Source organism: Arachis hypogaea, chromosome 11, assembly GCF_003086295.3.
Source record: "Arachis hypogaea cultivar Tifrunner chromosome 11, arahy.Tifrunner.gnm2.J5K5, whole genome shotgun sequence".
Lineage (NCBI taxonomy): Eukaryota > Viridiplantae > Streptophyta > Magnoliopsida > Fabales > Fabaceae > Arachis > Arachis hypogaea.
The window spans coordinates 16,311,739-16,383,827 of NC_092046.1; the positions used below are offsets into that span (position 1 = coordinate 16,311,739).

At 36.9% G+C, this 72,089-nt stretch overlaps 2 protein-coding genes across 2 annotated transcripts in view; one reads left to right on the forward strand and one right to left on the reverse strand.

Moving 5' to 3' along the window:
* Nucleotides 1-11,177: 11,177 nt before the first annotated feature.
* LOC112721057 (uncharacterized) lies at nucleotides 11,178-38,051 on the reverse strand. Its single transcript, XM_025772136.3, is given in 36 exon segments — nucleotides 11,178-11,670; nucleotides 12,359-12,502; nucleotides 12,707-12,790; nucleotides 13,145-13,267; nucleotides 13,375-13,470; nucleotides 13,557-13,639; nucleotides 15,067-15,215; nucleotides 15,282-15,388; nucleotides 15,492-15,581; nucleotides 15,669-15,791; nucleotides 15,995-16,162; nucleotides 16,322-16,438; nucleotides 17,308-17,603; nucleotides 19,052-19,148; nucleotides 19,248-19,655; nucleotides 19,735-19,993; nucleotides 20,124-20,210; nucleotides 20,287-20,372; nucleotides 20,504-20,781; nucleotides 20,856-21,275; nucleotides 24,186-24,399; nucleotides 25,106-25,161; nucleotides 25,604-25,755; nucleotides 26,175-26,266; nucleotides 26,519-26,635; nucleotides 26,727-26,844; nucleotides 27,007-27,665; nucleotides 28,621-28,745; nucleotides 28,822-28,948; nucleotides 29,101-29,522; nucleotides 29,594-29,867; nucleotides 30,060-30,926; nucleotides 32,033-32,147; nucleotides 34,144-36,335; nucleotides 36,801-36,897; nucleotides 37,030-38,051. Coding segments are annotated over 36 exon segments (9,459 nt in total). The 5' UTR covers nucleotides 37,311-38,051; the 3' UTR covers nucleotides 11,178-11,334.
* A 30,624-nt stretch (nucleotides 38,052-68,675) lies between these two features.
* Nucleotides 68,676-72,089, forward strand: part of LOC112720404 (extra-large guanine nucleotide-binding protein 1) — a 6,204-nt gene continuing 2,790 nt past the window's right edge. The window contains exons 1-6 of the mRNA XM_025771349.3: nucleotides 68,676-70,211; nucleotides 70,313-70,450; nucleotides 70,571-70,675; nucleotides 70,791-70,976; nucleotides 71,278-71,458; nucleotides 72,018-72,089. The exon at nucleotides 72,018-72,089 is cut by the window's right edge and continues 164 nt beyond it. Coding sequence (XP_025627134.1) covers nucleotides 69,261-70,211; nucleotides 70,313-70,450; nucleotides 70,571-70,675; nucleotides 70,791-70,976; nucleotides 71,278-71,458; nucleotides 72,018-72,089 — 1,633 coding nt within the window. The 5' untranslated portion in view covers nucleotides 68,676-69,260. The remainder of the gene's footprint in view (nucleotides 70,212-70,312; nucleotides 70,451-70,570; nucleotides 70,676-70,790; nucleotides 70,977-71,277; nucleotides 71,459-72,017) is intronic.

Here is a 72,089-nt window from a genome sequence, read left to right on the forward strand (position 1 = left end):
ACTCAAAGAGCAATTATCTAAAATATATGTCTCTACTTCGAAGAGTCAATATTTACAATATTTGACTCTATGTAAGAAAGCCATCATTTATAATACACGACTCTACCTCAAAGGCCCATCATTTACAAACACATCGTTCTACCTTAGAGAGCTAGCATTGACACGGCTCCACCTCGGATAACTAGAACTTAAGAAGCACGGGTACTTAGCATCCGACCTCTCATGCTTGGAAGCTTTGTTCTAGACATTCCCTTTTTTAGACGTAATAAAACCACTTAACTCATGGCTCAAACCAAACCTGGTTTTGGGGATTAACAATCACTAACGACATTTTATAATTCAAACCATATGAAATTATATTCTTACATTTGAATCATGTATTCATATTTAAAAATATACCTTGTCTTATCTAAACATTCCTGTTCGGCAAGTCGGTCACCGGACGTTTCGGGTTGGAGTGATGGACGTGAGGAGCGGGTCCCGGCCTCTTCGTTGGATTGAGGGCGTTGAATGGAACAAACGGTTTCTCGAGGTCTTTGGATGGCGTGGGGGGTGTCACCTGCAAAGACACTCTGACGCTCAAGTCAGGACAGTGTACAGGTGATGTGTGAGTAGAGAATAAAGTGACGTACCTGGGGGGAGAGGTAGGACCCTCCCCTTATATACCTTGTCAGTGAGGAGGCCCCACAGAGGAAGGCCTCCTTCCAGGAAGGTTCGTTCTTCACAGCTGTCAAGCAGCTGGCACCAGGGGTGCATGGCCAGGTTGCTAACAGGACGGGTCATGTGCGTTGACCCATCCGAGCGGGTCGCGACGTCTTCGGGCTGGGTTGCCTAATGTGCCGAGCTGGGCTGGGTCGTAACAGTGCCCCCAACGCGCCAGCTGCGGCCGCGAGCACCGTTGGTGGCACGTTCCGTCTTCCCCTTTGCAGGTCGTCGCTGAGCGTTCGGTTGCCCGTGGAGAGGACGCGCCTCTTACGCGTGCAAGCCTGTTCGCTACTGGGGATAACCTTCATTTCCTCGTTCTCTGCGCCAAGCGTTTAATGCTCATAATGGGTTATTCAAAACCCTGCGAGTAAAGACCTTTTTACCCTTGCCTTTCGCGCTTCTTAAGTCAGTTTCCTAATTCCTTAATCAGTTTTTTCATTCCATTTCCTTTTCATTCCCTTGTTCTTTCCGCACTTGCCTTCTTTACCTTCGAATTTCCTATTGTGACTTCTGTATTCCTGCGTATTCGCTCCTTCTTGCTTCCTTTCAAGTCACTACAGCTACCCTGGTAAGTTTTCATTCTTTGCACTTTGCTTCATGCAGTTTGGTTTTACTGTTCATGCCTTCATGTGCATGTTATTCCCCTGATTGATTTGCATGAATGACATTAGTGTTAGTAGGCATACTAGGGGGTTACCATTCCATCATGATGCCTCTTAGGATTTGTTTTAGCCATAGGTTCGCTCATTGCTTGATTGTGGCCATAGAGTAGGCAAGATGTAGTTTCTGGGCTTCCTCCGACCTCCCGGTAACTTAGACTAACTGTGAGTGGTTCCCCCACTGTAGGTATGGCCCAACGTCATATTGGTCGGGTTCCCGTTGCGAGGGCGGCGTACGACCAGTATGCCTGGGTAACTTCTGAGGTAAAGGAGACTCCTAACCAAATGGGTGTGGAGGAGCTAACCGAGTTCCGCCGAGCCGAGTACTTGTGCGGCGGGACTGACGAAGAGTCTAACTACGAGGTTTTCGTCCCTGCTCCTCACGAGCGGATATACGAACTAAACTTGCACTCCCCCCCGGATTGCCGACTGGATCTGGTTCTATAAGGCAATGTTTACCCAGTTGGGGGTTTGACTCCCTTTCTCTCCCTTCCAAATGGCGCTACTCAACCGATGTGACGTGGCGCCATCTCAGTTGCATCCGAACAGCTGGTCTTCTATCCACTGTTTCGAGATGGTGTGCGAATACTTGGAGCTACCGACCTCTGTCGAGGTGTTTTTTTTTTTCTCTTCACCTTGACGAACCCCTCCAAAGAGGGGAAAGTGAAGAAAGGTTTTATGTCTTTCCGATCTGCCCAAGGCAGGAGGATCTTTGGTCTGTTCGAGCAGTCTTACCATGGGTTCAAGGACAAATACTTTAAGGTTCACCCCGTAAGAGGTCAGCATCCTTTCTGGTTGACCTTGGAGGGGGAGCACCGTATCCAGACGTATTAGAGCTTTGGGGCGGGGCTAATACTTTTACTAAAGTAACCTACAAGGGGATGACCCCAGAGAATCAATGAGTTGCCGACGTGTTATTGGCCGTCTTTGGGAAGAACCACGTGAACCCCCATCTCCTTATGGGTGATCGGGAGGTTGGTAGGAATTATATATGTGAGTAGTCGCTTAATAGTGTTATGCATTTATTATTACCATTACCTGTCTTACCGACATGACTGGCCTTGACGCTTTATTCAACACCTTTCTGGCTGGCGATAGCGACGAAGAGCCGGCCAATGAGAACCAGGAGCTCCCCCCCCCCCCCCCGAAAATAACGAGAACCAGGCGGTGCCTTCCCCCCCCCCCCCCATGCTGCCAAGGTGTTGCCTCATAATGCTGCCGAAGCGCATGTCTCTCCTACTCAAGGTGAAGTGGTCGGTACTGGCGAGAGCTCGACCTCTCAACCACAATTTGAGGAGGATGATGTGGTTGTTGTAAGCAACCCGAAGAGGAAGCGATCATCCTCTAGCCCTGAAGGAGCCCTCACTGTGATGGAGAGGAACTTTGATGCCGGGAACTTTATTGATGCCCAGCTGCTTCCCGGCACGGAGGACTTCTTCCATGGTGAGGATCTTCCTTCACAAGCAAGGTGGATGTACCGAACTCTGCTTCGTGGGGTAGCCATAGCGAGGAAAGCAGAGTTCGCTCTGGCGGGGACGCAGTCTATTCAGAGGAAACTTGAGTCTTCTGTTCAAGCCAATAATAAATTTAAAGTGGAAGTTGAATCACTTCGGGAGCAGCTGTCCAGCGCGGATAAGAAGCTCAAAGCTACCGAGGAGAAGGCCACAGTCGCTGAGGAAAAATTGAAGACTTCTGATGCAGCCGTTTCCCGGTTAACCGAGCGAGAGCTGACTTTGGAGGGCCAGCTCAATGCTACTCAGGGTCGGGTGGCTGCTTTGGAGAAGGAACGCGACGAGGCCGCCTCGTCGGCTAAGGCTGCTCAAACTGAAGCTGCTAAATTTAAGAAGAAGTAAAGGAGACCGTGAAACAGAGGAAGAACGCCATACTGATGACTGAAGAGGCTCTTAAAGCCCAAGTGAAGTTCGTGGCTCCTGACTTTGACACATCGGCAATTGGGGTCTTTAAGACCATTAAGGATGGTAAAATTGTCGATATGCCGAAGAAGTGATCTTTGTACTCTTGTATAAATTTTGTAATTTTATGGTTTTGTGAACTTTGTCGTTTTACATGCTGAACCTCGTAGCTTTGAATTACTTTACTGAATTGGGAGCCGCTTGATCGGCTTATTATTATTGTTTGTTCCTCGCTTAGTCGGCAATGCGCTTTCGTTCTGTTTTGTTACCGTTTTGTTGGTATTGGCTATTTGCTTGTTTATTTACCGTTACGTTGGTAGCTCGCGAGGCCACGTGGTAGTAAATGATGAGGCCAGACTGTGGCTTTCGTTGTCGTTATAGCCGCTTATTATTTACTTTGATGGTACCCGGGGTGATCAGTCCCGGGTTGCCGTGTCGCCATCGTTCTTATTGGACAAAACAAACTTGTTAACAATATAGGGTGCAATATAGAATATATATGTAGGAGGTAATTAAATCATAAAGTGAGCATTGACCGGTAACCTAGCCAAATATATGACAAATGATTGACAAAGATAAATGACTCAACTTAAGGTAGCGCAGGTCTCACTGAGTTTGGCAGGTCATCTGGTCGGTGTACTTGGCTTAGGAATAAAACCTTCTTAGGTTACTCGCGTTCCACGTTCTTGGCACTTCTCTGCCGTTCAGTCGCTCTAACTTGTAGGCGCCCTTGCCAATTACTTCTTTTACCCTGTACGGGCCTTCCCAGTTGGCCGCCAGCTTCCCTTCTCCTGGTGTCGGAGGACCGATGTCGTTACGCCGTAAGACCAGGTCACCTTGCTCGAATTCCCTCTTGAGTACTTTGGCGTTGTAGCGCAGGGCCATCCTTTATTTTAATGCCGTTTCTATCAAGTGGGCTATCTCCCTGGCCTTGTCTACGAGGTCATTTTCCACGGCCTCTTTGACTCCTCCCAGGATCAACCGCGGGCTCGGCTCGCCGATCTCCACAGGTATTATTGCGTCCACCCCGTAAGTGAGGCGAAAACCCTGGTAGACGATTGCGTGGTTGTGCGGTAGGACCAGAGGACCGAGGCTAACTCGTCCGCCCATGCCCCTTTCTTGTGGTCGAGTCGCTTCTTGAGGCCTTGCAAAACGACCTTGTTGGCGGCCTCTACTTGGTCATTCGTTTGGGGGTGTTCAACCGATGAGAATTTTTGCCTTATGCCTAATCCGGCTAGGAATTCTCCAAACTTTTTGTAGGCGAATTAGGTGCCGTTATCCGAGATGACCACCTCCGGGATCCCAAATCTAGTTATCACTTGTCTCCACATGAACTTCCGACAGTTGGCCGATGATATACTGGCCAGTAGCTCGGCCTCCACCCACTTGGTGTAGTAATCAATGGCAACTATCAAGTATTTCACCTGCCCAGGCCCTACCGAGAAAGGCCCCAAGAGGTCGACTCCCCACTGTGCAAATGGCCAGGAAGCCATTAGGAGGCTAAGTTCTGCCGCCGGCGCCTTGTGGAGGTTGGCGTTCTCTTGACACCTCGTGCACTTTTCTACAAATGCCTTAGAGTCTGCCATCATCGAAGGCCAGTAGTAACCAGCCCTGACGAGCTTCCGAGCTAGGGCCTTCCCCCCAATGTGGTGGCCGCAGCATTCCTCATGGACTTTTCGCAGTACGTAGTCCATTTGGTCGGGATGCAGGCACTTCAGTAGGGGTTGGCTAATCCCTTTCTTGAACAATTGGTTCTGTATTATGGTGTACTTGGCCGCTTCTCTTCTTAGTCCTTTCGCCGCTTTGTCGTCACTAGGGAGCTTACCGCTTTCTAAAAAATCGGCGATTGCGTCTATCCATTTGGGACTTGAGCGGGCAAAGTGTAAGGTCACTGTTGGCTCCTTCATGAGGCCTTGTATAAGGGAGTGGTTGCCCGTTCCCGGCTTTGTGCTTGCCAATTTTGACAAGAGGTCGACCCTTGTGTTTTCCTCCCTAGGGACATGTTGTACAATGACTTCGTCAAACTCCTTTCTCATCTTGTTGACTTGTTCCAGGTACTTCTGCAATAGTGAATCTCTAGCTTGATAGGTCCCATTAACCTGTGACGTGACGATCTGTGAGTCACTACACACTTCTACTCTTGTGGAACCGACCTCCTTTGCCAATTGGAGGCCGCCAAGGAGGGCTTCATATTCGGCTTGATTGTTGGATACGGGGAAGTCGAACTTGATCGACTGCTCGTACACAATTTTGGTAGGACTTTCCAAGATAATTCCTGCTCCTCCGAACGTTTGGTTGGATGCTACATCCACATGGAGCTTCCACCGTGTGTTCGTGTTGTCAGGGAGATCCCCTGTTACCTCTACTAGGAAATATGCCAATGCCTGGGCTTTGATGGCGTGCCTGGGCTCATATTGTAGGTCGTATTAGGACAGCTCAATTGCCCAGGCCATCATCCGACCCGCCAGGTCGGGTTTCTGCAATATCTGCTGGATCGCTTGGTCTATTCTAACTGTTATCGGGTGCCCTTGAAAGTATTGCCGGAGTCAACGGGATGAGGTTAACAGCGCGTAGGCCAGCTTCTCTAGCTTGTTGTACCTCAACTCCGCCCCTTGTAGCACCTTGCTTACAAAATAGACCGGCTGTTGCACCTTCCCCTCCTCTCGCAACAAGACGGCCGCCAAGGCCTCGTCCGTTACTGCTAGGTACAAGAATAGCGTTTCCCCGTTTTTGGGCTTACCGAGGACTGGTGGTGACGCTATGATTCTCTTGAAGTGGTTAAAGGCTTCTTTGTAGGCCGGAGTCCACTCAAACGCGATCCCTTTCTTCATCAGGTTGAAAAAAGTGAGGGCCTTGGCGGCCGACGCACCGAGTAAACGGGATAGCGTGGTTAGTCTTCCCGCAAGCCTCTGCACATCTTTTATGTTTCCCGGGTTTGTCATTTGTAGGATCGCCTCACACTTTTCTGGATTACCTTCTACCCCTCTCTGGGTTATCATGAATCCTAGGAACTTTCCGGCTTCCACGGAAAAGGCACATTTTAACGGGTTTAGCCTCATACTGTGTCGCAGGAGAGATGAGAAAACACTTTCCAAATCACGAATGAGGTCGTTGGCTTCGACTGTCTTGACCAGGATGTCATCGACGTAGACTTCCACCGTCTTGCCGATGAGATTGTAGAATATCTTGTTCATCAGTCTTTGGTACGTGGCTCCCGTGTTCTTCAACTCAAATGGCATCACCTTGTAGCAATATGTCCCTCCTGGCGTTATGAACGCCGTCTTTTCTTCGTCTGGTTAGTGTATCGGGATCTGGTTATACCTAGAATACGCGTCCATGAAGCTCAGGTATCGGTAACCCGAGGCCGCGTCCACCAGCGTGTCGATGTTAGGGAGGGGATAGAGTCCTTGAGGCAGGCTTTATTGAGATCAGAGTAGTCAACGCACATCCTCCACTTCCCGCTGGGTTTCCTGACCAAGACAACATTTGACAGCCACGTTGAGTACTCCAGTTCCCATATGAACCCTGCTTGCAAAAGGCCAGCCGTCTGTCTGACCACTTCATCGGCTCTTTCTTTGGACATCTTCCTCCTTCTCTGCGCTACCGGCTTGGTGTCCGCTCTCACCGCTAGGTGGTGTGACATGACCTTCGGGTCGATACCCGGCATGTCGTCTGGCGTCCATGCGAACAGGTCGCCGTTTTCCGGATTACTCCCACCAATAGCTCCTTTACCTCATAGGAAAGGTTTCTGTTCACGAAGGTGAACTTCGCCTCTGAGTCGCCGACCCTAACCTTCTCGAGGTCTCCCTCAGGCTCTGGCCTGGGCTTGTCTTCGACTCTTGCATCCAGGTCGGCCAGAAAGACCCCGGCTGCTTCCTTAGATTTCTTTCTTAGGGAGAGACTGGTGTTGTCGCATGCGACTGCCATTTCTAAATCTCCCTTAATGGATCCAATTGATCCATTATCAGATACAAACTTCATTACTAGTAACTTGGTGTGGATTATTGCTCCGAGTTCATTGATTGTTTCTCTTCCCATTATGATGTTGTAAGCTGTGGAGTCCCTTAGGACAACGAACTCCGCCATGACAGTCCTCTTTTCTGGACCTCTGCCTATGGAGATCGGCAAAGAAATTATCCCATCCGGCTTGATAAAGTGATCTCCGAGACCGACCACACCGTGCTTGTGGGTCTTGAGTCGGCATCCCGCAGTCCCAGGGCATCGAACACATTGTGGAACATGATATTTGAATCCGCGCCAGCATCCACCAGGATTCGCTTTACGAGATCGGTTCCTACCCTGGCCGTGATCACCATAGGAGGGTTTTCCTGCATGCCTTCAGTCCACTGGTCTTTCGGACCAAACAAAATTAGTGGTACTCTCCTGGGGGAAGTGTGGTGCTGGATGAGGATACTGCCATGACTTTGGCATCCTTCCTGCATGTCGATCTCGATCTGGGACCGGCGTCCCTTCCGACTACGACGTTCACCACCGTGAGCCCCCGTTCGCTGTCTTAGTCGGTTTCCCTCCTTTGCCTGATGGCTCTGTCCTTGTCCTCAGGTCGATCCCTATCTCGCCTCCTCGGCTCTCTAATGAGATGAGACAGTTCCGCCAACTTGTCATCCCAGATTGCCTGTTTCAAGGCGTCTTTGAGATCAAAACAGTCTTGGGTCTTGTGCCCGTAACCTTTGTGGTAGTCGCAATAAAGGCTTTTATTTCCTCCGTTTCGGTCTTTAAGAGGTCGGGGCTTCGACAAAATACCCTTATCGGCTATCTGCTGATAGACCTCCACAATCGGGGCGGCAAAGGGGGTGTAATTGGTGAACTTGCCGACCCTGGGGAACGGCCTGGGGTTTTTAGCTGGGGCTCCATCCCTGGAGTGTTCTTTAAGCTTTTCTCCGCTGCCGTGCTAGCGGGTATTGTTGTAGACGAGCTGCCGCTTGTTGGCTACCATGACTTGACTGACTTCTTCATCATTAATGTATTCCCTGGCCACGTTTTGGATCTCCTGCATCGTCCACACGGGCTTAGTGGTCAGGTGCTTCCTAAAATCCTCATTGAGCAACTCGTTTGTCAAGCATAAGCTGGCCACCGAATCAGTTAAGCCGTCGATTTCCAAGCACTCGTCATTGAACCTGTCCAGGTACTTTCTGGTCGTCTCGCCGCTTCTCTGGGTTATCCCAAGCAGGTTAATGGGGTGTTTGGCCTTGGCGATTCGTGTGGTGAACTGGGCTAAAAAGGTACGGGTGATGTCTCCAAAGGTCGTCACGGATCCCTGGGGAAGAGAGTTGAACCAGCGTATGGCCGGGCCGGCCAAGGTCATAGGGAAGGCGTGACACCTCACCTCGTCGCCGACTCCTTCCAGGTTCATTCTGGTCTCGAAGGCCGTCAAATGCTCTTGGGGATCTTGCGTCCCGTCATACCTCATGTCCGTCGGCTTGTCGAAATGCTTCGGCAGCTAGACCTCGAGAATGGACGGGTGAAAGGGGGTTGCCCCCATGATTATTGGACGACTCACTCTGCCGGCCCTTTCGTTGCCTTCTCGGTTTTCTCTTCTAGCTGGTCCCATCGGGGGTCGAGTGTATATTACAGGGTCTCGTCGCTGCCTTGGCGCTTCCCGACTTTCTCCTTGACTTTCGGACTCTTCTCGGAAGCTCTACGCGTACCTAGAGCGGCTTCTCTCGGGACTTCTTTCTCCCCACTGGGGGGATTGGGGGAGTCCCGATCTGCTAGCATACGTTCTAGATTTTGCACTCTGTGTCGGAGCTCCTGCATTATCCTAGCACTGTCGCTTCCGATCCCTCCAAAGGGACGCCTCTCCTGGGATCGCGTAGGTTGGCCGGTTTGTCAAAGGGGGGATCTCGTTCGTTCGCGGGAGGAAGCCATAGAGGCCGCTCTATTGCTTCGCGGTGCTCCCTCTCCCCCTTGTTGCTCAATCGCGTCACCGGGCTCTATTGGGCCCATTAGGAAATCCATTCAGGCCAGTCCGCACAGACGGCGCCAATGTTCGGCGAGTCGGTCACCGGACGTTTCGGGTTGGAGTGATGGACGTGAGGAGCGGGTCCCGGCCTCTTCGCTGGATTGAGGGCGTTGAGTGGAGCAGACGGTTTCCCGAGGTCTTCGGATGGCGTGGGGGTGTCACCTGCAAAGGCATTCCAACGCTCAAGTCAAGACAGTGTACAGGTGATGTGTGAGTAGAGAATAAAGTGACGTACCTGAGGGGAGAGGTAGGACCCTCCCCTTATATACCTTGTCAGTGAGGAGGCCCCACAGAGGAAGGCCTCCTTCCAGAAAGGTTCCTTCTTCACAGTTGTCAAGCAGCTGGCACCAGGGGTGCATGGCCGGGTCTCTAACCGGACGGGTCATGCGCGTTGACCCATCCGAGCGGGTCGCGAACAATTCCTAAAAACATGAGAAATAATTAATTAAATCCATCACCTACTCTAAGATACAAACAATATAAATGAGGGAGCTAATAGTTCTCCCAAGCACAGTTCTCACTTCTCACACATGCACACATTTATATTACTAGTATTTTACCTCAAAACCTATTTTGATTTGAGCGTCAGATTCCCTTTTCAAGTACCCCACTCTTATGAAGATGCAAACATGGAGATACAACCCAAAATGAGATTTGTCGCATCCTCATGTCCTAATCCTATCGAGAACTACAAGAAGTAATCCTAAATTCACCTTAGACAAAGGCTAAATAAAAATAAGATATAATCCTAAATTCACTCTTATAACATGTTTTTTTTTTTTGTTTCCCACAGTATCCCCTAGTCCAGCAGATCAAGGACTAATCCACTGCAGTACTAAACTCTATTTAAGAGTTTATCACTGATCAATGGATTGTTGTATACACAAGACAGGATTCAAACCCCAACATTTTAAATATTTGATCTTATATATTTAATCTTATATAAAAATTTTGTCCAAAAGTACACTTTAAATATTTCACTACTTTAAGATCTCCACCAAGTTTTTTGTAACTGAGATCATTAATAATCATATTTGAAGTGAATTTTAAAATAATCTAATTTTAAATATAATGTTGTTCAGTAGATTATTTAATTAATAGATTACTCAAAAACATTTTGAATATTACTCGTTAAATTAGAAATAGGGGAACTAAAATTTAATTCATTATATGTTCTCTTTGGTTCTTGAAAAAGTTGATCACTTTTAGTTTCAACGTTTCTTATGATAGCTCTGCATATATCTCAATGAATTTTGATGATTAAAAAGCACAAATATAATTTAAAATTTTCATGTACTTCATCTAACATTTTCTCAAATGTCCAAACATATTAAAGAATATTTTTCCTTAAGCCAAACAAATTAGGTAGAACTAAAATTGGAATGGATCATGTAATGATTGTATAACCTCAAATTCGACTCTAAAATACTCTGGCCACCTCAAAAGCAGATTGCCGAGCGTAAAAAATGAACCAAAGTGAACCAAAGTCACGTTCCCACTAAAATGCTAATCTGAAAAATGTCAACTCATGTAAACGGTGTATTTTGACTCCAATGCTATTGAAGAGCTTCTCTCCTTTGCTCTACACAAAACAAAACAGGAAAATCATTTTCAACTCAAATGGCAAGCGTCTTTTATAGCCATATCGAAGAACAAATTAAAGAGACGGCAAAAAGAAAAGGCTTTCAACGACTCTTTAAAATGCTATCATGAACAAGACTTTGAAGACCAGAAGAATAGGAACAAAGTGCTGTAAATCCCTCTGTGCAATACCTACAGAGCCACGGTGGTTTTCTCACAAGCCTTGGAGTGCACTGCGTCACCGTTCTGGTTTTCTCACAAAGTCCAGATGTATAATACACACCACAGACCACACGGGGATCAAAAGCCATCTACATGCACGTAAAACATACCGCTTGGTTGGATCTGAATGCAAAAATATATACAAATCATATAATATGAGCTTCATACGGAAACATAAGATGCTGATCCCAAATGCCGAGGCACAAACAGCATTTCACTCGCCACGGCGCCACTACCTGTTTCTTTTAAATGGAAGGAACAACAACTACAGATTTTATTCATCATCATCTTTGTCAATATAACTCAACAAAAAGCCACTAACTACTCTACGGGCAACAGGATTGGGAATACTACGACATAGACGTCCATCAACATATGCCAACAGGGCAGACAAGACAAATTTGGCAATGCCCCATTTTCGAATGAAACCCAATTTCTGCCCCATTTTATTAGACTCAGCAGGAGCATCCTTATGACTGTCGACCTCCGATTGCTTTCCCCACTTTATCTTGATTACAAATTTGTTTGCTTGCTTCCGTAGCATACGTATAGCAAAGCTAACAAAAAGATGTTCGCACAATGTCAGAACTGTCGGTCCAATTCTCCATTCCTGCCACAGATATACCGTAATCAGTAACTTCAGGTACGACTTGGAAGGGTACTTGAGGATTATGCAACTAGTGATTGCATATCCAGACGTATAAAGAATTATTCACACTTAAATATGAATTATTCATCAAGAAGTATTTTTCACTCTTAGGAGTAAAAAAAGCACCCAATATGAATTATGCATAAAACAGTAATATCATGTGACATTTGGAGGACCTCCAAGCATTATAGTTATAAAAAAATGTCCAAGTATGTGTATAGTTATAAACATGCATATTAAGGAATTGATTAGAAACATTTTGATTCCCCCTCCTCTCACTTTTGTTTCAGTACATTGCCGGCAAACCTCTTGCACACTACCCAAACACTTCTCCACTAGACCATTCCTTTGGCTTAAATATTACACTTATTAACTCTGCTCTCTCATTCTTGTAACTATTTCCATTCAGTGGAAAAAATTAATCAATGTTGTCTATTTAAAGCTGGAGAGTATAATAATCAAGGCTTACTTGATAATATTTAGGCATGACCTATACTATCGGATAACCTTTTGAATAAACTTATGTCATATAACAAGCTATGACTCAACAGATGTGTTGAGAGTATCGACCAGGCTTCAAGTCAAGTTCACATGCCACTATGCATTCTAATTAATTAAATATAAGTATGCTCACAAGAATAGAACTTACACTTTCTCCTCGAAGGCGGCGTAAAGGGAGACCCATACTTGAGGGATCTCCTTTTAGCAATGCTTTACTCACCAGAAACTCCTTAACACGATCCATGATCTCACATATAAGAGTATGATTCGGTGGGAGGTTTTTCAGGATAACCTAAATATGTACAGGACAACATCACAACCATAGAGAGAAGAGTATACTTTCAGATATCTTGTTCAATTATTTCGCTATGTGTATTCTTACATTATTAAAGTAAAATCAACACACTCAAGCAATTCTTTCAAACAAAGCCAAGCTTGCAAGACAATTTTTAGTCCTTCTTGGTTCTCCAAAGTTTATATTTCACTCAACGATTACCTGATTGTCAATAACTCTAACTCTCAGGTATTCTTGTCTATAAACCGTATCCAGCATGGCTTGGATATATCCTTCAATGTATAACTGCAGCAGGCCACATATCTAGTTAGTCACTATCAAAAGAATCAATATTCTCAAAAAACACGACGAGAGAACTGAAAGGATGAATATTTCTTTTGTTATGGATAAAAGCACAACAATAAAAGAAGGCAGTAACATTATAGTCAATAAGCAAGGAGAGGATCTATTTGACACAGTGAAAAAGAGCTTGCAAGTGTCCACCACCATTGTATTTTTCCAGACAATCAAAATACCAACAACCAATTTACAACCAAGATTTTTTACTAGGGTATAGTGATGAACCAAAGGGAATGACAGAGTATCAACGTGATTCAATTTACTTGTCTACAATTGATGCAGCAATATATTTTGCAATACCTCATCGACTCCTGGACTTCTATCAAGTAATATAGTTCTATCTGGTCCACCTTCCATCAATGCTGTTCCAAGAACTGATGGCTCCATAGCCAATTTTAGAATTCCTTGGTGAAAGCCACTCACCTGGAAAATTGAATTTATATATATAAAGCATAATGATACAGAGGAAAACAAGTCCCTGCTAAAATTCAAGTAGCAAAATGAAGGAACATAAGGTAATAATTCTGTACCAATCCATTGAAACCATTTGCTTCTGCACCTTTCAGAACAGAGTCTGATATCTCAGCTACAGCTGCAAAGGCTATATTTGAACCTGCTGATCTTAACTGCGAGCCGGCATAATTTGATTAATATACTGATACAGCACAATCACATGCTAGTCAACGAAAGGGGGAAATTTTTACAGACTTACAGTTTTCCCTAGATCACCAAAGTATCGTTTTGTCCCTGAAAATCCTTCACCTTTGATACATTTACTTATTAATTTGAAAGTACCTGATCCACATAAAACAGGGTAAAAATATACAAATAAGCAGAAGAAACAAGAAACAACAAAAAGTAACTTGCCTTAATGTCATATAAAACCAAAGAACATATTCAGCACATTTAGTTATGCTACAAGCTTCTTTTGGCTTTCCTTTTACTTTACTGAAGTCTATTTTTCTGTTATATTTTTTAATTAATTTTGAGTATTTTTATTAGAATGTGGGTCAATTAAAAAAACTCCATGGTGTGACATTTCTCTTTAACTCTATTAGAAGTTACAAACTTGTTAGGAGTTCCACATTCCTAATGGATATAGCTATGATATCCTCTATAAATATTTGGGAAATCCTCCCTCCATGAGCTGGTTTCAAAGGTTGAGCAACCCTTCCCCCATGAGTTAACTTTCAGGATTCAATTTAAACTCACTGAAATCTAGGACGACCTTTTGCACTCATTCATTAATATGTCTGTGGCCCTAAAAGAAGAATGCCATTAGGTAGGAGAATAATAAGTCTCCTTACAAGAGCAGAAAACAAACATAAGAAAAGAGAAAGCTATCGAGGAAAGTCTATTAACATTTCAGAAAAGGAAACTCCTCTAGAAAGACCGTGAACTTTACATAAAAAAGATGCCAGAAGTCTATCTCATCCCATAAAACTTGGTTGTCTGAAACATTATCATTTAAAGTGCATGAATAGTTCTGAAAAAAGTGTCAAATTAGTCATTTTTTTATAAAAAATAATGTGATTGAAAGATTAAACTGTCTTACATTTTAAAAGATAAGAGCCTAGTTTGTCCATTTATTTTTTTAGGGACTAATTTGTCAAATTTTTTTGTCTGAAGTTAATTTTGTCTATGATATAGGAATTGTCAGGGCCAATTGTAGTTTCACTCTAATCATAACAGAGGCTTACAACTGCCTGTTTAGTTTTTTGTTAGAAACAGTTTGAGTTTTATCAAATGATTTAAACAAAAAAGGGCAGCTCGCTGCACAAGCATCCTGTGTGATTGGGTTAAGCAGGACTGCCTAACTTGATAAATGCATCCATGGCTGATTCCACAGCTTGAACCTGTGACCTTAAGGTCACATGGAGACAACTTAATCGATGCTCCAAAGCTCACCTCAAATGATTTAAAAATACTTAAGAAAAGAAATATATTAAACAATTGCATTAAGATAAAGGTAAAGAATATATAAATCCACAATGTCAACTCCAATATAAAGGGGATAAGACATTTTAACTTCCATTTTATCACAATTTTATTTCCAATTTATCCTTAATGTATTTTCAAAATAAATTGGAAATTATGAGAAGTTAAGAGTATAATGAAGTAGAAAAAGATAAAAATATATTTCTTCATTTAGATTTTTAATTAAATCATTTTATAAAATATAAATCACAAAAATATGATTGAATGATTGATGACACTGATACCTGAAGTGAATGCGGGAAGATTTGCGAAACCGCGGGACGGATCAAAGAAGACATCAAGAGATGATGAAGCTAGGTCATCAAAAATAGAAACAAAATCAGGCGGAAGTAAGGGGCTTCCTTTAGCGAGATATATAGCCCTCATTGCGTACCTGGAAAAGCCCTTAATTTTTAGCCATAAATCACACAATTGTTATAGAATTATACCAAAGACATACCATGAGTAATGTTGTGCGCATTTAAAAAATAATTCACGCACTGTTATCAAAGCATGGGTAATAAGGACTCCATTTAGTTCTACAACCATATTTTTTATGGGAGGCACCTGAAAGGAGAAAAGTAAATGGTTAACATTACTAATCAATTGAGTACACATCACGGTTTCTAACGAAAAAAAAACAATTATTGCAGGAGCATGTTAAACAAACCTTAACAACACTATGAATTAAGGACCGCAAAGCCTCCTGTGTAGAGCTATAACTCGAATTCAATTCCCCGGGAATAAAGTTTGCAATGATCTACAACACAAAATATAGGATAGACATTGAGTAGTAATTAAGGGAAAGTATTCAAACTGAACGAAAGATGTTACTGAAGAAGGAAACCTTTATTGGATGGATTTCAAAATGATCAAAGTAAAACCTTTGACTCTCTGAGTCACTAAGAGAAGTTCTCCAAAATGATGCAATTTTCATTAATGTCTCTTCATCAAGATTCAAATCAATTGGCTACACAATCCAAAATGTCAAATTGATGAGTATGATCAATAAACATATGAACTTTAGAAGCTAAATTCATTCTCCGTTATTGAATAGCTTTCTCTTCTATTCCAACAAAAACAAGAGTTAAGCATTCCCCCTAGATGAGGGATTCTACTAGGTTAACCCAGATAAATATGAACCAAAGGAGATAGGGCCATTCCAACTTTTACCTGAAGAAAAATTGATGAATACCTAAATTGCTTAAGATTGGAACTAGAGTTAAGTAGAATAAAAACAATCTTCAGCACACTATCACTTGAGCCACTGTAATCTAACTGATGTCTGCGGAGCATTGATGCGAAAGGAGCTCCATTCCACTTAAGCTCAAAATTCACGTCCTGGGCCAATCAATTACAGGATATGATCAACATAGTTCTTAAAAAATTTCCCGAGACTTGGTGTGTGAAGAACAGGGAAGAAAAAGAAGACGTGAATTTTGTGCAATAAAGAGTATAAATCAGACATGCAGTCGAGTAAAATATAATGAATCATAATACCTGTACACTGAACTGATTATACACCTGATCATTATTAGAAACCATAAACATGTGCAGATTCCCAAGCTTCACTACTGAAAATGGTGTAAAATCTTGCAGCTCATTCTCATCACCCTCCTAGCAAGAGAAACTTAAATATATCAATAGCGACTAGCACGTTGTTAGACATAAGCAAGTTCTACGCAATTTATTATATGGTACTAGTGACCTACAGTTCAATCCCTATTGCCCCCTTTATTTCTAGATGAAAGTTAATTTTAATAAAGGTAAGGTGAGTCTAAGCATTGTCCACACTTGGGCACTTGCATGGAACTCTGTGCTACATATAAAAACTATGCTTATACCTCTATCTAAAAGTTCACATAGAAAATTGGAGCTTAAAACTTTCCTTTAGAGAAAAATAAAAAAATAAAACAGAGGAATGCCACGTTTACCATGCCTAGTCATGAACTGCTTCTATAACTTATGCCTCTCCCTAGAGCAACATAATTAAGGATAATAAAGCTTCAAAACCATTAATATAGTAATATGGTGAAAACTCACATGCAATTGTCTTCATGTAAAGTTGATAGCTAAGAACCGTTAGATGATTTGACAGATTTGACTAAATTATCATCTAAAGGTTATCAATGATCAACTTCACATAAAGACAACTGCATGCAAGTTTCCACCTAGTAATATTGACAGTGTTTGAAATTGAGTTGCTGACAAATTATCCATGTCAAACCCTTAATTATAGATACATGTCAAATTCCCTATTCAATTTCTATTTCAAATGGACAGACTTTGAAGCCATTCCAAATGTGTGAAACACAAAAATGATCAACAGGTAACAATCTATGTATCAGTTATGAAACTGAAGTAGTTTTTATTAGATTTCACAAGAGACTCATTTAAGCATCCTTAAATTATAAAGATGAAGCCTCAGCAAAATGTACGGGTATCAAACATTGATGAATACAACCACTCCACAAAAGCAAGAATACCTGTTTCACATGTTCAAGCAGGTGAACTGCAAACTGAGAAACTCTAACTTGAACTTTTGCACATAAATTGAGAACATTATCTCCCCTGAAACTATTAGAGATCTCACAAATTCGCAAAACTCTGGTTGGCCCTTCTGCATAAATTTCATACCCCACTTTTTCCATCTCCATAGCATGATCGCCTGGCCTTTTGTCTAAAACCAAATGTGTAGACAATGTTCTTTGTTTACCAAGTTTGTAAAATGGTTTCCATGCTCGCACCTTGTCCAATTTAATCTCCTGTAATTGTAGGCTACCTACAGGAAAAATCAACATTCAAGTATGCTATTAGATTTAATATACAATGGTCACTGCAGTACTACTAACCTATTTTGAACTTCAGATTCACCTACACACTAAAATGAGGGTCCAACATCTAATACTAAATGAATCAAGATCCTTTAAAGTGAGGAAGTTGGTAAAGTGGTAAAGTGAGGAGTTAATCACCCTTAAATTAAGATAGTGGGACACACATTTCATAAAAATTACAAAATCAATGGTGATTAACCCTTCACTTTACCACTTTACTAACTTCCTCACTTTAGAGGATCCAATTCAACCCTAAATACTTAACATTGAAATCATATTGTGTTTATATTTCTTTCTTCTTATTTGTAAGACCACATAAGCATGTATTAAAATAAGAAACCCATCATCCATAGAGTGCCATTGAAACCACAAAAGTGACTCAAGTATAAAAATGGGGTCGCAGAAGCTTTATAAATGTACTGTTTAGCATCTAAATCGTGATAAAATCCTACATGATGGGGTAATGAAGGGATCTGATGAATTCAGAGAGAGAGAAAACAGTTTTCTGTTAGGAAATGATATTCTGATTATGATAGCAAACTATTACACCACAGAATATTTAGAGGAAGATCTTGGCTTGCTGAGCAAGCTACAAGTATACTGGCCATTTGACATTAGGCAGTTACGGTCACAGTTGGCACTACTGTCATGAGGAGATTCTATCCTCTATGGTTTGCCCTATGATACTAGTATACATTCTCATTTAGGCTAGCTAAGTGTATTCTATTAGGATATACCAAGGTTTATAAGAGGAGGAAGTGCTGACGGATGAGAGAAGGTACATACCCAGAATCAAGTAATGGCCCCAGAAAGGTGTTGTCTTGTCACCCAAGGGGAGGGGGGAGGTCTAGGGTGCCCTTATACGATGATCATTTACTTTTTTTTTCTCATTTAGGAAAGGAGCGGGACCGGGTTTCCCCCAATACCATTTTTACTCAGTGTTATGGGTTTTTACCGATTCCAGCAATATATTTTCAGTTATTTACTTTCTTTTTGTCCCTCCTTGGTTTTTGTAAACAAAGACGAATTTAATAAAACTATTCCATTCAAGTATGTTTATGTTATTTAGTCTTCTTGTTAGTTCTATTAAAGTATCACAAGAAATTCAAAACTAGAGTAATAAGTTCAATATTAGGTAAATAGAAAAACACCAAAGAAGAATCATGAATTAGTTAAGTCTGAGTGTCTGAGAACAATTCAACTTAGGAACATTAAACTATTGAATGACTAGTAATGCTTATAGTGATTAGTTTATTCAATTCACTTAACCCCGTCAGCAACCATTTTTATTAAATTGCTAATCTTTTGCTAAGATTCACAGCAATAGCACTGCTCAGGCATTATGGATATTGAAAAAAAAAATTGTAGGAAGGGGTAAAGAAGATCAAATGAGCACCATTGATGCGAACAACCAGCCTATGTGGAAGAGTCAGATCATCCCAGGCATAATCTGCATTTGATCCTGGTCCAAGAACCTCTGGCTCTAATAAACCCTGGAAATTTATCCAGTGATATGAGGGAAGCAAGTAGAAAATCAGTGAAAAATCAACTAAAAGTGAAAAATTAATAGAAATATAGAATTATTCCTCAACCTTTTGGTAGTAAGTTATTGATAGATTATGCAGAGAATTCTCAATTCGGTAAGGCAGACTTATATTGGGGGGCTTATAGAAACTCAAAATAAGAGTAGAACTTTCTTCAACAACATGAACAGCTGCAAATTCTGTCATTTTGCTATCTGATATTCCAACTTCCTTTGTTTGTTTTCTGAATTTCAGGAAAAAATGTCCTAGTGAGGCTATACACACTGGACCTGACCATCCCAATCCAGGCTCATTGGTTTGAAACTGAATATATAACAAAGAATTGTCACTAGGGGATCGGTGCTTTCTGATAAAATGCTCAAATACACTGAACTCTCTTGTCTTGCTAAATCCTTCTTTCAGCTGTAGTGGCATTCGCTGTTTGCTTCCAACGGAGATTACACCCGCCATCTCATCCTTCACAGCAGCTAAATTGTTATAACATTTTACTGAAGAAAAAGATGATCTCTTTATCAGGAATGAACTGAGAGCATACCTGAAAATAGCATTGACGAACAGTGATAGATGCTTCTGATTCATTGCAAATAACATATCATGGAACAATTGTCACCATTTGTGATGGAACACAAAATTCTCCTGAAGGACCTATAGACATGCCAAGTTTTGTTACAGATTTGACACCAGATCCTTCTTCTTTCTTAAAGCTTATTTCCGTAAGGCCTGATAATGAATCCAAGTCTAGCAGTGCCTCAGCTGTGTTGTCCTCCAGCAATTTAAGCTGAACGCTTTTGGGTCTGTACAACCAGAGAAATATAAGTCACTATAAAAATAAAGAAAACTAACAAAAAAATCTAGATAGGATTTCAGGAAAAGATAAAATTCAGATATTAAAATGAAAGTGTGACGGATAATAACCCATCTTACTTTAAGAACCAGGATCTAGTTGTTCTTGGAGGCAAGCATAAGCCTAACTCTGAAGGAATGTGAGATTTTAAATTGTCTAATTCAATTCTGCATATGGAGAACAAACCATTATGTCAAGAATGTACGCATTTGCTTAATAGTAGTCTAAAAATGTAGAACTCACCTTGATAGAGGCCACCTTTTGGTGGCAAGAACATAAATTTCTAAGTCTGTATTATTCTTCATGGAATAGGATGTGAAAACTACAACCTACAACAACCTCCACAGATGCACAATAAGATTAACTGTGCGAACATGTAAAATAGAACATCACTATTAACGTATACCATATCAAATATTACTTCTACTCAATGTTAATGAACAAATGCTAGAATGATAACCTCCAGCATGCCCCTGCTCCCACGGTATAGTCTCAAGGTTGCACAAAACTTTCCTCCATCGAAGTCCAAATTCAGATCTACATGTTGGACATCTCTGTTCTTCTTTAGTAACTTCTTTACACATTCCCCAGTATTTAGCAGCTTGGAACTTGAATTGGAACCAGTTAAAGTCACTGTGAAGTATATAACATCTGGATTGGCACAAAAGACAGCTGTTGAACCATATGCTATTGTCGCCTGCTTTCCAATACTGTCATAGCCAACAGTACTTAACTGATCTTCAGCACAACAAAAATTGAAAGTTAATTGAGGTTAAATGAAATAAAACCTCCAAAAGCATGCATTTCTTTACCTGTTTCACTTAAAATAACATCTATTTCAGAGTGCAATAAGTTGGTCATTCGTACAGTAGGAAGGAGATATATTTCCTTCTGTTCTTGCAATGAAACTGGCAAACTCTCTTTCTTTAACAGAGCTGCAGACTTTTCAGGTGTTGCAACAGGAATATCTCTTGAAATTGTCTGGATGAGAAAATGCATATTGGCAACTCTTTCACCTTCAGACATAAGGACGCAATGTGCTGTGCTGAAGGAACACTTGTCTGATTTTGAAAATAATGCCTTGCGAACTCTGTAGTTTAACTTTTCAAATATTCCAGATAAACGAACAGCTTTTCCACCTTTAACATAAGTTGACCATTCCAAAGAAAGAGATCGTTCAAATTTTTTGAGTTCCTCGGTCATTCGGGGTCTAAATGACAATAAGAAGTTACCTGAAAATTAATGATTAAACCACATCAACTCATGAGGAGAGGCCCACCTTGAGCTAAAATTCAGATTTTGTTTGGAAAAATGGGACAAGAAGAATCAAATTCTAGACCTTTGATTAGGGATGTCAATGGGGCAGGGCGGGGGCGGGGGATGCCTCCCTGCTCCCCATCCCCGCCCTCAGATTTGCTCCCCATCCCCGCCCTATTCCCCGCCGTGGGGGAATATTGCTCCCCATCCCCATTCCCCACGGGGCCCCATTCCCCGCGGGGACCCCATTCCCCATATACATAATAGTTCTAACTAATTATTAATTTCCATATGAATAGAGCTGCAAGTATCTATCTTATACAAACACTGTAAGATTTTATACAAAATGTCTAAATGACACGATGGTGACTTCTTTCGAAATAACGCAATGGGGACGCAACGACGAGCCAAAGGACAAAGTAGTAGACGAGGTGGGAGACGCGGCAACAGAGAGGAGAATGGACATGACGGTAGAGTTACAAAAAGGAACGCCGCAAAAAGAAATTACGACGCTGTAAGGGTGATGGCACGGTGAGGTGTGACGATGCGGTGAGAAAAGTGACGAGGGGGTGGCTACAGATCAGGTTGGATGAAGTATGGACTGCCTTAGGAATCTCTGAATTAAAGAAGGGTTATGCAAATAAAGATTAGGAGTTTTGGGTTTCTATATATATGTGTGTGTGAGAAATGTCTAAAAAACATATATGAGAAATAAACTATTAAGGATAATTCAAGGAATTCATAAATTTCGGGGAATAGCGGGGACGGGGCGGGGATCCCCGCTCGGGTCCCCGCGCCTGCTTCGGGGGAATTTTGTCCCCCATCCCCATCCCCGCGGAGAAAATTCCCCACAATCGGATCCCCATTCGGGGCAGTCCCCACAGGGATCCCCGCGTCTCGGGGAATTTTGCCATCCCTACCTTTGATCATAAAGGCTCTGATACCATGTCAAGAACCATTTATTCCAAAAGTTTAAGCTATTGGACTGAGGCATACAAATGGTTTGTAAACATAATATCTAAAAAAGCCAAGAAAATGACCTTTAACCCTATTTCCCCCTTACTGTGGTTATAACAGGAGAAGGAAGAAAGCCCAAAGAGGAGAGCCCGTAGGCCAAGGCAGGCTCGCAGCAACTAACTCTGTTCAGGGAACTTACTGGTTTAGGTGGGAAAAGTTGTGAGGGAGCTGGCAATATGGCGGTGATGTAAACAGGGAGAGAGTACGGATTAAGGTGACGTATTTATCATATTGCAATAAAATGTGGAGAGACTGAGGTTCTACAATTCTCTCTTAGAGAGGTTAAATCTGGAAGCATATACTTAAGATTCTTGACATATTGTCAAGGATTCCCCATCAAATGAACTCATACATTCCTTGCATTCTTTCTCTTTTCTAACATGCTTATTTCAATTTCTCATCTTAAAACAAGACTTTAATTCTTCGTTGCCACTCAAATGTGCCTTTAATTTAAAAATGCTACCCAAACCTTTTCATCATATTCTTCATTTGCAGGTTGTTTCTATTTCATGCAATTCTTCCTTCTTTCCAACATTAGCATAAATAGACCCCCTATAACTAGTGTGCATGATACGAAGATAGAAAAAAAGAGAAAATCCTAAGCTTCAATCACAGTTATTTTGAGCATATCCTTGAGCAACATAAGACCAAACTCACCCCCACATGCCATAACTAGCCATCTATAGCATGAACTTTGCATAACTACAGGAGGCCCCATATGGCCATATAAATCAGAAATAGACTGTGACTAAGCAATGTGAAGCTAATTGGAACATCCATGCTAAGGAGCTTAATGAAGGAATAGTGAGAGAGGCAATCAAGCATGAACAATGAAAACATACTAGAAGTTGATAGGGAGTGAAGGTAGGGGAGTACTAGAATATATGTAACCTAGCAATATAGTAATATTGTAACCATATCTTAGAATATTGTCCACCAAATGCTGGCATCAAGGAATATGACACATATAACACCATTAATGATATTTTAATTTATCTAATATCTTAAACTTTCACAAGAATTGGTCTATATGCATTGGTTAATCTCAAAGACCAACAGGTTCTTGCATTTAGACAAATAATGAAGTCATTTAGGTGTCGTAACCTAATCATTTAAACTTTGGGGAGAGTCTGGTGTTACAAACTTTTATCTATTTTGATTAACTAAACTCCACATATGATTGCATGAATTAAACTTTATATTCACGGAGAGATTCTTAGAGAGAATTTTAGAAATACAAAAACAGAGAAAACTTATATCTTTGTCCCTATCTCTATTGTCCCTTGTTATTGAGTGGACGGAAAATTGGGCAAACTTTATCCTAGAACAGAGCCATTTTACCAATAAGGGCCTTAAAATACAGTATATATAGAGCTGGGCTTGATTAGCTTGATGAGCATGCTATAAAGATGTAGAAAGACAAACCTATCTTAGGCAGTTACAATGGTAAACACAGCAAGTTGAGAGAGCTAGATCCTCCGAAGGACCTATCATACACTATCACTCTTTTTTTTCTTTCTTATCTTTCTAGCTTCAATGCCTTCATTTGTCAAGGAACTTAATCCAAGACTTCATAGTGAGTTCTAGTCCAACTAAATGTCTATAAACCAACATGCTAACTGAGATAACTGACAAAAGTATAAAAAATAGAGAGAGAAAATGAAATATTATCAACAAACATAAGATCCATAAACATAAGGAGTACTAAGAAAATCATATTCATATGTTGCATAGCAAAAGGCAATTTATAAAAGTAGTGATAGAACAATATCTGAGGTAAGACTAGAACTTCTAAGTATGATGGTTTCACATGGCTAGTACATAATGGGAGAGAAGATAAATAATGTACTGTGGATAAAAGTGCATACCAATACTTAAAGACATTAAAGCCCTCTTTACTCCACCAGAGAAGTTTATGGCATCGAACATTGCCATAGAATCATCAATATAATCCCCTGGTTCTAATACCACAGATGCAACCTCATCTCCCTGTGGTTCAGCTCGTTGGAACTGAAGTTCCAGAGGAAATCCAGTTTCATTGTGTATTCTAATCAAAGGGGAAACCACAACTGACAAACCAACCTATCAAAATATGAACAGACACGGTTAATGTTCATAGATGTAAATAACAGTGATCGCCTGAACGAAATAAATTGTGTCAATCAGTAAGAGACCAAGAGTAAATCTTGGCTGTTAATCATAAAATCTGTTAGTACTTGTTCTTAAGATAACCAGAATGTCAAATCATGTATATAGGCAAATTGTATATTCTTGTATATAGTTATCTTTGTAGTTTTTACTCAGTTTGATGTTAATCCAGGCTTGCTGTGTAGTTAAGACAAGATTTGAGAGCCTCTCTGTTATTTATCTTTATCTAAGCATACTAGCATAGTGTCCAAAGCCTACAGACAAAGACAACTACATATAAATTGTGCTGCCAGAAGGACCCACTAAAGAAAGTGGAACAAATAGAGGTTAATCATACAACTAAAGGTAGTAGGAGAATTAAGAAAACTATAGGGGGAAATCACTAATAAACGGTATAAGCATGGATAAGGTTTAGATTATAACACTATGGACCTAGTTAGGGGAGTAGATTAGATGGAGGAAAGTCCTACTTTGGTCACTAATAGATAATATATTGTTTGGTCCATAGCTGACCCCACCAATTAGGACAAGATTTAGATGTTATAATTAATTTTGTATATTATTTTAAAAGTTCATGTTAGCCAAAATTCAAATTTGAAAAAAATACGTTTTAACCAGAAAACCAATGGACTGAGCATACCTCTGCATTTCTAGAAATCTTAATCACAATCATTGGCCCAGGGAAAGTTCGTGAACCTGTTCAAAAATTTATCAGAGAATGAAGACAGCTTACTATGATCATACATATACCTTCAATAAATCAACTACAAATATACAGGACGTTCAACATCCCAAACCACCCAATTTCTAGCTATGTGGAACTGCACAGGAAAAAATTACTGGTTTTAACACATTCTCCTTCATGATATGATATGATATATTGTTATGTCATTAATGATCAAAGATGATGCATCATCATGAATGATTTAAACCTAACATTGCAAGTTGTTAATGATTAGACTCTGATATTGCAAGTCATTTATCATTTAATGATTCTAATAGTTGATACACTGGAGGATATAAAATAGGAACAAGAATCGTTACTCATTTTTATATCTAACAGTTATAGAGCACATTATTAGATACTCATCATAATTTCAATTCACATAGGGTAATGAGCCCAGCTGAGTGAAAAGACCTTCAGCTGATCTAATCCGTGTTCTCCAAGCTATCTGTGTTTGTGAAAGTAAGAGGGGAATTGAAGAAGTTGCAAATGAACCAAAATCAGCAAGTTGAATAGAAACAGAAGTTGCAGCATCAGAGTCTTCACTTCTGATATCAGAATGCCTCCTGTGACAACATTGGCCAATTCATAATTATCATTAAAGGTTTCACTGCCCACTAAAAATATGATGTTGACTATACTGACTAGTGTATTAATAGGAAAGTGTCTTTTAATCCACCTTTTGATCTATTATGTGTGTGGAAATAATAAATATGGGATTAATCAAGATAGTATATACTTCAAACTATAATTAAGAAATCTTCAGTTCAAGTCCTTCCATTTTTAATGCGTATATATATATATACAAGGACATTTTAGGAGAAAAAATTGTGCACCAACCCCTCCCAATCCTCATTATATATAGTAGGAACAGATATCCATGAAAAGAAACTTATATGGCTCAAGTCATGCTCAAATGTTTGCCATTATATATATATATATATATATATAGAGAGAGAGAGAGAGAGAGAGAACAACTACATACCTCAATGAAATTGAGGCAGACTGTTTTCTAGGTATTGTTGCTGTTTCCTTCTTGAAGTGAAAAAGAAGATTTAATCCTGACTGATTCTCCACCTGCCAAATAGCAATATATAAGGGTTAATCAAATTGACAACCATCGAAACAAATACTTTGGCTGTGCTTAAGAAACTAACATATTTGCATAACAAATAAGAAATTATGATAAAGAAGATAAACTAACATATTTGACATAATAGATGAAGATAGTCTCAAACCAAAAACTGTGGTTAAGCTTAATAATGCAAACTGATAGAAAGAAAATAAACTAAGTCGATTTGTTTCAAGTTAAAAATAAATAGAGGTCACCTTGCAGCAGTTAGCCAGAATAATGGAGCTTTGCAGCATATATGGACCAGACAGATTTAGTTTCCCAATCATGAAGAGCAAAACATCCAATGAATTCTCACTTAGGGATATGTCCAACTGGCCAGATGATCGAGAAATTTCAGAAAATAACGATATGACTTTCAAATGAAAATAAAGAACCATCATATCAGATATAATTCTTAACAACCTCTTTGGCCCGACAGAAGAAATGTGCAGGAACTGTATGAGATGCATATTCAGGAAGCGTAGTTTGAATATTAGATCGGTAAAAAATACAGATTCCAACAGGATGGAGAAGTTCTCCCCTACAATTCAAACACAAAAAAAAAAGGATCATTTTTTAAGAAAAACAAACAATATTCTTTTAAAATGTGAGTGGTAGGATCACCAGGGCATGAGGAAAAATGAGAAAAGAGTGACAAAAGGGTTGTTTTCAATTCTAATTTGCACTTAGACTTAAGACTAACCATAGATTTCTCAGAGCATCATAATACTGAACACCCGCAGTTGAGGTGCCTATGACCCGGGATTTTGTGGCTAAGTTTTGTACAATAAGTTGTGTATTGTTGATAAACAAGCATATAAGTGGGAAAAGATCTTTTGTATCTGAAAGTTCATGAACAATATGCAGAGTAATTTTCTCAATATTAATATCAATACGAGGAAGTTTTCCTCCTTGCAACAAAATACTTTCTTCATCAGTCTGTGGACGACTTTGTGGAGCCATTCTAGGGTACCTAACTGTATCTGAAGCATCATAACCGACTGAAAGATCATGAAAAATTTTGAACTTGATTGGATTTCCAGGCTTCATGACAAACTCTGGAGCACCATCAACAAAAGCAATAGCACAGTTATTCTTTTTGTTTACAAGGCAGCAGCTTCTCTTTATTGGTTGATTGCAAGCCTCCCCCCAGTCAGTAACTCCTTCATAACTTCCACCCTCAGGAGGGAAAACTCTCCAAAGTGCACAACTTCCATCATTGGGACACGAGATGTCAACAAAACATGATCCTGGACTAGAATTCAATCTCAAAGGCACACCCATGTCGTTCTTCGCAAACAATGATATCAAGGAAAACCACATAATTGTAGACTTCCATCTCCTTTGGATTAGGTGTTTCACCTGAAGCATAGTTCTAAGTATTAAATTGCTACTACAGATGACACAAGGAAAATGAACAATCAATTTTTTCCATCAAGAGAGAATCCAGATTACATGAAAATCTTGGTCAATGTGGATCTATGAAATAAATAACCGCATTGAAAATGCAAACCATGAGCAAAAAACTGAGCCTCTTATGACAGAAGTCTGATGCGGCATCATGAATAGTCATTATGAAACAGAAATTCCAAATCATATTCACAAGTTATACATAAAATGACAAAAAATCGTACTAAGCAGTAGGCACAAAAGCAGCAGCATTACTGATAAATCATTTCTGTACACATTTAAAGTAGGATAAAATTACTATGAAATAGAATTCAAAAGAAATAACTAAAAGTTATTGGTGGAAGAGGCAATCAATAATTAGCTATTTCCAAGATCCTATAGGTTTCCAGAGCCAAATATTCATCAGATAGTAGAAATCAGTGGTCACACCATTATCCTTAACACTTCAAAGATTTTTGCGGTCTGTGGGGACACAGCTATTTCATCAAAATGGAGTTATGGAAAGACATGAATAAGGCATGTGGAGCAGTGAGTGGAAGAGAGCCCTCTCAATCCTTGTGTTTCTAACCATACTTGCAGTACATATTCAAACATGTCTTGTTATACTAGAAACTAGAGCATTATGATCCTATCTCCTGACTTCTTACATCTTCTGACAGCCACAATATTTATATACTTATTTAATATTATGCGCAGCAATCCCATTTTCAATCTTTTTTTCAGCGTAAGCATAATGCTCATCTAGATTCCAAAAATTAAAATGACTTTGTATTTGCTTAAGTAAATAAGCTTAAGTTTGAAGACAACTTCAAGGATTTATTATGCCAAAGAAACATGCAAAATTTGCTGCAATTGATAAACAAATTTTAGAAAACACTAGAGAAGATATGCTGAACTTATTTCATACCCTGAAAAGAGCTCTTTCTCCTACAAGAGAGTAATGAATGACGCCACCTATACTGAAAGAATTTTCTTCACCTTCAACAGTAAAATACATGTGCTGGTTGATATCCTGAATAGCAACAACAGCCCCTACAAAATATCAAAGCTAATTACAAATGTAATCAAATGACTATAAACAGCTAACTTAAAGCTTGACTCTTGGTACCATCTGGAATCATTGCTTCCAAACTATTGTCAGCATTATGGCTAGTAGACCAATGGTTTCTTTCTGATGATCTTGTTGTATCTTGAAGTGATAGCAGAGAAACTGAAGAGGCCATTGACAAAATTGTCTGCAACAATAAAGTTTGATGAAACGCAATAGAGTTTTAGCATTTCTACACATTAAAATCTAACAAAAATAAGAAGAATACAAGACCGTAGAAGAGCTACGTATGGAACAGCATAATTATAGTAAACCAATAATGATAGGATAGGAACTTACCTGAATTTCGGATATAGAAAGTGTCATGTCAAAACCTGAAATAGAACCAACGCCAAACCAACATCGACATAAATGCAATGAGCCATCAGCTGGCCTCTCTAGTGACATGGAAGCTCTTAAATCTTTCAGAATTTGATTCTGATGACTCAGGTGAAATGGAACAGGGCCTCTTGAACTACTTCCCTCGCTAACAGCATGACATTCAACAGAGTTCTGAAACTCTGAAAAGGCAAGCTGAGATGGAAAATCTTTCATTCTAACAGAGGAAAAATGAGGAATTGTAGTTTCATGTTCCAAATTCTCGTGAGTAATTTGGGAAAGGATAGACAAATGAGAAAGCTCAGCTTTTAGTTTCTTCCCAGTAGTTGCTGATTCAAATTTCAAATGGATGTCAACCTCTAGTATGATTTCTCTAATCCCACCTGCAGTAATTAATTGCAAAGTTAAACTTTTATTCCCAGCTGCAGGACAGAAGTACGAAGAGATTAATTACCGGAGTCATTTTCATGTGCAAAAACAAGAGCAAAGTGAGACAATGATAAGTCAAACGAATTCGGAGATTCACTCTCAGTCCATTGAGATGTGCAAACAATCTCTTGATGAATCTCATCATTAACATCACAGCTCTCTTCACCATGCCCTGCCTGATTGATGGCTTTATTATGTTGCATCACATCAGATGTAAGATTTCTGATATGTTTCAGATAGGAAGTATAATTATCAATCGCCATTGCCAAAGATGATGTTTCAAGAACAATAAGTCCACCCTGAACAATAACATTTAAAGTTTAGTACAAAATGTTGTAAGTTCTGGATCTTGAGATGTTTGCATTAACATAAAGGAGCTTCATAATTAAAAGACATATACTTGATATTCAATGTGCAATAGATGGCTCAAAACAACGACACAGGTACATGCCTGAGAATATTATGCCATCTTTAGCTCCTCAAATTATTACCTGGATCTCCCAGGAAACCATCTGAAACTCTCCACCAACAGAAAGCATACACATAAACTTATTCGATTGATGTGCTTCAACCAGAACCCTTTTCGTTGAGCATCTTCCTATGACAACATTAGTTACTGAAGCATTTACTAGAAAACAGTGCCTTGCTGAAGCTGACGTCCCGATAATTGTAGGAGAGCCCATCACTGTAATTGAGTGAGGGGATTCAGTGATTAACCTTTCAGAGGCTGTCAAATTGTTTCCTCGCACCAAGTCAGATATATGACCATTAGCATCTGAGCTACCAACTGTTTTGAACTCATTTCTTGAACATGAGGTATTTTGAACAAGACCCAAGCACAAAGTAAATGTGCAACCAGAGAGAGATACTTCATGTAAGCAGTCAACAGATTGCAATAGCAATTTTTCAGGTACAATATGATCATTGTTGTTTCCAATAGAGTTCTGGTATGTGAAAAGAAAAGATATGATTTCTGCTAAATCAGTGAAGATGTCCATCTTCTCTTCTTCACCAGAAACTACAACAGAGGTCTGCTGAATGGAAATCCAAATTCCACAGTCGGGCAACTTCTGCACAGCCAATTTGTTTCCAGTCAAAAAGTTAACCACTGGAGTACGACCATCTCCATTATAACTTCTAGAATTATGAAGAATGATATCCATAGACTCAAATCTGCAGGTTCCATTAATAAAAAATGAACAGATATTATTTGTCGGTAAAGCTCCTTCTATGGTTGGCTCGCAGCTATCAGGTTCTGGAAACATTGCTTCTTGCTTCAAGATTTCAGGATGCCAGCAATCAACATCTTCAGAGCTACTAAACATATAAGATACCACAGATGACAAGTGTGCAACAGCCTGTAATAAGGAAAAAGACCCTTTATGATAACTTGGTAAAACATATACAAATTTCCATAGAACTGCATTTATTAAATACTTCTTTGTGCACGCAAGAAAAAAAAGCAACAATAACTGGTTGTTAAAAATTATCTCTAGTGCCACTTCTGTGTTTGAATAGAGCATTGTCCTTCTACATAAAGCCATTCTCGAAAGCACCTCTAAAGCTATGACACCAAGGATACAAGGAACACCATGCTAGCATGAATATGGAAAGAATAAAGATCATCAAACGACTAGCATATGCATGAAATAGTTAGGCTATTCTAAATTAAGAGGAAAAGCAAGAGAGTTCGGAAAGTGTTATCACAGCCCCAGCATACCAGTCTAGGTATATTTACTCTCATGGCAGTAGGTAACTGGCTCTAGCAGTGATTGTTAGTGACAGCAGCTACTAACCTACCTGTAACTGCATTAGGATATGAAAAGGCCATTCTACCCCTGTTGTAGCTTGCTCAGCAGGCGGTTCCTATCCCAATACATATTCTCTGGCCGGAGTGCTTGCATATCAATAACACATACATTCGGTTTCTTTTCCAATTCTCTTTGCATATCAATAACATATCAATAACACATACACTGCCAGCATCACAACCAACTCATATCCACCACACCTTACACAACCACACCTGCACCTTCCTAAACTCTCTCCTCCCCTACTTATCCCCTATTCATGTGCATCAATCAAACATCCTAAGCTTTTGAGAGAAATAGATCATAACATGGTGTCAAAGCTTCTATTACTAAATGGTCAAGAGTTAAATTCTGGTTTTCCTCACACTTCTAAATTATAGTCAAGTTCCAATATAAGGTATGGTGGACTCATACGCTATCCATATTTCAAGACCAAAGGGTTCTTGCGTGAGGGTGCCCTAATAACTAATCATTTATTGATATGACTATTGCTTATAAGATTGGTAGAGATGGTCCATAACATATACAAATTGCAGTACTAGAGCCTACATTAATCATACCTAGCACTTATGTGCAATAATTCATTCCCGCATAATACATAAGAAAACAATAAATATCATTTGACATAAGCAGGGAAAATCAAAATTTATCACCTTACAAATCATATACACCTCATCTAAAAATGAGAAAACAGTGAACCCTCCAGCCGTTATGTCCCAAGAAGCTGAAAAGGCAGACATTGTTGTGCACAACGAATAAATGTAATTCCTGCAGTAAATTAACAATGAAATCACTATCCCAATCACAGCCAGATATTGTTTACCATAAAATAATTCTGCCTCACGAGAACACAACTTATATAAGCAAGGTATCATGCAGTGAAAACTTAAGGGAAAATAATCTCAATTATGTTAATAGTAATACAACTCCTGTGTAAAAAGAAAAGACATGTATAGAAGTTTCAGTTGTAGAACTAGATCATATAAGAGAATTTGGAAAGAGAAGTGGGGAATGACGACAGAGGACAACAGAGGAAGGAGGTAAGATATTATTCAAAAAAGATAAACAAAACGAAAACAGTGGGATGGCAATGGTTACTCATGGGAGGCGGGTAACCCTCCCCCGCTCCCCATCCCCGTTTAAGAAAATGCTCCCTGTTCCCACTCCATCCTGTCACAGGTCCCCATTTAATTTGAGGGTAATCCCCGCAGATACCTGTTTTGGCGGGTTTTTTTGCCATCCCTTAACAGTGTGCCTAGCTGGCTCAGACAAGTAACAAAACTCTCCATTGTCTCTGTAACTAAGGCTGTGTTGGTTAGTGTCCATTGCTACCTCAACCATTGCTACCTCCGCTGCCTCAACCATTGCTACCTCCCTCCTTTGTTTCAATTTTCCGTTTTTTTTTTCTTTTTTTTTGGTTAAATCTGAATTTCTAGACTGATCTTGTGATTGACTTGATTTGGGATGAGATTAAAAACCAATGGTGGTTATGGCATCGGTGAAATTTGCATTTTTATTTGACTGCTGTGTCTTGTGCATCATCGCCAAATATGTTCAAAAATTTGTGACCATATCTCTGTGTCTGTGTCTCCATGTCCTTATGGCTGGAGGACACTATCATACTAACCAAACACAGCCTCATGGACGAGAACTCAAAAATGTTATAAACACATGATATCTTAAACAATCAAACTGCCACTATTTTCCCTTAAAAATGTATTTCATACCAAATAATAGATTCAAAACTGCTATGAAGTTTGAGGCGCTACTCCATGGTTGAAGGACAAACCCAAAATGCAGCAAGAATGCCATACAGATTATTGGATCGAGGTAAGCCTCAAAGTAGTCCTTGAAGTAACATTCGAGCCTCGTAGTGGTCCTTCAAGTTAATAATTACTCATATTCAGCCCTGAAGTTGCCCTGCGGGACCCAAAGTCGTCCTTCAAGTAATTTCCGTCAACAAGCATCATCAGAAAGCTGATGTGGACTCGTTTTTGACAGGTTGACAAGATAACAACTAGCTGATGTAGAGGACGAAACTTTTCTATGGCAATTTAGTCCCTGGACCAATTTTAAAAATCCCTAATCCCCAAATTTGCTTCAGACCTTCTCTTCTTAGTTGTTCTTCACTAGGAGAAAGAATGATGATGATGACGAAGCCTTCCTCTATCAATGGCATCCAGCCTGATGGTACGATGCCTAGGTAACTAACTAACTAGGTTTCAATTTCAATTTCAATTCCAATTCCACTTTTCGATTCATCAATTCTTCAATCTGATTTCTGTAAATGCCAGTGACACTTCCTTTGGGGTGGCGCACGATGCATTCTTAATTCAGCGAGACAAGATCCGGCAAGCACATTCATTTAGACATGGAAGGTACATAACACATCCAATTCTTGTCTAATGGACCAAACAAACTATTCCAGAAATGGCAAATGCCAAGCTACCTCAAAATTCAAGATATTCCCATTTTCATTAAAAGAAATTAAATAGAGATGTGCCTAAAAGAAGAACATACATGAAGACAAGAATCAGCCAATGCCAATGTCAAGATATGTGCACATGCAAAATTGCAACATCAGAATTATTTAAGTTCCAAATAAACAATAGTCCACAAATAATATTGCAGAAAGCAGATAAACAAGAGAATAAAAGAAGGGGGGGGGATATTAAAGAAAGAGAGAACTCATCAAGATATAAGAATGCTTGCTGGGACATCATCATAAATTGAGGAAAATGGATAATCAAAATAAAACATCTACCTGACTGATAATATCTGTACAATGATTGGTTTTACCACTAAAAGTTGAATCTGATGTTTGTCTTCTAACTCCTCCAAATAAACATTTAAGCCATTTTGATGAATATAGGAACCAATTGATATCTTTCCTGAAGATACGTACTTATCATTATCAGGTTTTGGAATATCAACCACACAAGGTTCCAATGTAATATACTCTGCTTTGGCATCATCAAGCCCAAACGGATCTGTCAATGGTGACATATCTAATAATGAAGGTGAACCAACAGCCACTTCAATATCATGAAAATCAAAATTGATGTCAAAGTTATCATGGCTGGCAATGTCATTAATGTCTTGGCCATCAAGAGCAGCCTCTCTTTTGAGTGAAAATCTTACAAATGGACCATCAACAAATGCTCCAAAATGGAAATGATTCTGTGGTAGTTTTTGAAGCAAGTAAATAATCATTTGTTTGGCATAATACTCATATGTGTCGACCCAGGCATTTTCTGCTTTATGTACTAAGTTTGGAGCATCGGATGCTTCCTTCCTGTCCGCCGTGCAAACATGTTGTATCTGACTAACAAGTAGAGACACAGATGATACTGAAAAGTGAGTCAAAAATAAATTTATCTTTCCAAGCATAAAACCAAATTCACAAAACCCAAAACAGGGATTCTTATTGTCTTGATATGCGGAAGATGTCTCAAACTTACAGAGAAGGCATGGATTTTCAGAATACTCAATCTCACTTTCACTAAAACTACTACAAATTCCTTTCCAACTAGCAGACAATTTTCCCATAAAGCTATGAACATGAGAATCACAAGTATCTTCAGCCTGGGCTACATTAGATTCTGACAGGACAAATGATTTTGCAGGTTCACACCACAGAATTGATCCCTGGGTGCCTTCCTCTCCATTTTCTTCATCTGTATTAAGCTTATTCATTGGACTTGCTTCTGGAAACACTGTCAAAGGTGCAGGTTCAACCTTCATTTGCCCACATGACACAAAGACTCTCTGTCCAAAATTATCTTTAATGGTTACTAGTAAAAATTGATCAATACAGAAACATAATGGAAGGAAATCTGAGTATGCTATTCCAGTATGTGCATGCAACTTTTCATATGCAGAAGGTTGGATTTCATTAATTTGGGACAATCTTACTATGATTTTCCCAAAGTTTAGCACAAAACAACACCTTTGATAAAGATCTTTACCAGAGCTTCGCAAACATCCGTCAATATCTGAATCTTCCACTATCTTTTTCCCAAATATGTTTAAGAAACAACAGATTATCTTTGAGATCACTTTCCAAATAAGCATCAAAACAGAAAGAAAAGGGCAAACAAATTTACTCGTGGCCAAACATTCCTCATGACAATCAGAGGGAACTTCCAATGCTGCTCTATGACGAGCTATTCGCCTCGCTAGTGATATGCCTTCAGCAGGTAACTTCTTCTCAATGTTAGATATAACCTTCCAGTTGTTTCTAGCAGAACTGAAAACCTGTTTTCTCTGAAACATTTTAGAAATGGACATTTTCCACATTGGGCCAGTAGAATATCCAACTAGCAGCAAGAGATTCTCATAAGCATCAACATAATGTTTCCATTGACCTATAATACCAACTAATCTTTGCAATGATAACATAGGAATTATAGTCATATGGCCAATTTTATTTGCAGCTATTCTCCATAATTCTCTAGCACTTCTAGCTTCATTATGCTTATCAGATAGCAATTTGTGAATAACTAGAAATACAGAAACATCTTTTGGAGTAAATGAAAAGCCTAGTTCTGGGAAACAGAGAGTGCAATCAACCAGCTGAAGATCCCTTAATGTAATGAAAATGTGCACATCAGATGAAAGCAAAGCACGGTCAGGCTGATTTTTACCAATAAATCCGACTCTCAATCCAGTGCAATTTAACATATATGAGCCCTCTCTCACTGGAATCAAAATTGTAGTAAGGAAACCTCTAAAAAGACATTTCTGATCAAGATGATCAGATCTTGCACTAAAATTCTTTACTTCCCCAAAACACATAAACTCGTCATTAAAGATAGGAAACTGAATCTCCATGTTGATGTCATGTGCCTCTAGGTGAGACGACTTCATAATAAGATTCAAGAAAGATGATGTAAGATCTTTCCTTTCAGGGTCAGCAAAAACTATGCTTTCCAAAACATGATGCAAAGAACATCCCTAAATCCAAACAAAAAAATAATGACATTATAATTAACAAATTAATTTCTCATAACAAAAGTTTGCAGCTAAGACATCTTTCTCCCTCATAATCCAAAGAACATAAATGATATATCAAACCTAAATGACCATTATAGCATCAACATATAACTAATTAACGGTTAAGACGATGGCTTGAAAGTTGAAACACGCACTACTATACAGTTCTCCGCATTAGGTAGTTTCAGTACTATTTTTCATTATGTTTTATATATTCCAATAGTATTGCCACGAGCATGCAAATTAAACTCATATTCCATGTACCTATAAATATTTATATACAATAACAGGTAACATAACCGCCAAAATTTATATCGATTTTTTTAATGACAATCAGTTATTAGACTGAAAACTAAGAAGTTTCACCAATTCAAACAAATTGAATAGTATCCTAAACTCTAACTTCCAGTGGAATTCATCCATTACCTCAGGATCAAGAACCTCAAGGCGCTTTCTAAGATAATCCGTATAATCAAATTTCGACGAACGCAGCCTCCTGGCGCTTACCTCCTCATCCGGCATCCTTCAAGAACAAACCAAACAGTCACGCCAGTTAACAAAAGTACGTGCATCACAAAAACAGAAATAAAACAAGAAAGATAAAAAAAATTGAAACCGCCAAATAACAGAAAACTGTTCAACTGGAGCTACACACTCAAAAGCTAGCACAACGCGAACGCCGTGAACTTCGATGTCGAAGGCTACGGAGTGCCAGGGCGAGAATCTGAGAGTGAGGTGTTCGATTGTGAGCTCCTTGATAAAGAGGCAAGAAGGGGAGTTGAACAGTCGGTTGAGAACAGAGACGTCAAAACGAAGGTTCTCGGCGACGGCGAGGGAGTGACGGAACCCTAACTGGATGTCGAGTTGGGGCTCTTCTCTCAACCATGGCTGAAGCAGGGAGAGTAGTTTCCGTCGGATGAAGCTTTTCAATGGCATAATGAGTGTGATAGTGATATCATAGAGTGCGTACGGTTAGTTGATTCGATATATGCATGAAGGTGGGTTTGTGCAAGAAGGAGGGTTAACGAAATTCAGTTACGGAGAAAAATGGAAACTGGAACGCTAGGGAATGAATCGGCGGGAAAGAGTGGGCCCCACTTCTTTGTCAGAGACTCAACCCAGCGGAACGCGTGTCAATTTGGCAATCGCCTGTTCAGCTGTGTCAAGAGTCGAGACTAGAGTTTATGCTAGACCGTGCATTTGGCAGTTAACAGTACAATGTCACTACAATGCATTCCTCGTGATCGACACGTCTGATGCTCAATCTGCCGTTGTTTATGCAAAGAAAGGGGGAGTTCTCCAGCATCCTCACCACTTGGAAGCGTATGCAATCTTCTTTCAATGAATTGCTGCACACAAAAGTCAAATTTTAAAGCTAATCATTTTATCAATTCAAATTATTTCTTGCCTATTGACATAGCTGGAACCAATTTCTTAATCATTTAACCTAATTACTAGTCATATGTAGGTAAATTTTGTCCACTTCCCTTAGAAAGTGCCTTCTTTCACCATTCATTCCCTTGCACTGACACCTAATCATTCTTCAATTCAAACTTTTTTCCATTTAATTTTCCTGATTCCTTTAGTTGATTTTCGCTTTCTTCTCAATGAGAATCTCATTTCGTCGTTCAGATTCTATAGCTTACATTTAAAAAATTATCACATGCACATTTAGTTCTAGGCGATTTGATAAATCGTTTTTTATTTGGTTTTAATTGCTTTGCAAGAGCATTCTTTTACTTTTTCTATTAAAAAATAATTAATAAATAATTAAATTAGCCCTTAAAAGATTACTTGATTTTTAAATATGATTTCCGAAAGATTAAATTAATCGTAATTATCTCAAAAGATTTAAAAATGGACACGTTAGTCTTTCCATCTATTATTTAACTAAGGTTTAGTTTGGTAAAACTTTTACTTTTCAAAAGTAGCTTATAAAAGTTAGCTTTTAAAATATGGCTTTTTAAAAGTTGTAGCATTTATGTTTGGTAAATCAAATTAAAAATAGCTTTTAATAAACATAAGTAACATCAATTGTGTTTGGTAAAATAGCTTTTAAAATTTAAAAATACTATAATAGACATAAACGCAAACATTAAATTTGAAAATTAGTTAACATATGAGGTTATATTAGACTTTTAAATTTTGAAAAGTACAAGCCAACTTTGAAAAGCTCTATCCTAGGTGCTTTCAAAAGTACCCCGATCTTTTAAAAGCTACAAGCACAAGCACATCATTTTTTTTATTTACCAAACACAAAATGAGGAGCTTGAGCTTTTAAAAAGCACAAGCACCTCTTCAAAAAGCTTTACCAAACCAAGCCTAACAACGTTACCATTTGCTTACCTGGCCTTAGTGTGACATGTCAGCAAAAGTTTCAACGGCGTCGTTTTATTTGGTCACTCCTTACAATACTTCATTTTTCAACCTTCATCTTTGGTTCTCACCTCCACAAAAATGAAGCATTGAACGGCGACCGTCAGCGTAGACCAACGACGACATTTTGTTGGAGTTGAAGGTGACAGTTTTGCGACAACGTTGGTCAAGCGAAGAGGGCACACCATCACTTTGCGTGAGAGGTAGGTTACCTTTTTTTCGTTATTTTCTCAGAGTGATTGTCATCTTGTCTCCTTGTTAACATGTTTCTATGATCGTTGGAAATCCATTGTTACTGTTCGTAATTTTAGGGTTTGGAAAATATGTTTAGGTTTAGGGCTTGCGTGATGACCCATGAATTATTCTGTTTTTCGATATTTGAGAACAATGTTTGTGCTCTATATAGCTACACGTGTGTGTTTTATTTTCATTTTTGTAGTTGATGATGACTCTGCTTTGCTTGATTTTGAAAAAAAATTTCCAATAGTTTAGTGTGTTGCTATTTTGGTTGCAGATGGAAGGTCCCCATATAACCTTTGTATTTCACCATGGTGAAAAGTTCAAAACAGATGAATCATGATATCTGTTTTATGAATCAGATAATACTGAAATATTAATGGATGTAGAAGAAGACACTCTAGATGTGTTTTTTTGTGAAGGGATATTATAAGGAGTTAGGATATGCTGAGATGAACAATTGCTTGTGGAAGGTTCCTGGAACGCGTTTGGATGATGGCTTGAGAAGGCTAGAAAATGATGCTGATCTATTGGCATTCGTTAAGGACTGTAGGAGGAATCATCACCTCATAAACATCTATTTTGAGCATGTAGTTTCTAAGCCACACGTGGTTGACTGCATGAGCGAGAATGATGATGTACTACAGTTGCCAACCATCCCTAAATTTATGCAGTAGACCATCCCTGATCCTCTAGAAAAATTGAATAAGGACCACAATGAAGCAATGTCTCAACCAGATTGTAAGACCACAAAAAAATCTCCTCAGCCAAAAAGGAACAACTCTCAGCCCACACCTCAACCCGAACCTCAGCCCACACATAAGCACATAAGAAAGCCCATTCTTCAACCCAAGCCTTGGACCAAACCCCAGGCTGCTAAAGTTTCTGCCAATCCTACACCAGCCAATAACATTAACCAGAAGGTCAAAGACACAACCAAAACAAGATCTGGAAGGCAAGTTAAGGCAACCCCAGTTGATAATGATAGTGACTCTCACGATCATATAAGAGTGCTGAAGACAGTTTGCACAAGCCTCCAAAAGTTGTAGGAGATTCTATATACATAGTGACAGTGATAGTGGAGGTGATGGAAGACAGTCTTCAAGGGCTAAGAAAGTGAATCTTAGAGAGAAGCATAGGCCTGCTGTTGACAGAGAAACGGACAAAGCAATTGACACTGATGACTCCAGCTAGCTATGAGGATATTGAATCTGATGAATGCTCTGATGCATGTATTCTTTATTTAATTTTCTATGAGTTATTGTAATTGCTTGTATTATAGATCTTTATGAATTATTTTCTTGTATTATAATTTTGTGGTGAATTGATGTAATTTCATATTCAGATGATGATTTATTGTATGAAGGATCATCAGAGGGAGATGAATGGCAGTCTGAAGATTCTGATCAAGAGTTAGACTCTGGGGACGAGGGTCCTACTGTGCATCCACAGTATAATGACAAGGCCAAATTTGGTGATTTGAAATTTGAGGTAAGCATGGTTTTCAAGTCCAAAAAATATTTTATGGCTACCACTAGGGATTATAATATTCAATGGGGCAGGAATATAAGGTTCACTGAGAATGACAAGGTTAGGTGAGGACTGTTTGTAAGAGTGAGGACTGTCCTTAGGTAGTATACTGTGCACACAACCCAAGTGATAGTTCATGGCGGATAAAAACATTAATTGACAATCACACTTGTGCAAGAAAGTGAAAAAATAGAGCTACAACTCAGGAATGAACTATGAATAAGTTGTATCCAAAACTAAGGAAGCACCCGAAAATGAAGCACAGGGAGGTGTATGAGTGGTTTGATAGAAAGTGCAATGTCAAGTTGAATCGCACATGTATAACCAGAGCTCTTAAGAAAGCTAGGAAGATAGTTGAAAGGGGTGAGGTTGCACAGCATGGGTTGATATAGGATTATGCACATGAATTGCTTACTATCAATCCTGGTTCCACTGTCCAAGTGGGTATCATTCAAGAAAAAAATGATAGGAATGCCTTGTATGCACGCAATCTCGGTCATTCAAGAAAAAAAATGATAAGAGGTTTGAGGAGTATTGCCATGAATGGTTGATAATGGAGGCGTACAGAAGAACCTATCAATACAATGTGAATCTCGTCAAGGGACAAGAACTATGGGAGAAAACTGGTTCTCCTGCACCTGTTCCACCACCAATAAAACCTAAACCACGAAGACCAACAACAAAAAGAAGAAAAGACAAGGATGAAGGACCCACTGGCACAAGGACAAAGATGAAAATGAAGTATAATCCAATTAGGTGCATGTACTGTGGAGAGGTGGGCCACAACAAGAGAACTTGTAGCAAGAAAAAGCAAGACGATGCTCAAGAGAAGGCAAGGCTAATGCAATTGCTGCTTGCAGTTGTGCCACCACCAAAAGGTTCTCCTGATTCGGAAGTAGACGATGTAGCTGACACTTAGCCCATTCAGACACTCCCTGCAGTCCCACCAACTACTTTAGATAAACAGACTAAAATTCCTGTTAGTCAAGATGCTCAGCTTCTACTGACACAACAATCACATACCTCAACCAATGATTCTCAGGTTATCTTGTATTCAGTTTCAAATTGAATATTAGTCACTTGCATCTGTTGAATATCACCCTTTGTAGTTGATTATGAATCTGTTTTGTTTGGTTCAATGATGAATATTGTCTGCTGCAGGCTAAAGTTAGAGGAAGGCCTCCAAAACTCCATGTCATCAAGGCCATGACAAAGGGAAATGCCTCTCCAAAGCCTGTTGCTCTGGGACTAGTTGTTGTATCTATTGAAACCATCAAGGATAGTAGCTCCGCAATAGCCAAGAAGCTTGCTAGCTTCATGACATTTGTTCCAACTCCGAGGTTCAAACCTCCCAGGAAAAAAGACAAGGAATGACTTGAAGACTTGAAGACTTGAAGGCATGATATATAGGGCAGTTAGTATTTGTTATTTTGTCAGGGCCAAAATTTGCCATTTGTAAATAATGTGGTAGTTGTGGTATATTGGATAGCTCTGTTTTTTGTATAGCCCTTTAGGTAAAAATAGCCTTAGTACAAACTGATGTTAGGCTTTTTGAGCTTACCCTTTTGACTATCTATACTACTTTTATGTTATTATCATCTTAAAATATTGTTGTTATTTGAATTTGAAACAATAGTAACTGGTAGACCATTGGTTATGTTATGCTAATCCTATTTCACTTCATTTTAATTCTATTTCTTGTGATTTGCTGAAATTATGTCATGATCAAGAAAAAATAGTGCATGTAGAAGCTTTTGTATTACTAAATTAAGATGAACATGGCATATCAAAAGGTTTATCCAGAAGTTTGTGAGTTTACAATAAGAGCAAACTAAGGAGGTTCACAACATCCACAATTTGACAATAATTGCTTCACTTGACACTAAAGAACATAAATATAATCATAACCATCATAATCACAACTATTAATCCAAAATACAGTTGCATTCTAAGTGCTCTAACTTCAGCTTCTAAACTCATCATTTTCCATGATAGGTTATACTTTAAGACAACAACATCACTCTCCATTTCTGCATCCGTTTTAACATCTCCCTTTGCACCATCTAATCCTTCATACACATCATCCTTAGCCCACCTAAAGTAATTGCAGTGGCTGCCCTTCTGCAAAACATTAGGTTACAAAAATCTCAAAATCCCACACACATAACTAAGAGGTTGAAGAAGACTATATTCATAACTCACCGAGTATCTTGGACAAACATGGAACAATCTATCTGGATTCTCTAATGTCCCAGATTTCTTGATCTTTGTCTTCAACCCACAAAAACACACTTGGTCCATGTTCTTCCTCCGTAATCGCAGTGAAGAGCTCGAAGCATTGCTTCCGTGTGATTGCGACAGTGGCCGACTGCAACCCCTACGTTTGCTATCCATGATGCAGTTCAACAACAATTTTGGCCTCTGCAGAATCAATTTATTGCTGCAACAACAATGGCATTTAACGATAAGAAGAAGGGATTATGGTTTATTCTCTCTAGGACTAATTTGACATAAATCTCTAAACATAACTTGTCATCAGCCATTTTGCACCAACCTATCATGCTGATATGCCACACTAACGGCCACATAAGCAAGATTTAACGTTGTTACTAACGGAATGAACGGAGGAGAGATGGAAGGACTAACGTGACCATTTTTAAATCTTTTGGGGACAATTATGATTAATTTAATCTTTCGGAGACCAATTGGAGATCAGATAATCTTTCAGGGACCAATTTAACTATTTACTCAAAAGATAATAGAATAAAATGATAAATAAATCTTTAAAAAATTACACTACAAAAAATTCTTTAAAAAAAATATCAATAAAGTTATTAAAGATAATACATTAATTCAATAAAGTCCTCTAGAATTTGTGTTTGTTATTTTAAAATATTTTATTGGTTATTTTTATTTTTAGAGATTAATTTATCTAAAATATAAATTCTTAAAAATTTATTTGTCATTATACTTTAAATTTTTTTTGTGATTAAAAAGATCAAAAGACAAAAAAACAAAACACAAACCAAGCCAGACTAGCTAGAATCGATAGCCTCAAGTACCAGAATTTGCTCCAAATCTATATTAGGCTTGATCTAAGAAACATGAACTGATTCACTTCTTGGTCCAAATTTAGCCAACCAATCAAAAACATCGTTAGCTTCCCTACGAATCAGATGGAGCTGGACCTCCCGGTCTTTGGATAAAAGATCTTAGAGCTTTAACATAATATTCTTCTCCCCATTTGTTTTATGACTGGATATGTTACTCAACACAAGATAAACATCAAGCAAATCTGTAACACCCTAAATTTTTATATCAAAATGATATTTTTTGAAATCTTGTTTTTCAATGACTAGTTTTAGTTTGACAAGCCAGTTTTAAATCTCAAGATAAAATAAATAATAATATGATATTATTATTATGTTATTATTTTATTTTATATGTCATAATTAAAATAGAATTTACATAATAATATTATTATGGAATTCAATATCTGCCGATATAAGTAAATGTCGATACTTTTTTATGAACTTTAATTTGCTAAAGCTTCATTATATATCTTCTATCCTTATAATTATTATATTACTAATATCATTTATATTAGTGACTCATATATTTATCTCTATATGTATTATTACTTGTGTTTTAATACATCTAACTTTCGTAATTATCCGTTTAAAATATTTATAACTTGAATCCTAACTTAGCAGCATAAAATCGTGACACCCAACCCCTTCATTAATTATCATAACACATCATCATCATTTTCTCTTCATTCTTCATTGAACTAAAGAAAGAGAGAAAGAACCGTGAGAAACCATGTAAGCCATGAACTTCGGAGCTTGATTTATTGAGTTCGTTACTTCCGTAAAAAAATTTAAATCGATTAAAGTGTTTGTATCTTCTTTCTCTTCATAATGATACCATCTTTCACGGAGGGAAGCTTGGCATGATGTTGCTACCCTCTCATGCATGGTTCGGCCAAGTTGGTGATTAAGGTGGAGTAGCCGATTTTTTACATTTTCTTTTTAGATTTCCCGATCAGAAAACTTCCTTGGTGTTTTGGTGTTGGTGGCTGCAACAAAGAAGTAGGGTTTGGTAAATTCTAAATTATCAATTACATTGTTGTTGTGTGTTGATTAAAGTGATGATTGATACTTGAAATAAAATGTTTATTTGCTTGATTTTTTATGAAAATTTGGTGTTTTTTAAGATAAACGATTCGGTTCCAAAGAGATGCTGGAAACCGAAATGTTCCAGCCTAAAACAAGGCCGTTTACAAGCTTTAATCATGTGAAATTTGAGGTGATTTGGTGGCTGGGAAGTTAAGTTAACAATTGAGAAAAATCGATTACTGAAAAAATTGAAAAACTAGTTAAAAATTAAGTGAAAATTTATGAGCTTTGATGATGCTGGTTCGGTTCTTGAAAAACAAGAAACCCCGGCAGCTTTGATTATTCTGAGGTCAAAATATAAATAATAAAAAGTTTGGGATTGAAAGTTAATTAAATAAAAGTTTGGGGATTAAAGCAAAATTTTTAAAAGTTAAGTGGTTAAAGTGTAATTTCTAAAAAGTTTGGAGGTCAAATGAATTTTTAAAAGTTTAAGAACTAAATATTATTAATTGAATTTCAGCTTTAAAATATTATATTATTATTATTATTATTATTATTATTATTATTTTATTTAAATAATTATCTTATTAATAAAAATATAACTAAAAGTAGTAAAAAGACAAATTTTTCTAAAAGTTTTAGAAAGATGAGAGAAGAGTGTGAAGATAAATTGTAATGCTAAAAGTAAAGAATTAAAGGAATGATGCGAAAGAAAAGAAGAAGAAAAAAAAGAAAAAAGAAATATAACTGTGAAATGATTAAGGAAAGTGGAGATTAAGAATTAAGAGTCAACTGAGTGGATACAGCCATAAGACTTATATATTTAAAGACTGAATGTTTGTTTGGGGCCTTAGTGCCAAATTATATGTGGGAACACCCGCATGCTAATGCCCTGTTTTCCAGATATAGGCCAATTAGTGCAATCGAAAGTCAATTGAATGGCTACGGCAATAAGTCTTATGCAATTTGAGAATCAATTGATTGGCTTCGGCCATAGGACTTGTGTAATTGAATATCTGGAAAGCCATATATGGAATTCATGTCCGGATAATATCTGGAGCGAGTAGGCAACCGACACATGAGCTCATGGCCTGCGTAGGGCTAGACATTCATTATTCTTGGTTACTGCATCTTTGTTTGCTTGTTTGTGTATGTGTTCTTGAATTTCCTAGCTATGTGATGTTTTCTGTGTATTTTCTATTTATATATTGCTTGCTTGACTTCTATCGTGGCACGCTAAGCAATAAATAATCAATGAACTTAACTTCTAACCCTGACCTTACTAAGGACTCTCCAGTTCTTACCCCCTCTTTCTATCCTATAGATGGAGATGGGAGAACCTTTCCATGATCTACTAGAAGTTTTCGCTTACGAGGACGTCGAACTCATCTGCATGTATATACTCCAAGACCCGCTAGAAAGAAGGACCATATGGTTGTTGTTGCTTAACGACATCCCGTTTAGTCACATCTGAAGACCTAGAGTTTCTTCTCATCACTTTTGTGACCTTAGAGGGAATTAGGCTTATAAAGAGAATTAGACTAGTCGGAGTTCCAGTTTAGGAGCTTTTTGAATAGGTTAGGATTTGGGATGTCATATGTATATATATGTATATAAATACTATCTAATTATGCTAGGAGCGTTCTGACTGGATCTGTACAAGGTTGATGACACATGACTATAGACTTAAATCTTATATATTGAGATGGTTGACAATATTACTGATGTTATATGCTTTACTTGCTAGACTTCTATAACTTTGTAATGTATATTTCTGTACTAATGACTTAATATTTTCAAAATAATTAGAAATTAACCGTAAAACAATGACGTATTAATCACGATTAGACTCATATTTAATAAATAATAGATAATAAATAGGAAGACAGGTTGGTAGCACTCAGTTTTTGTTATGATCTAGATATACTGAAAATTGGGCTGTTACAAAGTCCGTCTCACAAATAACACGTGTGCATCCAGTTTTCCAAGCTAACATCAACCCCTGCCAAGATGCCAACAGCTCAGAATGACAAACAAACCAGAAAAGAAGAGCACATGAACAGCCCAGCACCCATCTCCCTCTATCATCCCTCATAATACAACCAAAACAAGCTCGCTGGGCTCCTTGAAGAACACTAGCATCGCAGTTGACTTTGAAAGTGCCATTGGATGGAGGCTCCCACTTAAATTTCCATTCAATATCTAAATAGATAAATCGGTTGTACTCCAGGTTCCCAAGATCAAAGCTCATATTTCTAGCTAGCATTGCCACTTTCTTATTGGACCAAGCTTCATCCGGGTTAAAAATCTCATGACATTGATGCCTCCATATCCACCATATTCTTGACGCGAAAAGGCAGTCTTTACTCGATATGCCCTATTTGAGCCAAGGAGCTAAATCAAACGATCCTCTAGTCTCAATGAATGAAGGGTCGAGGATATTCCAAACTGCTTTGGCCCTATTGCAACCTCTAAAACAGTGCAGAATTGATTCAGATAGATAATATTATTCAATAAAATTTTACTACACATCCAAGTTTTTTCAGGAACCAAGTCTAACCAAACTAGTTCAAATTCAACAAAAATCAATTTCATTAGTGAGAGCGTGAATACACACTCAAACTATCCCAACGTTTGTATCCCGTGTTCCTCCTCCTACTCCTTCTTCTCCTTCTTCTTTGTGTTCATCCTCCTTCTTCTTTGCATTCCTTCTTCTTCGTGTGTTTATTCCTCATCGTCAATTTTTTATTGATGCTGTTGTTGCTGAGCTTTTTTTCTTTTTTTTCTCATCTTCCTAGAGATTTTACAGCATTATGTATTTTTTCTTATTCTTTGTTTGATTTTTTTTCTTGTTTTTATTCTTTTTAAAAGAGTGAAATAAGAAGAATAATGAGAAAGTAAAACAAGAAGGAGAAGATGAACAAGAAAAGATGATGATGATGATGATGATGATGATGCTGATGAAGAAAGAGGATGAGGAGTTTTGAGTTATGCAGAATTTATCAAAAAATAATTTCAGTACATTCTGGATTTAAATAAGGTAAACTTTTGGTGTGTGTTTGTTTTGAATCGAGTTTCTTTAGATGTCGTCATTATTAAGTAATTTCATTGTATTTTGGGTTTAAATAAGGTGCACTTGGTCTGTGCTTATTTTGAATCGAGTTTGTTTGTGTATCGTTATCATTAAGTAATTTTGGTGCATTATGGATTTAAATAAGGTGCACTTAGTATGTTTTTGTTTTGAATCGAATTTATTTGTATGTCGTCATCAGTAAGTAATTTTGGTGCATTCTGAATTTAAATAAGGTGCACCTTTAGTCTGTACTGAGTTTGTTTGTGTGTCGTCATCATTAAGAAATTTCAGTGCATTCTAGATTTGAACTGTTATACGTATAAAAAGAAGATGATGATGATAATAACAATAACGATAATGATGATGATAATAATGATGATGGAGGAGGAGGAAAATGAGGAGGAAAGGAAAGGAGGAGATAGAAGAAATTCAAATGAGAAAAAGAAAGAAGAGGAGGAGGAGATGGAAGTGGTGGTGTGGTGGTGGTGATGACGATAATGAAAGAGAAAGATGAGAAAAAAAAGGAGAAAAAGAATAAGAAATAACAACATGAATATAAAGCGGAGTAGGACGAGGAGGAAGAAGAAGAAGATGATGATGATGATGACGACAAATACGATAGCGTAGAGCGCGCACGTCAATGTAAAACACATTATAACAATTTGATTAGATTTGATTAAATATTTTGTTTGGTTGTAGAATTTTATTGTATTGTATATTGTCATCGATTACTCCCCTGTCATGTATTTTCTTACGTTGAACATTCTGTAAATTTTTTTCTTAGTTTTTTTTCCATACAATTAATTAAGGGAATTTTTCTTTCAACCACATCATGATGTTTAATAAGGTCGTCAGTTATTGTTCAAATAAAATATCATACCTATTTAATCAAACTAAAGCAAGCATACATGTAATCAGTAAAAAATTAATTCATCAATTTTAACTTTAGGGATTCTTTGTGTTTAGAGTTTTGACAAAATAAATCTTTTTTGGGGAGTATTTGAGATGACATACAATAACCTAGCTCGTCTTTTACTTTCTTTTGATGAGAAGTTTATTTTTTTCCCCTCGTTGTTACATATGCAAAAATTCAATTATTGTTTTTTTTTTTGTATAAGATGAATGGAACATGTTTCACACAATAGTTGTGATAATTTATTTTTTATTCAGCTGCAATTATTTAGCATGGTATAGAAACTAGAAGGAGGACAATGACTCTTTGTTTGTAACACAATTTAATTATCAGAATATAAAAAATGGAAACAAAGTCATTGAAGTAGAACAAAATGAGTTTGAGAATTCTGTGATGCAATTGAAGAGAATTGAAGGTGCTACTTGTTATTTTTATAGAAATTATGCTCGACTATATGGTTTTGTAATGAAAAAAGATGACATGAAGTGCGATTGAAAGGAAACATATACATGTGTAAATTCGTAAGGAAACATATAAGTTCGTTTTACAGCAGTGATCATTGCTTATATGAATCTTTTCTCCAAACTATCCTTATCCTAACTCAACCAAAATCATGCCTAAGTCATAACCATTTATTTCATTCTTAACTCCATTTAGTTCTTTAATCATTAATTCACCAAACTTACTAAGGATTCATCCAATCACGGCCTCCGGCCCAAAACTCATTCACGTTTAAATAATCACGGCCTCCGGCCCAAAATTACATCACAACACATCAAGAGATATAACTAAATCAATCAATCATTGCCACCGGCCCAAAATTCAATCAGCATTCATACCATCATAGAGTTAATCTTTTACAAGCTACCACAATCCACCATAATCTGAACCAACAATTTACAATCACAAGTAATCAGATAGACAATCAAACAATCACACATAAATAACAATTATGACAAGTAGTACAATTAATAGTTCACAGAATATCAATTAGGCAAACCAAGTAATTATATGTAGACCCAAACAATTTCAAACAAATGCAGTATGATGCATGCCTATCCTACTAGCAATGAACTCACGTGATAGTTATTACGCAAAACCCGACACAAAATTCGGTTGGTAACTAGTACTCTCGGATGGTCTCTCGATGTGCATCCCCAGAAAAATCAAATCATAGTACCATTATCTCAACAGAGAGTGTCGTCTCACCTTACCTAGAGGTATCAACTGTGCCAAAATAATAGAGAGTGTCATCTCACCTTTCATCCGAGAGAATGGTGCTATCAGGAATATAGTGCCCACCACACTCTTGAGATATAGTGTCCTGCACACTCTTGGGATATAGTCCTCAGCACACTCTTGGGATATAGTTCCCGGAACACTTTTTAATCATAATCACAATCAATCATAATCAAAATTGAAATCGGAATCCAAGTAACACTCTTGGATGAGCTTTTTAAAAAAGATCTTTTTTCGAGTTATCTTTTTTTAAAAGATCTTATAGAGAAGTAAAAGTAATTTTATGTTTGGATATCTCATGTAAAAAGGTCTTTTTATCAATCAATTATGTTTGGGTATAACAATATAAAAGTACTTTTTTGTTTATTTATTACATGAAAAACATCTTTTTTTTAAGGAAAAAAGATCTTTTAAAAAAAGATGTAAATTACAGCTTCTCAAAAAAGATCTTTTTTTTATTTTACTAGTGCTTTTACTTTTACTACTAGAAATTTGCCAAACACGTTAAAAAATAAAAAAAGATCTTTTTTTAACAAAATAATGACGCCCAAACATGCACATAATTCCTTATATTCACATTTATCACAATCAAACATATCCATAATCAAACTCAATCCGTGAGTGGGATAAAACCATCGTCCCCACCGTGGGCAGGACAACACCACCATGCCTATATTTACACGCAACCACGAACAAGCGGGATAAAATCACTGTCTTTGCCCGGGACAAACAACTATGAACAAGCGGGATAAAACCATCGTCCTCGCCTGGAGAAATTGCTAAATCAATACGCAAGTGGGTCAGCACCACCGTCCTTGCCAATTCAATCATTCATACCACATTCACTTATAATTATTGACTCAAATCAATTTCATAAATTATTAGATTCGTTAACTCTAATTGCTTTATCAGTCATTCAATTTCATTACTTCGTGAGCGGGACAATGTCACCGTCTTTACTGCGGACGGGATAAACCTCCGTCCCCGCAACATTTTCCTCCAGTTAACCAAAGATTTATCCAAGAATAATTTAATTCAATTTAGAGGGGGTTACAACCTCGCTGGAAAGGCAGAATAGTTCAATTCAAAAACATCAATTTGGCCAAACCAAGGTGTTCGTGCGTACGCATGCCTCACGCATATACATGGAACTTGTCTCGGGTTAAAATGGAAATCTTCAAGTCATGCATACGCTTACCTCATGTGTACGCACAAACCTCGAGTCATGCATACGCACATGTGTGCGTACGCGCAGAACCTACCACTGCCCCAATTGGATTTTCAAATTCATGTGTACGCATGACCTATGTGTATGCGCAAGTGCGCGTTCATGCGTACGCACCACAGGTCTGTACGCGCGAGACCAGGGTCTGCCTAGTTCTGCAGAATTTGCAAGTTTTTCAATTTTAAACTCCCATTTTCAAACATCTATATCTTTTGCTACAAAAATCATTTTCCATCCGTTCTTTGACGAATTTAAAGTTCTCCTCACTAACTTTATTTCAATATAAGTTCATTTAACTTCAAACTTCAAGCGCCAAGTTACGGCCCATCGAAATTGGTCAAAAATCGATTTTTACCTAAACTCTGCATAAGTGTCAATTTCACCAATTTCAAATTTTCCTCTTTTAAAAATAACTTAAACCAATTCTAGACGCATTTTTTACTCAGTCATCAATCCAATTTATATCCTAGCCATTCAAGACCTAAACCCACCAATTCCTGTCAATTAACCATTTTGATTTACATTAATTCCATAGAGAAACCAAACCAAATTTCTATTACCAACACCATATCATTCCTCATTAACAAAGATCAATCATCAATTCAATTCCATTCTTTCGTTGACAATAAGTTCATCCTCAACAATATACACCACATTTCAACATACATCACCTAACCTCAAAACTTACCAAAACACATAATTCATTCAATTAAACTATATTACTTTGGATTTCACCAACACTTAGGAACGGATCCAAAAATATTATCATGGGGCCAATAACATATATAATATTAAAAATTATGCAAAAAAATATATAATGTAAGATGTATTGCAAAAATATACTGATAGACAATATATTTTAAAGTACAAAAAAATGTGTGTACTTTTTACTAACGAAGTGGTCGATTCTTTATATCATAAAATTCATCGATAAGAACTTGTGTCAAAGTTTTCAGCAATTTTCTTTTCAATATAATTAAAAGATAATTAGTAAGAAATTCATCTTTCATTTTGTTTCTGAGTTATTCTTCACAATAATCATAGCTGAAAAAAATCTCTCAATTGTACTAGTTGAAACAGAGAGAATTAATACCAAATGAATCAAGAAGGATGGTCACAAGAAGAAAAAGAATTCACTTTATGAGATTTGAAAAATTTTATTTAATTAAAAAGTATTAGTAATAATATTTTTTTCATATTTTTTCAATATTGTTACTTACTTTTTAGATATTAGAAATCATTAATATTTAGGATGGACTGGACTTTTTTTTATACTAGACTAAATACTAAATAAATTTTTTTACAAAAAGTTGGGGGCCGATACCTCCACTCGCCCCTTTGTATGTCTGTCCTTGCCAACACTCCGCAAAACATAATTCTTTAATTAAAATTAATCAAGTAAAACTCATTTTCGTTTTAACCAATCAAATTCAAATACTTTAAATTCTCTAAAAGCTTCTCAAAGAGATTTCTTTAATAAAAATGAACTAAATAAAACTTTAAAACAAAATCTCTAGCTTTTATGAAAATAGCACCGGTTTCCATTATTTTTATTATTCGATTTCACTCAAATACTTATAAAAATTTCAGCAATATCTCCTCTAAAATTCGGATTTTTTCACCCTTCAAGAGTTCCATCCAAACCATCTCTCAACTTTTTTTCTCAACATATCATTCAACATAAACAAGAATTCCAACAACCAAATCATTTTCCAACAATCAGAAAATCATTCGCAGTTCATAACCACAGACAATTCAACTTCAAAAATTCATAACTAATTCTCCAATTAAAACAAATCTTTCAAAATTAAACTGTAACAATTACACTTATTCTAGTTTACTCAGCATTTAACCCCACATAGTTCGTTCAATATCAAGTTACTGATTCGTTTTCAAAGTTACTACTTTATTTCAAAAATCAGATTTTCAAGAAAATGGTTTGGCATTCTAATTCCAATGTTTCCAACAAGTCTCAAGATCAGTCCCACCAATCACAAATCAATTTAACTGCTATTACAACGTCTCAATAATCAGTCTTACATTAACCAAATCAACATATTCCTCAAAGATCAAAATTCTAGACAAACCATCACAGCAATCATTAAATCAACCATAATCCATAATTCACGTATAACTAACCAACAACACAAAACCATCAAATCTATAAGACTCGCACAATCACAGAAAAATTTATTTTTCATATTGATATCAATTTATAATAATTTCTTAAAATAAAATAGTTTTTAAAAAAGTCCCTACCTCGAATAGTCGAAACCCTTAAAATTAGGGTTAAGTACAATTTTAGTCATTAAAGTATAGGCCAACAACTTTTTTCGTCCCCAAACTTTTTTTGCATAGAAAATGGTCCATAAAGTTTAACTTGGTTTTAAAATCGTTCTTAAGGTTTAACTTAGTTTTAAATTTTTGACAACGAAAGTAGAGGCAAAGGTGGATCATAGACAGCTTCTTCTTTTTCTTCCCTTCTCCCTTCTTTTTTCCTTCCCCCTTCGCATGAGTAGAAACACTCTCCTTCTATTATTTTTCTCTTATTATTTCATAATTTTTTTTGCTATGAGTAATTTGGTCCAAAATTTTAAGATTTAAGTAAAAGGACAATTTTAAAACTTAGTTTTAAACCTTACGGACAATTTTGTATACAAAAAAAGGTTGGGAACGAAAAAAGATTCCGGCCTATACCTTAGTGACCTTTAATGTGGCAGTGATGAGTCCATATTTGATGATATATTTTGGTTTGATTTGAGTGGATTTTATCACATAAACCTACACTTAATCACCAAAATAGCATACTTTTGTGATTTCTCTCTAAATTGTGCATAATTGTGAAAACATACTCTTTTGTGCTTAATTTGATTAATTTTATTCCATTTACCTTCCATTCGATGCCTTGATGTTGTTTGTGAGTGATTTCAGATGTATAATGCAGGAATGGCTTGGAGAGAATGGAAGAGGAGCATGCATAGAGGAGGAAGCATGAAGAATCAAAGGAGAAAAACACAGCGATGTGTGCGTACGCACAGACATGCGTGCGTACGCACAAGCATCAGAATGGAGCGACGCGTGCACGTGAGCTGCATTGTATGCGCCGCGCGAACATTCAGAGCATCGCTTAGTGTGCGTGCGCACAACCACTCGTGCGTACGCACAGGTAGAGTTTTTGGCAGAGTGTGCGTGCGCACACGTCCACAGGTACCAGTGCATGCCTCCATTAAAATAGCACGTGACTCACAATTTTGGGGGTCTCTAGGCCCATTTCTGAAGTGTTGAAGGCTGGTTTGAGAGGCTATATTAAGGGCATGTCAACACATAACAAGAGAGCCATCTTAGAATAGGAAAAACACATAGTAGGAGTAGGAGTAGTGTAGATTAGAAAATTCTCTCTTAAGATTTTAATTAGGATTTTATAGCACTTTTTACTTCAAGTTTTGATTTGGGATTAAAGCAAATTTATTTTAAGTATTTCTTTAATTCACTCTTTTATTATTCCACTTATTCTACACTTGCCTTTATTTTCACCTCCTTTATCAACATTTAGATAGCCTTGCAATTTTGGATTCCTAGTTGTTTAATTTGATGTTTGAGTTGCCTTTATTGATTTTGAGCATTTGTGGTTCATAGCTTTCCTTAATTTACCAATCTTGCCATGTTTTATGTTTATGCCCACTATGTGTTTGATGAAATGCCAATTTTGATTATGGGGTAATTTGTACCCCTTGACTTGGGGGAAATGAGTGTATCAATTACTAGAGCCATAATGTCCAACATTTAGTGATAATTCTTGGGTTGTTAGTTGTTATTGTTTCCACTAATGCTAGCTTTTTACCAATTAATTTGGTAAATTAACTAGGATTTGTGGATTAATAACAACTATGCTCACTTGACTTATCCTTCGATGTTAAGTTTTGACTTAGTGAGATTAATCCATCATAATTATCATAGTTGTAGTTATGGTAAGGAAGGGATTCCATAACTCATCCCAAGTCAAGGTTTTATTTATGTTTTGAACCACTTTTCCCATTATTTTTTAGCTTTACTTGTCCATATTACAAACATAGTTCCTTTATTCCTTTATTGCTTTATTAATTGCAATTTTGTCTCGTTCTTTCATTTCTTTATTTGTTTACTTCAATAATTGAAAATCCTTGCTTCTCACAACTAAAATTGTATGCACTCATTGGCATTAGTTCCTAAGGAGAACGACCCGAGGTTTGATTACTCTCGGTTTAGATTAGAAATTGTAAACTTTGATTGAGCATTACTTGTTGGATGAGAACTATACTTTCAACGAGGTTATTTTTCCTTTACCGAGAAGGAATTCTTAACCGACGGTTTCGCTCGCATCAGGCAGCAATGGTACAGTAACTCGCGGTAACCATTTTTCCATAAAAACAAACAACTTTAGTAACAACCCTCACGGTAACAATGATTTTAATGAACATAGGAGGAAATCCGAAACAAGGCTAAAGCTTACCAAGACGACAGGGCTCCAGTGGTGGTTTCTAGCAGCCAGAACAGCGGCGTGGAGCTCCGACGGCGACGCAGCAGCAACACAGACGTGACGACGGTGAATGGCTCCTCCATTCGTGACTCTCTCTCTCTCTCTCTCTCTCTCTCTCTCTCTCTCTCTCTCTCTCTCTATCTTCGGGCTTCCTCCACTGCGACGGCAACGGACCCAACGGCGACGCCGACAGCGCATACAGTGGCAGTCCATGATGACGACGACGACGACGACTTCTCACGGCGGGTCGCACTCCTGCTCCTCTTCTCACGATTATGTCTCTCTCATCTCTGTTCAATCTCTCTCTCGCGCGTCTTTTCCTCTCGCCGATGTCGAGGGCGACGGCGAGTCCCAACACTGCTGGCGCGGTCTCCCTTTTTCTCCTCTTCTCTTCTTCTTGCTTCTTCCTTTCTTCTCTTCCTGTTCCCTCACTCTCTCAAACTCTCCCTTTCTTTTCTTTCTTTCTTTCTTTTTTTTGAGTGTGGGTGGTAGTTGAGTGGTATTGAGAGCGTGAGTGTTAGGAAAAATTAGAGTTAGGGTTTTGATAAGAAAAAAGAAAAAAAAAAGGTATTTTAGGTGTTTTCATAAAATTGGAGGATAGAATGATAAATTTAAAACCAAGTTTAACTCAATAAAAATAATTTTAAGAATATTATTTATTTACTAACTTACAAATTGGTTTTTAAATATGTACTCTAATTTAAAATTAGAGATAATATAATTTCTTTTAATTCGTAAAATTAAAGTATAAGTCCCGAATCTTAATTATAAAATTTGAATCATATAAAATTCACATTATTTTTTAATTACCAAAACTTTAAATTTTTTATAAGAAAAAACCCAATTGTTATGGAAATCATGAGTCCTGATTAATATTGAACTCAATTAAATCATAACTTTGATTTAGTTACTCTAAAGAAAGTAACTTTGATTTAGTTACTCTAAATAAAATTACTTTCTGAAATTTAAATTCTAAAGAATAAAATAAACCTTTTTTTTTATTTTCAAAAACTTATGATTTTACGGCTTAAATGGTGGTCGAGAAAAAATAGGATGATGGTATTTGTTATAAGGGTAATATTGATATTTTCATATAGTTGTTATTTATTGTTCTGTCTCTGTATTTAATTACCAAACAACTTAAAATTTTTGTGTCTCATTGTGTCTATATTTTCAATGTCCATGTTTTTGTGTCTATATCTCAATCCAATCATAAACCAAATGCAGCGTGAAGGAAGTTATTTGACAAAGGTTTCCTAATTCATGCGAGAACATAAAAGATCCCAAGTTCTTGGTTGATTTCAAGACTCTAATTTACAAAAAAATTACTCTTCAGAGGAATTTGAAGAGCACTACTTGGTGGCAGTTGATAAGCACAGTTTAGGAAACAACAACTGAATTAAGGAAATTCATATATTCTCTAACCCACCTCCTAATTTCTAACCCTATACCACCATTGCATTCGACCCCACAATTTCTCTTCTTCTTTTCTTTCTACAACCACACTCACCTTCTCTTTACATTATTTTAGAGATCAAGATCTTTTAAAGTAAGGGAGTTAGTAAAGTGAGAAAGTGAGGAGTTAATCACTGTTAAATCAAGATAGTAGGACTCACATATGATAGAAATTACAAAATTAATGGTAATTAATTTCTCACTTTATTGCTTTACTAACTCCCTTACTTTAGAGGATCTAAGAGGGTTAGGTTAGATATTTAACATATTTAGTGAAAGAAGTTTTCATTGCTGACTCAGTAGCCATGGTTGTTCTCTTTACTGCTGAGGTCTAAACATTGCTACCTGCAACTGCAACACCTAAGACATTCTAAAAATATTTAATTTTTTAAATGTTAAAAACAAGGAGGAAAAGAGAAAAGGAGAAATTAGTTACTTTAATAGAGATGTTGAGGTTTGGAATTGGAATCTATGAAGAGAAAACCATAAATAATGTAACAGTGAATGAATGCAATATCTGTTTGAAGGACATCTATGCATAGATTTTCACCTACCACTATTTAGAGTTTGGGATTTTGACACATTTTGAGAGAAAATTAGGATAGAATTTGGCTTAGTTTTCGATTACTATTAAAAAAAAAAATTGGGACTTTTATTTAAATAAAAAATATTATTTATCAATGATGAAAAATTTACTTTATATTTATTATTTTTCTGTTTTGCAAAAATGATAGTTGTTCCAAAATATACTTAAAATGGATAAAAAATAAATTGAATAGGAGAAAGAAGTCAAAAGTGGTGATGAATGCGGCTGAAGTACCTTCACGTCAGCTCTAGGATGAAGGTTGGAGAGTACCTACAAGGGACTTAAATACCTAAATCGGCAAGAGTTTAAGCAAGCTTAAGTGAGAATTAGGTTGAGAATACCTAAACTGTTGGGGTATTTATAGGGAGAGGTGATGACTTGATCATCACTTAAGGAGATAGGGATGAATGCAGATTGAATCGGATCAGATATAACCAAAATCTCAATTAAATCCACACTAAAATATCGGATCAGATCCAATATGAGCAGTTTTTAAGTTTGGATTTGATCCAATCCGCACATTTGCGGATCGGATATATCAGGAAAACATGAAAATATTTTAAAATGTTTATGTTTATTAAAAAATATCAATAAAATCTCTTTTTTTTTTCACCCTTTTAAACATGTTTACTCTTAAAATATTATTAAACATACTTTTCTTAAATAATAAAAATAAAATAATACAATATATACGATAATTATTAATTGAAATAAAAAATAAAAAAACATTTACTTATTTATTTATATATTTTTGCAGATCCGCGGATATGCGGATACCAACCTAAAATTCGCAATCTGATCCTATTAGTGTGCGGATCGAATCCGATAGCCTTACGAATTGGATTAATATCTGCAGTTTTTGAATCAAATCAACATCCATAGATTTTGGATTGAATTTGGATAAACATCGCGGATACGCAAATTAGATCCAATCTATGAACACCCCTAATCTCCTTTAAAGTTAGTGGGTGATTTTTTCCTTACTGCATGGAGAGTTAATCCACGTCTAGTTGGCTACTTCTCTAAGGATGATAACCTAAGTTGTGGGGAGAGAGTTGTTACTTATTCTCCAAGTCTAGTCTGGCTCGGGTCCTGCCGTCCTGGTAACCAACGAGTTGCTGACCGCCTGGGTATATTGATTTGCGTGAGTAGAGGTGTTCATATCTTGGTTTGGGTTGATGGCTTGGTGTAGTCCATTTAGAGTTGGGAGAATCCCTTTGGACTATGGTATGAATAATAACAAAATATATGAAATATTTTTATATAGATTTTGTAAGCTTGATTGGAAATTATGATGAATTATGAATCAATTGTTATTTTGTAGTTTAGGTTAAGTTAGATTAGGTTAGTAGAAATAGTTTAGGAATTTTGAAGAGCTTTTTATGATTTAAGTAGTTTTGTCAACCATATCCTATCTTTCATAAGTAAAATATCAATTTTATCTTTTTGTAGGAAAGATTTGTCCACACTTGAATTTTTTTATAGTTAATAATGATTATTTACTCACTTAAATAAATTTAAAAGACTTAGAGACTTGATAAATATAACCATTCGTGAGATATGAGGAAACTATTTGTAATTATTTTTATAATTTTTATGGTATTCTCATTTTCTATCGGGACTTTTAATTCCCAGTCCAATATATTTTCACATTTTTTAGAAAATAGCCCAGAAGATGAATCATTAAGCTGAAGATAGTAGAAGATTCCTCATGATTTGGATTTATGTCCTAAACTTTTTTTCTTGTCTTTTTTGTTTATAATTGCTTTTTATATGTATTTTATATTATTCTTATATATATATATATATATATATATATATAATACATTATTGGTTATTTGAATATATTTGTTTGAATATATTTTTGTATGACTAATATTTAATTTGAATAATTGAAAAAAAATTGTCAGATATTCTTATAAACATCATTGAAATAATAACGTAAATGCTCTTATATTAAATATATATAAATAAAAAAGTTTTATAGTAGCCTTTCTAACAGAAATATCATGAGTTAAACATAGTATTCTGTTAATAGAAAAATGTTACATCTGATATCTCTATGTATTTTCACTTCAAAAATCTTTTCTAGTAATGTTCTCACCGAAATTCTAATACTGAAAGCTACGAGGATGAAAATAGAGAAAATGACAAGACGAACAAAGTGTTGTTCTACTTTTTCATAATCGGTGAATGCGTGACTTTGCAATCAGTTTCTAAAGAGTTGGGATTTTGTATTCCACGAAGAATTTGAGGTATATTTATTTTGAAAATGTAAAAAAGATAGCAGATATAATCTATTTGACAATGGTTCCGCTACTTACCAACAGCATATCTGCCAACTTTTGCCAACTCTTATTTATAATTGTGTTTCATGGAAGTGTCTTCGTAGATGTGTCTAATAAAAATGTCTTTTTTATGATTGTGTTTAATAGAAGTGTCTTTATAGATATATTTTCTGGATGTGTCTCTTTATATATGTATTTAAAATATAATAATTAATTATTATTGACAATAAGTTGGTAGATAATATGTTGGTACCCTATACTTTTTCATTTGACAATTGTCTTAAAAACTAGTAAAACTAAAAAACATTATGCAGATGCACCAATAAAGCATGCAAGTATGAAGATTAGTTTCCATCATTCTTATCCATGATACACTCATTTGCTGTTAAATAAGATTGCTTTGCTTGCATAAGATGTCTTCTCAATGAGAAGTATTTAAATAAGTTATTGTTCTTTCTTTATGGTATTGAGACTATGCAACAAAGATACGATTTAATACATGCAAAACTTATTGGTGATAGAAGCAGTAAGAAGCATGTGCAGTTAGATATGTGCAACAACCAGAAAGTTAGTTAGTGAATTTGTTAGTGAGTCCGGCTTAACATAATTAGTTAGAATCTGTTAAGCAACCCTGTATATATAGTACAAACCTGTAAACTAAAATTTAGTTAAAAAAATACAGATCCAAAACCACTCAATGCAATAGTTCTCTCTGTTCCTCTCTTTTCTTGTTCATCATTTCTTCATCATCTCAATTTCTGATACCTCACATGGTATCAGAGTTAGTTATGACAGATAATGGTGCACATATGCGAGTAGCATCATTGGGAGTTTCATGTAATGAAAGTAATGCATTGTAAGATGAGTGAGGTGGGTTGGGTGGGTGAAGATGTTGTTGGGTTGTTTGTAGTTGGGTTAGTGTTGGTTGAGTAGAAGGTCTAGTTACTGGGGGTTGAGGTTCTTGATAAAGTTGGGGGTTTGAGATAATGAAGTTGGTGAGGTCTGGGAGTGGATGGACTGTTGGATGTTTGTGTTGGGATTGGGGTGTTGCTAATACTTGTTATGGTTGAAGGTTGAACAACTGGTTGTATGGAAATTCATGCTCATTGAATACGACATTTCTTGAGATAAACTCTTTTTCATTAGATGAAAGACACTTGTAGCCTTTGTAATCTATTGCATAGCCTATAAAGATACATTTTTGGGATCTATGGTCAAATTTATGGGTATTATAGGGTCTAAGAAGTGGATAGCATGTGCATCCAAATGGTTTGAGTAGGTTGAAGTCAGGTTTGGTTTTGGTGATGGCTTCAAGTGGTGATAGGTTGTTATGAGTTGAGGTTAGTAGTGTGTTTATTAGATATGTGGCTTGAGGGTGGCTTCATCCCAGAATGTTAGAGGAAGGTTGGCTTGGGCTAGTAAGGTTAAAGTGGTTTCAGTAATGTGTCTGTGTCTTCTTTCAACCACCATGCCGTTTTGTTGATGAGTGTAGGGACATGTGAGCCTATGTTATTGCTGCCAGAAATTGTTTAAAGCTTGAAGACAAATGTTCACCACCATTGTCTGTTTGTAGAGCCTTGATTTTCACACCTGTCTTAAGCTCCATGGCTGTTTTTTATTGCTAAAATGCATTAAAGACTTTGGACTTTGCTTGTAACAGATACATGCTTGTATACCTGGTTCTAACATCAGTGAAGCAGATGTAAAACCTAAAACCTGCTCTGTTGCAAACAGGTGTTGGCCCCCCAAATATCAGAAAAAAATTAATTCTAAAGGATCATATGTTGTATGTGAGTTGAGATGAGGTAATTGATGGATTTTGCTTATGCAGCAAGTGTTGAGTAGAGATGGATCAAGGCTTTCTTTATTCATTGAATCAGAAATATTACATTATTTTATTACAAGTTTAGTCACCTTTTATGATGGATGACCTAATTTTCTATGCCACAATTGAGCTATAGGACTTACATTTTTACAGTTAAGATGTGCAACAATGCTAATAACTGGACAAAGCACATTATTAGCAGACTCAACAACAGTGTTTGAACTAGTAACTTTAACAATTGAATTGTTAATTTGTTATGTGTTCTTGGACTCTGTGTGTACAATTCCATTACCATTAGGCTTAGGCTTAGCAACTTCACTCAAATAGACTCTGTTATTCATTTTGCTGTGTAAGCATCAGACTCTTAATTGGCAGCTTTATTAGCTTGTGAACTTAAGCAAACTTCTGCAGCATCATCCCTATTATTGATTGACTTTTTAGTGAGATTTCTTCTATCTTCAACATTTATATTGTGACAAGTTGGTTTATCAGGAAAGGTTTCTTTGGTTTTGATATTTTTGAAAATTATATGGACTCCTTCAAACTTGTACATTCCTTCTTTAAGTAGTCCTTAAAGAAAAATCTTCTTGGTTATCTGGCATTTTACATTGCACAAGTAAGGCCAGAATTCGAAGAACACACAATTGTCCAGGGAAAATTTAGCTACACTAACTAGGTTCTTGGAGATAGTAGGGACATGTAGAAAGTTTTTTAGCTTAAAAGGTCTATCTGACAATGATGCATGTATTAATGAACTTTCAACATGTTCAATTTTCATACCTTGATCATTACCTCCATAAACTTTCTCTGCACCTTCATAATCAAATCCCGTGATGAGATTTTTTTGGTCAAACATGATGTGGTGGGAGGCCCTAGAGTCAGGGTACCACACCATATCTGGAACTGTCAAAGGCAGCGCGAGGAATGCTTGCGGAATGGGAGATGATGCTGTTGAATTATGCATTTGTGGCCTTATTCCTGGGTAATTTTGTTGAGTTCTTTGTGAGATCGAGCCATTGTGGACCACCATTAGTGTTTAGTGGTTTCATTTGTGGATTCATAAATTCCTGATCAAATCGGTGAAAGCATTGCATTACCGTATGGCCAACCTTTCCAAAAAGCTGGCATTGAAGCATGTTGCCTTGCCACCAAGACGCCTCTGCCTCTGGTACCTCGAAATCCTCTTCTACTGCTATAGTTGTTGTAGTTGTTGTAGTTTCTTTCTTATGATCTTTCTTGACTCTCATCTCTTTGTGTTACATTTGCTTGAACCGGTCCAATATTCATTCTTTTGAATCTGTCTAGCAATTCTTCTTGTGTTAGCAGTTGTGATTCAAACTCGCTTTTCAGACATTTGGTTGATTTTGTCGTTTGCCATTCTGATGAAGGCACTATATTCTTCATTGAGTCCTCCTATTGCAGCTTCAATGTACTTTTCACTGGAAAATGGTGCTCCTAGTGCATTCATGATCTTGGCCATATACTCAGTGAATGTTGAACTTTGCTTATTGAATGATTTCAACTACATTTTCAGTTGTTTAATTTTCGATTTGACTCGAGCTTCAAAGTACTCTTCAAGAACATTCCAGATCTGATATGCGTATTTATACTCCACTACTCGAATGACAAAGTTTGACTCCATGGATGCTATGAGCCACGCTACAAGCCATTGGTCTGGATCTCCCATTCTGCGTATTTTGAAGTCTCTATTCCACGGCTTTGATCTGCTTCTGAGGTGAACTTGACTGGGATGTTTATTGGATCTAGGTGATTTCTGTAGTTTGTTAACTTTGATGCATGCTAACGCTTGCTTCTTCTACGCTTTGAAATTGCTATCGTGAAGTTTTATGGCCGAGAACGCAACGAAGGCATTCTGACTGAGTGGGCTTGTTGGAGCTCTAATGATTAGCGTGGTGTTTTGGTTGTTGTCCATGGATAATTTGTACTTTGTTCGAGATTATGTAATAAGAAGGTAAACATTTAACACATTTTCTCACAAGACCAGATTGCAGACACACTAACAAAATCACTGTCAAGTAATTTCATATAAAAGTTCAGAATTATGGAAAGAAGTGTAGAGATCCCAAGGAGTAAAACTGATGAAAAGAGCATAGCAAATTCAGACAGAGTTAATGATAGAAGTCTCAATAGTAGGGCTAATGTTAGTAATAGAAGTGTCAACAACAATGTTAGAAGTCCAAGTAGTCGGGTAGATGTTGGTGATAGAAGTAGTAAGAGTGAGAAGCATGTGCAGCAACCAGAAAGTTAATTAGCAAGTCTGCTTGTATGTCCAACTCAGCACAATTAATTAGAATCCTTTAAGCAATTCTATATATAGTACAAATTTATAAAGTAAAATTTAGTTAAAAAATACAAATTCAAAAACCACTCAATACAGTAGCTCTTTCTCTTCTTCATTTCTCTCTCTTCCTTTCTTTTTTTATTCATCATTTCTTTATCATCTTAGTTTTTGATACCTCACAAAACTAAAGAAAAAAAAAAAGAACATCCATAAAATGAGACACATATTTTATTGTGATACATGGAGGCAAGTAGCTTACAAAATGAAAGATCATTAATAAACAAAATAATACACTCTCTTCCATATATGGATGGCCATGTATTTTTCATTCATAAGTGTAAGAATCGAATTTAATTATTTAACACAAAAACTAATGAGATATAAGTTTTTTCTCTAAGTAATCATTTTTTTTAGGTGAATTCTATAGTGTAAATATAAAATTTTTTCTATACATGAGAAAACTAAGGTGGCATGAGTTTATGAGTGATACCTACTCTTTGATATTATTGCTTTGTTAAGATTTGTCAGACAAAGTTTAGATTTTGTCATTTTGTCTTTTTCAACTAAATATTGATTCTAATAAAACGTTAATTACAAATATATTTTGTTGTATTAGGCCAAGAAAAAACAATAATTTTTGGACTATAATGGATTGCTATTAAAAAAAATATATTTTATTGTGTTTACTTTATTAATAAAATTAATTAGTTTTTATTAAATATTCTAAGTATGCGATAAATAATGTTAAATACTACAAACTATAAATATTAAAAAAACAAATATTCCAATTCAAAATTTAGTCTCTAAATTATTGTGTAGAATACCAATTTTTTTTACATTTTGCATAAAAAACTATTAAATGTTGTTTTTATTTTGTGAGAGTAGCTTTAAGAAAATTTATCATTTTTTATGAATTGGTTAAAAAAATTCTTTAGTTCATGAATTATTTATTTTTTAAAATTAATTTACAATATTTTGATTTATAATAAGAATGATAATTTATTTAAAATTATAAATATAACAACAAAGTTAAATTTAAAAAGATAAAAAAATATTCATATGTAAAACTGGAACATAAGTAAATATTTATACGCACCAAATAATTTTAGTTATGTTTCAGACTTCAGTTTTGTTCTTTAAATTTTTTTTCCTCATCTTTTTAAATTTAACTTTGTTGTTATATTTGTAATTTTAAATAAATTATTATGCATACTATAAATCAAAATATTATAAATTAATTTAAAAAATAAATAATTCATGAATTAAAGAATTTTTTTAACTAATTCGTAAAAGCTTTTTAATTTTGATATTGAATTCATAGTAGTGTTTTTTAATAACGTATGAAATTTGGTGTGTTTTTTTCATTGTTCTAAAAATCGAACCGGACTGGTCGGTTCGACCGGATTAATCGGAAACCAATTCTCTGACCGATTCGATTGATGTATAAAATTGCTTGGCAAAAAACCGGTATAAAAACCGGTCAAACCGGCGAACCGGTAGAACCGACCGGTTTTTTAACGGTTTTTAGAATTAAAAAAAAAAAGAAAATAGATAATATAAATAGTATACTGCTTGCAGCCCTAACCCCCCAAAAATCCCTAACCTCTACGGCGCTACTCCTCTCACTCTCTCAGCCAGCAGCCTCTCTCTCTCTCAGCCAGCGGCAACAGCAGTCACCGCCTCCCCCGTCACCGAACTCTTCTAGTCAGCCAGAGGGTGCCTCGCCGCCGGCAGTGACAGATAGAGGGTGCTTCGAGCTCTTGGCCGTCCATCCTCGTCTCCTCCACGTCGCCGCCTTTGGCCGTCCATCCTCGTCTTTTCTTCATCGTCTTCGTCTTCGTCGTGTGGACTTGCAGATCGAAGCGCGGTCGGCTGGCTTCCTCCATTGTTGGTCAGTTTGCTCGATCCCGTCTGTCTCGCCGTTCCTCCCTTGCTGCCTGTTTCGTTCCTCCCTTGCTGCCTGTTTCGTTCCTCCATGACGTCAGTTTGGTTCCTCTGTCGATAGCTTTGCTTTAGTTTTTTTTTTCTTTTGTTAATTTCTATGATTTTGACTTTCTATTTTTTAAAGATTCAACTCTGTTTGCTTCAATTTATGGTTCTGTATTTTGTTAATTTTACTGAGTTACTGAAATCTGAGATCTGATTCTTGAGTTGCTATTTCTGTTTCTATTTGTTGTGTTCTGAATCTGAATTGGGGTGAGTTGATATTTTTTTCTGTTGCTGTTTCTGTTTTTATTTGTTGTGTTCTGAATCTGAATTGGGGTGAGTTGATATTTTTTTCTGTTGCTGTTTCTGTTTCTATTTGTTGTGTTCTGAATCTGAATTGGGGTGAGTTGATATTTTTCTGTTGCTGTTTCTGTTTCTATTTGTTGTGTTCTGACTTCTGAATTAGAGTTGGTGGTGGTATGATTAATTTTGTCATGGTGTTTTACATGATCTGCATATGAGGACATACATGTGTTACAGCTTCTTTATACAAATTTGTTAGACCCAACAGAAAGGTTGCAAAAGACATGCCCAGAAACAGAATAAAATCTTCACCCTCGTGCCCTCATTTTTATTCCCTTCCATTTCAGCATTGTTAATTCTACAATGATTTCTTTCTTTAATTTCTCCTCTTACCCTAAATTTAGGAAATTAAACGTTAGTTTGGATTTTCCTTATTTTAATTTTGAAAAGAAAAAGAAGAGATCAGATTTTAGTTTACTTACCAGATATTGTTAAGGTAACAAAAAAAAAAAAAAGTCATGCTAGATGTTTCATTGTATGTTTAATTTTTAATAATTTTATTTAATATTTAATTAAACCGGTTGAACTCTGATTGAACCTCGATTGAATTATTGAATCAGTGAACCAATCACTTTACCGATTCATTGACCGGTCCAGTTCTTGCAACCTTGTTTTTTTTCATATGAAGATCACAAATCTGACTTTTCGATTTGTGAAGTTTAACTTTTTAAAAATTTTTCAAACACAAAACTAACCCTCCTATTTGTGAATATATACAAATCTGATCCTCCAATTGGTTGAATTTTAATTTTTTAAAATTTTTAAAATACAAAACCAACCCTTAGATCTGTGAACTTACATAGAACCGATTCTCTGGCTTCTAAACTAACACAAATTTGACTCTTTAATTTGGAAACTTTAATTTTTTAAAATACAAATCAGACTCTTTAATTTGTGATTATCTTTATGCTAAATTAAAATATACCACTTCTCCATAACTGAAAATAATACAACAATAATTCCATATAAAAATCAGTCATTCATAGATCAAATGACAAAAATTTTTAAAATTATCCTCACAAAATAAAATAACATCTATTAGTTTCTTATGCAAAATGTAAAAAATGTTCAGTATTATACACAATAATTTAGAGACTAAATTTTGAATTTAAATGTTTATTTTTTAATATTTATTGTTTGTAATATTTAACATTATTTATTGTATACTTAGAATATTTAATAAAAATTGATTGATTTTATTGATAAAGTAAAGTAGTAAACACAATAAAATATGTTCCTTTAATAACAATCTATTACAACCCAAAAATTATTAAACTTTCTTGGCTCAATACAACAAAAATATATCTATAATTAACGTTTCATTAGAATCAATGTGTTTAATTAAAAAAGATAAAATCTAAACTTTTATGTATTTGTCTGTGAAATCTGAACAAAGCAATAATAACAAAAGATAGGTGTCATTCTTAAACCCATATCAAATTGACCTTTTTATGTATAAAAAAAAATTTATTTTTATACCATAAAATTAATCTTTTTTAATTTATATATTTATGAATCAATACTAGTCGATTTCTCATTTTTATCCGCTAAAAATGTTGGTCCTATATTTTCTTATATTATTATCCTGAAATAAACTTCCATGGCAAAAGATAGTGATTTGGTATTACAATGATGCATTAAAAAGAAAGGAGACCTTAAAAGATTCATGTTAAACTAATCAATGATATAGCAAGTGCTAAATTGATACACTAATAATGGTTACAGACTTACCGGGAAAATTTGCGCTTTTTATTCTTGTTATGGGGCTAGGAATGGTGTGAGACATTATTATGGAGTACATGGGTGCAATACTGATGTATGGTGTCAAGGTAACTAAAATCGGACGGTCTGAAGATGGGGTGAGTAATCGGATGGTCCGATTTGTATTTGGATGGTTAAAATATTCATATTATACTAAATTCGGACGGTCCGATTTGCATTTTGCAAGATAAAAAAATTAAAATCCCCTGAAATCGGACGGTTCGATTTCAATGTCCAAAATTCGAAAAATTTTTTCTACAAATCGGACCGTCCGATTTGTAACACCAAAAATTTTTTTCAAAGAAAACGGACGGTACGTTTTCTCTCTTCTAAGATTGAAGTAAAGCTGTCCCACATGGCTGTAATGCACCCCTAGTATCCATAATAAAGCATAACACACACAGGTTTTCAATATCAAAAAAAATGAGCCGAAAATTTGAAATTTTGAATAATGAATAATAAATAATAAAAAATTTTCTTTTTTGTAACCAGACCAATAAAAGTCTGATATGTTTTGGACCATCCAAATCAGAGCCTTTAAAATGATAATTTATCCTAAAACAATATTGACTTTTGATTCGATAGTGTTTTCCTTATTTTTAATTTTCTTGTGTGGTCAAAAGGTAGATCTACAAGTGCTAAAAACTTGTACCACTTGCAGTAGCAAGTCAAAAGGAGCCAGGTTCATGGCTGACCCCAAATCCTCGAGCCTCACCTAGTCACATTAGCCTTCACGGCTTCACACCCAGTATGTATATATATGATGCCATATACAAACATACTTTACACTGCTTTTCGAGAAAATCTCATTCTCACTTTCACTCGTCACCTTTCTTCTTACTTGACAGTCGGTGTTCTTTTTCTTTGTTTACATCAGATTCCAAACTCCTAGGCGACTTTTTTTTTTTTTTTTTGGTTTAGAAATAAAGAAAGAAAGAAAGAAAACTCACACTTTTTCCCTTTATTTTGAAATGTTAATTTGTGGTTTTGGTTCGAACCTTAGATGTGCTTGAAGAGCTTCATTTTTTATTTTCCATGTTGACGGTTACGTTACGTTCATCAATCTTGGCTCGATATTCCCCGGGCTGTGTCGCTAAGCGTCGACAAGATTCCGGTGGCGGTTGCGCTCCATCGGCTCCGTTTCTCCGACATTATGTCTATTCCGATGGCGCATCCGATGCCGGCGCCGGCGAACTGCAGCACGAGATTCTCCAAGGAGCTCAAACCGTACGGCACAGAACCAGCGTCTTCTCCTGCTTCCATGAGAGCTTTCAACCGAAGCAGCAACGCCGGTTCCGGCGACGGCAATACCACCGTGTCTCCGACCTCTGTGATCGCCTTCGAACACGGCGCCGGTCGGAGCAACGACGCGGGCGAGTTCAGCAGCGAGGAACACTCGCACGAGTTGAGAAACTTGCATGGCGTGAAGGAGAGTTCAGATTTCAACGATTCAAATTGGGCGTTCACCGATTCCTTATTGAGTTTGGATTTCGAATCGTCTAGTCAGTCATCTGCAAAGAACGCAGATTTTAACGACGAACGTGAATATGCGTGTGATGTTAAACGTGCACCTATTCTTACTTTCACTGTTAATAATGATTCAGATAATGATGTTGATGGTGATGGTAATCGTAATGAAGCTTTGGTCGATGAATGTGAACCGGTTAAGCCGGCTTCTGTGACTAAAGGAAACAAAGGTTTGTGCTACCGGTGTTTCAAGGGTAGCAGGTTCACGGAGAAAGAGGTGTGTCTGGTTTGTTCTGCAAAGTATTGTGGGAATTGCGTGCTTGATGCTATGGGTTCAATGCCTGAAGGAAGAAAGTGTGTTGATTGTATTGGTTATCCAATTGATGAGTCTAAAAGAGAGAGTTTAGGGAAGTGCTCTAGGATTTTCAGGAGGTTGCTTAATGAGTTGGAGGTTCGGCAGATAATGAAGGCTGAGAGGTTTTGTGAGGTGAATCAACTTCCTCCGGAGTATATTTGTGTCAATGGGAGGCCACTTTCGTTTGAGGAACTGGTTACGTTGCAGAACTGCGCTGCTCCTCCGAAGAAGCTTAAGCCGGGGAGTTATTGGTATGATAAAGTATCTGGTCTTTGGGGAGAGGTATGTTTGTTCTGTTTTTGTATATGCATTTGTATCATTGATTATTGGTTAACTGCTTGTGATTTGTTGTGGATCATGATTGTTTTCTGTGAAATTCACAGGAAGGACAGAAGCCTTGCAGAATTATCAGTCCCCATCTGAATGTTGGGGGTCCAATCAAGCCGGATGCTAGCAATGGGAACACGCAGGTTTACATCAATGGCAGGGAAATAACAAAAGTCGAGCTCCGAATGTTGCAGGTTGAAATTATATTCCATAATTATATGAAAAGAAAATATTTTTTGAAGGAATTTAGAAGGATGTGCCTTAAACTCTTAATAACTTGTTCATTGTTAAACAAAATTGTTGTTGTTTGGCAGTTGGCAGGAGTTCAATGCGCTGGTAACCCACATTTTTGGGTTAATGAGGATGGTTCATACCAAGAAGAGGGACAGAAAAATATAAGAGGGAATATATGGGGAAAGGTGATGTTCCTTTTTTTTTTCTTTATTTCTTTATTTATTTTTTGTTTTGGAGGACTATTTGTCTTATTTTGTTTGTTTTCTTTCATTATAACACACTATTCTGATGCTTGTATAGTCTGGAACGAAGCTTGTATGTGCTTTACTGTCCCTGCCAGTTCCTTCTAAATGTTCAATTTTGTGTGGGGAACGAACCTCCAGTCCAGTTAGCAAAAGAGTTCCTGATTACCTTGAGCATGGAATAGTTCAGAAGCTCCTCTTAGTTGGCTATGGTGGATCTGGAACAAGTACTATTTTTAAGCAGGTGATTTTTCATTTGTTATTTACTAGTTGGGAAGATTATGTTGGACAAATGTGGGTGGTAAGTGTGCTCAACCAAAATGATAATTCATGTAACTTATAAAACTGACATGTGAAATGCTTTTGGGATTAGTAGTCTAAAGTTTAAACATAAATACAAACTTAGTTAGTCATAATTCTTTTTGTGATATGTTGTTGATTGGGCAACAGTTTCCTACTTTGTACTGATTCTTTCGCGAATAAGATATCTGTTGCTAAAAGCTAAGAAATAAATATAGTTAGAGAATTGTAAATGGTTATGGCAGGCCAAGATACTTTACAAAGACATCCCTTTCTCAAAAGAAGAACGTGAAAGTATAAAGTTGACCATTCAAACGAACGTATATTCCTATATTGGCTTACTACTTGAAGGTCGTGAGCGTTTTGAGGAAGAAAGTCTGTGGAATATGAAGAAAAGACAATCTGATGTACTTGATTCTTCTACAGGTATGAGTTCAATTTCTCCTTTTTCTTCTACTAAATTGACTACTTGGCCTAGCTTTCTTCCTTCTAAAGCACCATAGACATGGTTTAATATGCATCAAATGGTCACCATCTAGTTGGTCATCCAAATGTAATGAAGCTTAGAGACTTCCTTCAGAGACAAGCAACTGAGGCTTACCAATTCCATAATTCTGTTTTCAATCTGTTATCAATTCTGTTTTGAGTAATTGGTAGTTACTTCAGTTATGCAAGACTATATGTGCAGAATTGGTGTGTATTATTAGTGTCTAAAATGTCTTTAAGTGCCATTATGGGTCACAACTTTTAGTGTGTACTAAAATGAAATAGTTATATCTTACCTTGTTCCATCCAAAGTGACAACTGTAGACTGAACATTGAAAATTGTCTCACACACACACATAGGAGTTTACTACTATGGGATGCTGTTCGAATTAAATTTAAAATTGTAAAAAGGAAATACTGTATATCAAGCAGAGAAATATCAAATTTTGCTTGTCCATTTGTACTAAAGATTGGATGATTCCATTGTGATTAACAACAGGAGTCAGTTCAAACAACAAGACAATCTATTCCATTGGCACAAGGCTAAAAGCTTTCTCTGATTGGCTGCTGA